The sequence below is a fragment of the Corythoichthys intestinalis genome, chromosome 15 (assembly GCF_030265065.1).
Source record: "Corythoichthys intestinalis isolate RoL2023-P3 chromosome 15, ASM3026506v1, whole genome shotgun sequence".
NCBI classification, from domain to species: Eukaryota; Metazoa; Chordata; class Actinopteri; order Syngnathiformes; family Syngnathidae; genus Corythoichthys; species Corythoichthys intestinalis.
In genome coordinates this window covers 43756021-43816968 of record NC_080409.1, presented here as the reverse complement: position 1 = coordinate 43816968, position 60948 = coordinate 43756021, and the positions used below count along the sequence as shown (strand labels likewise).

At 39.6% G+C, this 60948-nt stretch overlaps 1 protein-coding gene across 2 annotated transcripts; it reads right to left on the bottom strand.

Annotated features, from left to right (window-relative positions):
• Window positions 1-7213: 7213 nt before the first annotated feature.
• LOC130931109 (protein TUNAR-like) lies at window positions 7214-51147 on the bottom strand. Of its 2 annotated transcripts, XM_057859618.1 has the most exons (3): window positions 51052-51147; window positions 50646-50942; window positions 7214-15865 (listed from the first exon to the last, which is right to left on the bottom strand). In XM_057859618.1, the coding sequence occupies exons 2-3, from the start codon at window positions 50673-50675 to the stop codon at window positions 15680-15682; spliced, it is 216 nt and encodes a 71-aa protein (XP_057715601.1). In that variant the 5' UTR covers window positions 50676-50942; window positions 51052-51147; the 3' UTR covers window positions 7214-15679. The 2 variants fall into 2 exon arrangements, with proteins under 2 accessions (XP_057715601.1, XP_057715602.1); XM_057859619.1 differs by lacking the exons at window positions 50646-50942; window positions 51052-51147 and adding an exon at window positions 36564-37628.
• Between the last annotated feature and the right edge of the window lie 9801 nt (window positions 51148-60948).

Genomic DNA, 60948 nt, shown 5'->3' with positions numbered 1-60948 from the left:
TGGCTCGCAGTGATGACGTAATTTGGATCTTTCCAAATGTGTAGCGTGTTCAGAGGTTGCGCTAGACATTTTCGTTGTCTGTCATTTTGACTGACAGGGTCATAAAAATCCGGTCATAATCTATTTTTACCCGTCACTTAAATTTTTAAAATGATAATGATGACATATTCAATAGTATTTAGTTTTCATTCATTTTTAAATAATATTGTAACGCTTGCTTGGCGGCGAAAAATTAGACACGGAAGTCGTGGTATTTTTCTCCCTATTTTTACTCTGCTTACCGCCAACAACACCAACAAAACAACAACTCCGCCCCCAAAGAAAAAGAGGCAACTATATAGACCCCAATCACCAACGTCACACAATGATCTTAATTGTGGATGTCAGCCCAAAATCTTCTAAATATATATTAAATGCATCTTACCAGATATAAAATGACTACTACATAGTCTGTGGTGATCGTTTGGTGCCCAGATTTCTTGTCGAATTACAGCAGTCCATCTCGCTCTCCTCTTCGGGTCTCTCAGAATACGGTAGAACTTCAAGTCTCTCCGTCTATCTTCTCTGTTACTGCAACCAACCGCCACACGCGCCTTCACCATTTTGATTATTAATGTTAACGAGCAGAAAAACACGCCATAATAGGAGGCATGTACGTAGCGGTAATGTGTAAACACGACGAGCTGACACACAATATGGCGGCTCCAGTCAGGGGGGCGGAGTTGTGACGTCATGTGATTGGGGTCTATACACAGGCGGCAATCTAGTCCACCAATTGGATGATGCGCTGGCACACCGGGTGCACCAATAAGAACCTCGCGTTGATGTGTCAATCACGGTACTGCCGCCAGACCCTGCTGACGCTACAATATTCTGACAGAATAGCCAACGACGTCATGCATTAAGAGAGACAATAGCTAATTAATATGCTCACTCGCCACCCTGTGGTCTAGGGTGTGAATTGCAACCTGTCAAAATGACGGACGGACTTCAGTTTTTTTCCGTCACCGTTTTAAAAAAACCGGTCAACGACGGAAAAATTCGGTTAAAGCGACCCCTGAGCGTGTTCAACAATTGCTTTATTGCTGCCTAAACTCGCGAAGTAAAATGCCACGATGTGCTGCTTTTGGATGCAATTTCCAGTCAAATGGAAACAAGGGGAGTGAAGTAAGTGGTCAAGGTGGAATTATTATTTTTAGTGAATAAATGTGCATAAGTGGAAGCTTCTCCCCTTTTTGGTTCCTGTATGCAGGTATTCTACCCACCACGCGTTACAACTGGTGCCCGAACATTTTTCCTGGATCCTCAGTCAAGTAAGGGATCCGTCTATTTTCTGGATCCGATGGTCCCACTGCGTCTGCGATATTGGTTTCGGATCTGTCCAGTTTTACGATTCGTCGGTCCCACGGCGGCTTTTCGGATCAGTCTATTTTTTGGAATCGACAGCCAGATCGCGGCTGCGACATTGCCATGGGATCAGTCTAATTCCTGGATTTTTGAGTGAGTAAAAAAACGCAGATTTGGATTACTATTGCTATCTTTTTTGTTGACTATTCTTCGTGGGAGTTTTCCCCAAATCATAGTTAATAATTAAAGCACTATGGCACGCTACAGTGACGACAATGACTCTGACGTGGACCTTACAACAATGTTGGAGTTCGACAGAGAACGAGTGTTTGCGTACTGCTGAGCTCCCGAGTGAAGAGTGGTCAAGGTGAAAATATTATTTTTTCTGAATAAATGTGCATAAGTGGAAGCTTCTCCCCTTTTCTGTACTTTTATACACGTATCCTAGCTACCATGCGTTACAATGTACAAGACATGGATTACACAAGGTGTGCTCTTTGGCCTGTACTGTATGTAAAGCACACGACAGCTCTGGATGCTAACAATCTACATAATTATATTGGGATAAGTTTGAAAACGCAATATGCTTACCTTGAATATCTGCTAATAGAACCGGAGTTCCCAACAGCATACATTCTCGCTCCCAACCGGAGTTCCCAACAGCACTCTCGCGCATCACCAGTGTTGCCCAACTTTTGTCTTATCAGGTATTTGCTGCATGCATTTTTCCCTGACTCTCGTCTTGTTAACGACCGACAGTGCTGTCCTGCTCTTCACTTTTCAGATCTGGTTCAAATAGGAAGGGTAGAAATGACGACAAGTTGGGAAAGCTAACGAGTGACACGCTGGAATTTCGGCAACGGGACCGGTGACGTCACGCACTGCGACGTAACAAGAATGGCGACCTATCACTTAAAATAATTTTACAAATTTTATTAAAACAAAAACATTAAGAGGGGTTTTAATCTCAAATTATTATAACTCATACTAACATTTATCTTTTAAGAATTACTTGTCTTAAAAATAGAGGATCCCTTCAAATAAAGGGACTTGCACTTCAAAATGTTTCTTTAGTAGTTTTTAAAAACAGGTTAGAATCGAACATTGTATCACATGAAGCAATTCACATAAAAGTTAGTATAAGTCAATACAGATTTATTTTGCTTTGATCATTTCGCCTTTTTGGGTCATTTCCGAAAAAGTAATCATATTTACAGTATGGGTGGTAGAATTGCAATTAGGTTATTTAGTTTTTCAGATATGATGCAATTTTGCCTAGAAGAAAGCAAGAATGAAAAAGAAATCCACCATGGAATTATGTTGGGGTCTCTAATGGTTTGTAATTTGTTTCCTACTTACATTAGGATTCTGCCTGTTCTAGCTCATAGTGATTGTGAAGTGTGCGCCTGCTGGGTCCAGGTGAAACAGAGTTTAAAGCCAGCTGAAGGGCATGCGTGAATTTAAGCAGCTGGGATGCCTTAAACTCCCTGTTCATGTTAATTTGTGCTGTTAGAAAAATACTTCTTTCTCCCACAAAAAGGGATTAATTTAGTTGTTTCCAGACCGAATCGATAAATGATTCTGACTTATAAACGTGACCTTAAAAGAAGGTGCACAAAAACAGGAAAACGTATTAAAGTGAATTTATTAAGAGAGATTTGGTGTGTCTTGTATCGCTCCATTGCGCTCAATCCTGCAGACGGATTTGCAGCTCAACAGAGGAATACATCTTTCTTTCAGCTCTGGTTTCCCTGTTCCATCTTTTGTTTCACATACTGTATAGTAAAAGCTATATATATGTTTATAAGGATGTCAAAGTTAAAGCTTTAACCTAATCTCTTAAGACACAGTCCCCTCGAGAAATACATTTTTGTAGTTTGTGGCTCCTTACAGTGGCATTGGTGACCCTAGCATGACAGGCGCATACAGCTACCATTCACTCAGGCTAGTAGGGTAAAGTATCTTGCCCAGGGATACAACGATAATGAGTACAGGTGGGTGGTGGAATCGAACGCTGGATCCTTTAGTCAGTGGACGACCCGCTGAACCAACTGCGACACCGTCGACCCGGCAATAATTTAGCGATAGACGTCAAATCCACTTTAATCAAGAATGTTCTTTCGCTATCAGTCTCCCAAATCCAATGATTGGACGTCTACCCGTGACAAACTCACTTAAATTCACAGAAGAATGATAAAAAGAGACACATGATTGTAGTGCTGCAACGATTAATCGATTAACTCGAGTAATTCGATTGGAAAAAAACTTTGAATCAAATTTTGCTGCTTCGAGTATTTGTTAAATTAGAGTTGCGTTGTAATGGTTTATTTTGAAAGTGTTAACATTTAGTTTAATTGATTGGGTGGATACACTGCCCTCTATATGACATAATTCATTTAACATGGCTTAATCCAGCTGCTCTCTGTTAAGAACAACATAAGTTTTTGTTTGCGCTGATATGTTTTTTATGCATTCGTAATTTAGTTTATTGGTATATATTGCCGTTTTATGTGGGAATATGTGTTTGAAATAGGGTTGTTCCGATCATGTTTTTTTGCTCCCGATCCGATCCCGATCGTTTTAGTTTGAGTATCTGCCGATCCCGATATTTCCCGATCCGATTGCTTTTTTTCCCTCCCGATTCAATTCCAATCATTCCCGATAATTTTTCCCAATCATATACATTTTGGCAATGCATTAAGAAAAATATACAACATACAGTACATAAGTACTGTATTTGTTTATTATGACAATAAATCCTCAAGATGGCATTTACATTATTAATATTCTTTCTGTGAGAGGGATCCACGGATAGAAAGACTTGTGACTTTGTATATTGTGACTAAATATTGCCATCTAGTGTATTTGTTGAGCTTTCAGTAAATGATACTGAAGGCCATGCCCAAATGCATGATGGGAAGTGGAACCATGACTGTGCGTAGTGCTACCAATTGATATATCTTCTCTGCGTTGGGAAATAACATAAGGTGTTAAGAAAAAGATCAATTGCTACCTTGCTTCCCCACATTGCTTCCCTTAATATTTCTAATCGTAGGGAGAGGGATTGTAAGGCTTTAGCCAATTAAAAAAATGCTCCAAAGGCTGCCAAAATTCACTCTACTCATTTTATGCTGCCTTTTATCTCTCTATATAGGTAAAACGGCGCCATTACAGATTGCGCGCGACATTGCGTGAGTGGGTCGTGCAGCGCATGCCTTAATTGTGTTAAATATTTTAACGTGATACATTTTTTAAAAAATTAATTACCGCCGTTATTGGGATAAATGCGATAACCCTACCTTAAGCCTAAACTAAAGACTCTGGATAAGTGTAACATATTATTTCTGTAACGTTAAATACAATTAGAAAACGATTTAATTAAAAAAAAAAAAATATATATATATGTATTAAAAAAAGGCATGGCCGATATTTTTTTTGCCGATTCCGATACTTTGAAAATGACGTGATCGGACCCGATCGATCGACATCTCTAGTTTGAACGATTATTAAGAGCTTTGTGTTAAAAAAAAAAAAAAAAAAAAAAAAAAAAAAAGCATTTTATAGCAGTTAAGCGGACTTTTGCTATGCAAGTTAACCAATTGTTCTCTTGTTGTACTTGGATACTCAATTATTATTTTTTTTTATACTGTTAGAAGGCTAAGCTTAGGTAGTTTATAATACATTTTTCAACTGATACCCAATAATTTCCTCCTCGTTCCAGCCGATAACCGATAATATCAAGCCGATAATTCTAATAAAAGATATATGTAAAATTCTAAAGTAAACACAAGAGCAAATATTACTGTGGGAAAAGAGATTTTTTTCTTTTTTTCAACATCAAACAAGTAGTAAATGTCAAAATCTAAATAATGACACATTGCCTGACATTGTGTAATGGTAAACTTTTGGCAAAAATTACTTACAGAGTAAATACCAAAACTGCACAAAAATGCCTTAAAAAGTAAGCCATTCCTAACATATATAACTTTACTACACTGCAAAAACACATCTCCTTAAAACTCTAATATATTCTATTCTAATCTATTGGAAATAAGTTAAATTATTTGCCAGCGCTTCAAGTATATTTCACTCACTTAGATTTCTTCAAATAAGAAAAATAGCTAGCTAAAAATAAGCTTAACAGTCTTATTTTAAGTAATAAATTATTATATTTAATCTAGGGCTGTCAAAATTATCGCGTTAATGGGCGGTAATTCATTTTTTAAATTAATCACGTTAAAACATTTGACGCAATTAACGCACATGCCCCGCTCAAACAGATTTAAATGACAGCAGTGTCATGTCCACTTTTTACTAGTGTTTTTTTGGTGTTTTGTCGACCTCTGCTGGCCCTTGGGTGCGACTGATTTTATGGGTTTCAGCAACATTGTATAATTATTGACATCAACATTGGCGAGCTATTAGTTTATTTTTTGATTGAAAGTTTTACAAATTTTATTAAAACGAAAACATTAAGAGGGGTTTTAATATAAAATTTCTATAACTTGTACTAGCATTTATCTTTTAAGAACTACAAGTCTTTCTACCCATGGATCGCTTTAACAGAATGTTAATAATGTTAATGCCATCTTGTTGATAATAAACAAATACCGTACTTATGTAGAGTATGTTGAATGTATATATCCGTCTTGTGTCTTATCTTTCCATTCCAACAATAATTTACAGAAAAATATGGCATATTTTATAGATGGTTTGAATTGCGATTAATTACGATGAATTAATTTTTAAGCTGTGAGTAATGCGATTAAAAATTTTAATCGTTTGACTGCCCTTATTTAATCCTAAAAAACTTGTCAGAGATGTTCTTTATTCGAGAATAGGTATGGTCCAAAACATTATTTGAAAGAAAATTTTACTTGATTTAGGTGAAAAATGAACTTTTTTTTTTTTTTTTTACATGTGTAGACTTAATAAGAACAAATGGTAATATTTACTTCACGTAAGTGGAAAAATCTGGCGCATTCATCTGTTAACTAGTCTTTAACACTAAAAACAAGATGGAGAAAATTATTTAGATTTAAGAAAAATGATGATTACAACGTTATAAATTTACAGCGTACTGAATGCATTACTGAATGACTGATTTCTTGTGAGTGTGGTTTGTTACGTGTTGAAATTATCATGTAAACACTGTGCCGTTGTGTTAAGCATGATTACTTGACATAATTTGTCCAAATGTCCGTTGTGAAACTGATGTGATCGGCATGTTTTTCACAAAGAATGATGGTCGTATAAACTGCATTATTTTTTTCTTTCGGGGCTTTGGCTCTCGGGTCACTTCGGTAAAAAACGTCTCTGGTCTGAACGAGCCTGGCATCTCCTCTCGCCTGTGCTCTTCAGTCCGTTGGGCCACAAAGTGAGCACCCGCGCCAGGCCTCAGTCTGGCCGTGGTGCTTAATGAGTTGAACCAGAGATGAACGGTGGCGGCGCTGCCGTCAAAAGCGTCTCCGATTGTCACAAGTAGTGCTGCAGCTATCGAATATTTTAGTAGTCGATTAATCGATAGACTAGTTAGTTCGAATAATCGAGTAATCGGATAAGGAACATGAAAAAAAAAAAAAAAACCTAAGCTGAGCCTCAAACAGTATGAATTTTTTTTTTTTAAATGAGAATCTATGTACAACAAAAGAACAATTGGCTGACTTACGTAGAAAAAGTCCGCTAGCTTAGATCCTATAAAATTCTCAAGTTTTTTTTTTTTTTTTACAATCCTCTTAACAAATGGTTCAGACACATATTCCCGCAAAAAAAACGGCTAAATATACCTATAAACTAAATTATGAATGCATTAAAAAACATTAGCTCAAACAAAAACTTCTTAACGTCTTAAAAGGGAACAGTTGGATTCAGCCATGTGAAAAGAGGCAGACCAGAGGGCAGTGTATCCACCAAAATCAATAAAACTACATGCAAACACTTTCAAAATTAACCATTACAACGCCACTTTAATTAAACAAAGACTCGAAGCAACAAAATTTAATTCGAATATTGTTTTCCAATCGAATACTCGAGTTAATCGATTAATCGTTGCAGCACTAGTCACAAGCCTCGTAACTTATCTTAGTTTATGTTTGTTTACATTAGCGTCAGCCTACGCGCTAGCAGCAGCCTCGTATTCGTTCCAAAATCTTTGTAATGCTCTCTTGAAAGTCCTAGAATTCTGCAACGCATTAAATGTTCCTAATCCGATTACTTGATTATTCGAACTAACTAGTTGATAGATTAATCGACTAATAAAATGATCAATAGCTTCAGCTATGATTGGACCTTTATCATCATCAATGGCATTGAAAAAGTCAATGTTCACAGTAGAGCTGGGAATCTTTGGGCACCTAACGATTCGATTACAATTCAGAGGCTCCGATTCGATTATAAAACGATTATTGATGCACCCCGCTCCTTTTTTTTTGGAAATGTTTTCTACATTAGTTCCAAAATTGTTCAAAAGTACTCTCAGGTATCAAGTTAACATATAGCAGTAAACAAATATACAAAAATAACAGTAATAAAAAACTCCAGTCCCCATTCTGTATCAGCAGCTTTAAACTACATTCAATTAATTTATTGTTGTGATTCAACCGTTAAAGTTGTTAAAATTGCTCCCGTTATTCCATAATTTCCTTTATGTCTACTTTCAACATGTGAAAGTTTTAAAACTATTTTAAAGATAGATTCAAGTCAATATTTTACCGATTTAGGAGTATTTTAGATAAAAAGTTAATTAGGTTTGCTTGGAAGGTTCGCTACAACAACCTTGCAGGGAAGTGTACTGCTTTAAGATGGCGGCCGTTTACCAACGCCCGCATCTAGCTTTTTGTAGGTGTGCTGCTAACGCTACCGAATCTACATTGCATCTAGTCCTATATAAATGATATCTACCGTAACATTATGTGGATGTACTTTGTAGCAGCTTTTCGGCAGCAGTCAGGTATGTTGTTGTTTTTTTTAATCTCGTGGCATGAGTTGAGCTAGAGCCGTGAGTTGAGCATTGGCATTACCCGAGGGGCCGGGTAATGAGAAGCATGATGTTTAGCTACTCCCGCTCCGTTCCTCATTGACCACGCGGCGCGCTGAGTGTGTTGTACTTCCGCTTTACTTGGCATATTTCAATAATCGGGATTTGGATGTTTGTGAATCGTTCTCGAATCTTCCACGGCCGAATCGCGAATAATCTAAGAATTGGAAATTTGGCACACCTCTAGTTCACAGGTGATATTTAGCAAATTTCAAGAGGGTCCTGTGTGAAAGAATATATTTCATTCATGCTTATTAAAACGCATTACTGGTGTGATACGATATTCATTTGTGAGACTATTCAAAATGACGCCAGTTGACTTCCTTATCAAGTTTTGACTCCCTTTTGTCACAGCTACAGCTAAGTGTCCAAGGTCGTACCTCAAGATGTTTTCTGTGGAAAATCCCCAGGTTGAGCTGTAATAAGTTTCACAGTAAGCATCCAGTTTTGAGAAACAACACCAAATAAGGCACTTCCAAAACTGTTGTTATTCTGAACTAACCAATCACTGCATTCCATGTACTCACTTTTTTCATATTCTGTTACTACGTATTATCGTGATTTTACCGAATAAAAAGCGTGCACGGCCAGAAGAGAGTTGGAGATCGGTCCCCGTGCACGTAAAACGAACTCGAGAGGCTGGATTTGAATGTGAGCTTTTTCTCTTTGCGACTGTCCTTAGAAAAGAATACTGCTTGTGTTTTTATTTCCTGACATCCTGCATAACCAGAACAAATAACCAGCCATTTAAACCCTTTATACACCAACATCACTTTATTCCTCAGATGTTTTCATTTACAAAAAAAAATTAAGTATTAAAAAATGCTTCACAAGTCAAGGAGATCCATTTGATACCATATACTTAAACAGCAGAAGCTGAATCGCGTGAATTCATTTCTGAAAGATAACTAAAGCAATAATTTAAATACATTCAGAATACTGTGAATACTCAATTGACCTGTCTTTTTCAGCAGGAATAATTTAATGATCCACAGTAAAGGAGTGCCGAAGACAGTAGTGGCATCAGGACTAGCCTCACATTTAGCAGTAAATCTCAGGTTTAGTTTAATTTTGCTCCCTTCCAAGAGATAGAGTGAGACAGAGATCTCAGGCACTTTTTGAAATCATGAGATTTTCGATTAAGTACTCTTGCTGACCATCCATAGCTTTTTTGCATTTTGTGCCCCACCAGTTTTTCCAGACAAATGTAAGGGTACACCAATAAGGACTGAGCTCTAAAGTTAAACAATATACAGGTAGTCCGCGAGCTACGATGCACCCGACTCCCAAAAATATGGAACATCTTCACTAATTTTATAATATAGTAACGCATAAAGCCTTACTGTAAGTTATAGCTAATAATTTAGGCCACATCAATACTGTGTTAAAATTAGGGCTGTCAAAATTATCGCGTTAACGCGCGGTAATTAATTTCTTTAATTAATCACGTTAAAATATTTGACGCAATTAACGCACATGTCCCGCTCAGACAGTATTCTGCCTTTTGGTAAGTTTTACAGCAAGGCATTTTGTGCTGTCTAACAGCGAACTCTTGTGGTCGCTTTGCGACATGGTTTATTTTTTTCTTGCCAGTTCAATATGGCTGCACGACATCTCGGGCTGACGCTTACGTTGTAATGTTGTGCTTATATGATCCTTGGACAAGATTTGTCCGTAAGTATGGTTGTTGTAAAGAATGTACATATTATGTTAGTAAGCGAAATGTTATATTTTTGGTATGAGACGCTTTTTGTTTATGTTTAGTGAACCTGTATAGTGTGCTAAGCTAACGTTCTTGCTAATGCAATGCTTGTGTACTTTTTTTTTTGTAGTTTTACGACGGTCTAAAGAGGACAATGGTTTGAGGCCACTTTATTAATAAATCAGATGAAAAAGGAAGAAGTCTGATTATTAAGGCGTCGTTCACTAGCTGTCTAGCTTTGGAAAAAGTAGACGCTTCGGAGTGAGGACAGCATAGACAGATTTAAATGACAGTAGAGTGAAATGCCCACTACAGTCCTTATGTACCGTATGTTGAATGTATATGTCCATCTTGTGTCTTATCTTTCCATTCCAACAATTTATTTTACAGAATATATATATAATTTACAGAAAAATATGGCATATTTTATAGATGGTTTGAATTGCGATTAATTTTTAAGCTGTAATTAACTCGATTAAAAATTTAATCGTTTTACAGCCCTAGTTAAAATATAAAAAGTTAAAATTTAGTTAAAATGTATTCCATATGCAATGTAAATTAACAGTTCTTAAGGATTGAAAGTTAAATAAAAGTGAAGTGTACCTACTTATTTCTCATATATCTTATTGTGGTAGCATTTCCACTCCTTGAGAACCGCTGCTCAAGGCAAACTAAATTAAATAAGCTCTGTGTTCAAAAATCAATATTATAACCCTTTCCACATAGACATTGATTTATTTTACCTGATTGTTTTGTTGGGAGCACAAAACGAATACAGAAATGAAATTTTCTACATCTAATAAATTAATGATTTGAGCAAGAATCTGTTATTAGACTCAGAAAAATGATGGATGTACAGTCGTGAATATATGCTTTTTACGGGTACGACAGTTAGGAATATGAAAATGCCACATCCAACATTGTAGGTATATTAAAGATTCAATGTTGATACTGACAGGATTTGGTTCACTTTCAAAAATGTCTTGAATTTAAAACATCTTGAAAATCAACCACCATTGTAATAATTTGTGTTTCACTAGATATCAATGTAGAAATGTTTTTGAGTATACGATTATCAGAAACATTTCATAATGAAGGTTGTTTAAGATTTAGGATTTCTGTCATGCCCACTGCACACGGTAACTTTTGGACTCCACAAAATAAGAAAATGCACATTTATATATATATAAAAAAAATCACCTATAAAAATGGGCATTAAAAGTTGTTGGAAATAGTATACTTTATACAAGTGAAACATTTCACTGGATTGTAATAACCTGAAAACTTTCTGGGAATTTGTGGTATCAGATTTAAAAATAAATAAAATAATTAAATAAATTTGAATGATGCAGAATACAGGTAGTCTCTCGGTTACAACGGACCCGACAGTGATTTCGACTTTACGCGCCTGTGTCTCGTCGTTTTTTTTTTTTTTTTTTTTTAAATGTTAACCTTTGTTTTGTGATGCATTCTTTCATTTTAGCACAGGAAGCGTATGTGGTACTTCCAAACGTGAGAGCATTTCCACACCCGTCCACCCCACACAGGCAGTGACGGCACACGCACACATGAGGAAGCAGCCGAGTGAAGAGGTTAAAGCCTGCGCGGACATTTGTTGCTTGTGAAGCATCCAGAGGCGACAGTTGGATATAACTAGGGTTGGGCATCATTTGAATTTAGTTCCGGTTCTTTTGCCTGTTTTACAGTGTCTTATGCTGCAGGTATTTATTGTGTTGCATCATTTTTTGTAGGTGGTATTTCTACTAGTTAGTTAAGGGCTGACATCTTGCAGTTGTCAGGCGGGGAGTGTTCTGTCCCTTGATCGTAAATTGACTACTTTTTAAGTTTGATTTTTTTCTAAACTGATATATTGTTCATCTGTCCACAAGATGTCGCTAATAGAGATGTCCCGATTAGCCGATCGATCGGGTCCGATCACGTCATTTTCAAAGTATCGGAATCGGCAAAAAAATATCGGCTATGCCTTTTTTTAATATATATACCATAATTTCTGGACTATAAGGCACACCTGACTATAAGCCACAGCCGCCAAATTTGACACAAAAACGGCATTTGTTCACAGATAAGCCGCACTGGACTATAAGCCACAACACTCATCACTGTATTATGGAATATTTACACCAAAAGATAGTAACCGGTAACACTTTATTTTGACAGCGGCACTGTAAGACTGTCATATGACCAAATGAACCACCATGAAGCTTTGAACCAATGGTCTGAAAAGCTTCATTGCTTCGAGAAGCTTAATTTGCCCATCATTGCTCCACCTGCTGTCAACACTGTTTTCGTCCGACATGCCTCCTAGGATGCATTGCAGCACAACAGATGAAAATAACAATCAAAATTAATGTTCTATGCAAATTATTTCTTCAGTTACTGTTTCAGTTGTTTCATTTATTGCTAGATAAGGTATTTGGTAACTCTTTATTTGAAAGCGGCACCATAAAACTGTCATTAGACAATCATAATTATGACATGACACTGTTCTGACAAATAATGAATGCTTATACCAGATGTCATTTAGTGTTATCCGACAAATTATCTCACTTTTGAATGGATGTAAAAGATCCGTGCTGAACATAAATGGAGATAGTGACATAGTTTGCCGGATTACACTTAATGACATCTGTCATAAGCATTCAGTAATGCTTGATAGTGTCATGTCATAATTATGACGGTCATAAGCTTTATAAGACATATTTGGTAACATTTTATTTGAGTCGTGCCATAAGACTATCATAATTATGACATGACACTGCCATGAGCATTAATGAATCCTTATGACGGATGTCATTTTGTGTCATCGGCAAATTATCTGACTTTTGAATAGTTTAAAAGATCCGAGCTGGACATTATTGGAGTTAGTGACATAGTTTGCTGGATGACAATGACATCTGTCATAAGCATACATTAATGCCCTTGATAGTGTTATAATAATGACGGTCTTATGACGCCGCTCTCAAATAAAGTGTTACCTATTAACCCAAATAAATCAATAAATAAGCCGCGCTGGACGATAAGCCGCAGGATACTGAGGGAGGGAAAAAAGTAGCGGCTTATAGTCCGGAATTTACGGTATATATATATATATATATATATATATATATATATATATAATTAAATAATTTTGTAATTGTATTTAATGTTACAGACATAATATCTTACACTCATCCAGAGTCTTTAGTTTAGGCTTAAGGTAGGGTTATCAAATTTATCCCGATAACGGCGGTAATTAATTTAAAAAAAAAATGTATCACGTTAAATATTTAACGCAATTAATGCATGCGTTGCACGACCCACTCACGCATTGTCGCGCTCAATCTGTAATGGCACCGTTTTACCCATTTAGAGAGATAAAATGCAGCGTAAAATGAGTAGAGTGAATTTTGGCTGCCTTACTGAAAGCTCAACAAATACACTAGATGGCAATATTTAGTCACAATATACAAAGTCCCAAGTCTTTCTATCCGTGGATCCCTGTCACAGAAAGAATGTTAATAATGTAAATGCCATCTTGAGGATTTATTGTCATGATAAACAAATACAGTACTTATGTACTGTATGTTGAATGTATATATTCATCCGAGTTTTATTCATTTTTTTCTTAATGCATTGCCAAAATGCATATGATCGGGAAAAATTATCGGGAATGATTGGAATTGAATCGGGAGCAAAAAAAAGCAATCGGATCGGGAAATATCGGGATCTGCAGATACTCAAACTAAAACGATCGGGATCGGATCGGGAGCAAAAAAACATGATCGGAACAACCCTAGTCGCTAATGTAACTCCGGACTCTACAGTTTTTCCTGTGGTTTTGCTATGTGCGCTTGGCTTCCCCTAGTAGTGACTTACTGGAAGCAGCAGGATTAGCCACTTCATTTGATCTGCTCATAACAGAGCTAGTCTTCATGTGGCTTCGTCTTCGTGGTGCTCGGCTTGCCTGGTACACCAGACTCACCGCTGTTCCAGCTTTTGAGTCTGGCCACCATTCAGCGGATACAATTTCCAGGGCGGAGCAAGCCACAGCAAACAGACAGCGGAGTGGACCAATCAGCGACGGGCAGACGTGACGTGAGTAAAACGACGAGGGCAGGACGAGGCACTTGCGCGTGAAAGGAAACATACGAGGAGAGCGGAGTTTATTCAACATGGCTAGCGCGAGACAAACTTGTCAATGACTCGTGTCTATGTGGTTTTGGTCATTTAAAACTGATTTTACCGTGGATTGGAACATATTCTCGGCTCTCCTGTTCACCATCTGTGTTGTTGTGGAGACGACTTCCGACGCGCAAGAGTGACGTTGCTCATTAAGAACACGTCACGCAAATAAACGAATCTGATTTGTCGATTGATTTTGAACCTGCTCGAGATGCCGTTAATGGGCTGGGTCCCAGACTTTTCTCTCAGTGTTTGAAAAATACAGCTGGGCAAGTGTTCGGCAGCTATTTCTTCGGTTCGGCGAAACTTGGAATCGAAAATTTAAAAAATCGAATGGTTCCGGAAGAACTGCACTGGAGTGTTCATCCCGGATCCCATCAATGCCCAACCCTAGATATAACCCCTTTTGTACTCTTTATTATGCGTTTTCAATTGTGGTCGAATACTTGGGGCGAGTTTAAGTGATTGTTTTTGACCATGTGCGGATGCTAACTGATACATGCTAATCGTTTACAAGTAGCTGCTGATACAGCAATAACAAACACAAATTTGAATTGCTGTTATTGAAGATGAGACTGGTTTAATTTCATTTTATTTTAGTTTCATTCTGCAAGCGTTGATGTCATGAGCAGCTGAATAAAGTCAGCAAACCAAACGGACGTCTTGACATCTTTATTTCGGAGATTCGCACGCTGTCTAGCTAGGACTTTGCTCCAACGTCTTGGCAAAGAAAGTACAATGCAGTATAATACAAATTTTTTGGATAGTTTTTTAAGATTTTGTGTGTATTTAGGGGTATTTAAAGGGTTAATTCCGATTCATGCAGAAATCCAGGTTACATCGCTAGCGCAGGAACGTAACTCGTTCGTAAACTGGGGACTACCTGTAATTGCATCGTTATGAACGACTCCTGCAAAGCTGTTGAATTCTAAATTTCCCCGAATTTAGGGACTTAATGGTTCAAGCTATTTTGGTTCCTTTTAGGGATGTTTGAAATTAAACATCAGCTCTACTATTCGACTTCCACGAGTTCGCTGCACTTTAAACTGACACCAATTTTAACCAGAAAGCACACACACGCGCACATAATCCACAGTTGCGGGTTGGCTAAGAATAATGTAAGAAAAGTAATAATTCACCAGCTCTCTCAAGTCCAACTTTGTTCAAAGGACATAATTTTGTGTTTTATTAAGAAACCCTTATAGAAAAAGTCTCTCTGTACATTTCGCATTTGTCATTCCGCAGATGCAAATTCTGAAACATATTTAAGAATATTCAGTGCTAGAAAATGCTTTTTCCAAAAGTATTCGCGGTCCTTTTTGATCCGTGCGAACAGGGTAGGTGATCCAATTCCATTTTTTCTGCTGCCACCATTTCTCACTCATCATCGCTTTTCTCGACGAGGAGCCGCTTTACAACGTAGTGTAGATGTAAACAAAAATGATGACCAGCAAGTTAAGAATAGTGCCGATAATGCCCAACATGGCCAAAATGGTCTCTTCCTTGCTTTCTTTGTCTTGGCTTCCCCTTTCCTCATCACTGTAGACAGTGTTGATCATTTTCCCTGGAAGCATCTGGAGTTTGAGTCTCACACCAGTCTGGAATGAAGAGAGACATTTATGTTAACATGTTTTACTCTCATGTTAAAGCCAGAAAACTACAAAATCAGGAGCTATGTTGGCTGGAATACATAAACATTGCGACAGAACGTCACTTTTTTTTTTTTTTTTTTTTAAACCAGTATACTTAATTATATTCATACTTAAAACAAGGGACGTCCCCGATCTAATCACCTAATCGTAAATCAAGCATGATCATGTAATTTTTAAAGGATTGGAATCAGGTGAAATAGGCATATTTAGTTATTTTAGGTTTTTAAAGGCTAAAAAGAAACAAAATAATCAGGATATGTGTTACACACTGACGATGGCGGCGTTGATTTATGTTAATTCAGATCCTGTTTTATTTGGTGAGTTCCTTTTGTTATATTGTTTCACATGTTCGTTTTACACTACACCGCAAGAGGGTGCTCAAGGCCTGTGTTTCAAAATTGGCGGTAACCTATAAAAACAACTGAGAAGGGCTGAACAAAATGGCACCAAAAAGAAAATCATATTCTGCAGATTACAAGCTCCAAGTAGTGACATATGCAGCCGAAAACGGCAGTCAAGCAGCAGAAAGAAAGTTTGGAGTCGGCGAGAAACTTGTTAACATGTTCTTTATGCTATAGTTATAGGAATAATTCATTAGTCGGGTAGTCCCCGGGTTACGACGTACTCGACTTATGCGATTTCGACTTTATGACGCCTGAGTCTCGTCTGCCATTTTGTCTCCAGTTGTTTATTTTCTTTGTGGCATAAACAGTACCTTACTGTACCTCACAGTATCTTATTTTGTTACTTTATTAATATGGCGTGTTCTGTGCTCAATAAAGTTGTTCAGTTTTACAGAGAGCAAACAAGGCAATTGTGCTTTCTGAAGCTTTTTACTTCCTTCACTTTTGACAATTTGTAAAGCTGTAACACACACATATATACATTTATGTTCGAAACAACACGCATTTAAAAAATAAAACACTTGACACAAAACAATTGGTGTTCAAACGTCCATCTAGTTTGGTCAATATGTAAATTTAGTAAATTAAATTAGCCTAATTTGTCTAACAAAAGTCCACTAGCTTAAATGCTATGAATGCTAACGAATTACAGTTCTCATAGCAAATCGCTCACACGTACAGTAACACACTGTAGTTTTAAACTTAATTGCAAATGCATACACACACATATATATATAAGCTGGAACAACTTACAGCCTTAAGTTGGCCAAACCAGAGTGCAGTAGGGATGCAACGATACAGTTAAGTCACGGTTCGGTATGCTTTCAATACGAGGGACACGATTTTCTATTCGATTGAATACATTTAATGCTCTGAAACCAAAAATAACAAGTGTTTTTTTTTTTTCTAATGTTTTTTTTTTTTATTTTGCTAACAAGCAAAAATAACAATGCCATCATATAAACATGCATATCCTCCATCATTATACAAAATACCATTATTATATTAACGTAGCGGGCACATTCTCAGTTCGTTTTTTGCATCATGTACAGTGCCTTGCAACCTTTCGCCACATTTCAGGCTTCAAACATAAAGATATAAAATTTTAATTTTTTGTCAAGAATCAACAACAAGTGGGACATTATCGTGAAGTGGAACAAAATTTATTGGATAATTTAAACTTTTTTAACAAACAAAAAACTGAAAAGTGGGGCGTGCAATATTATTCGGCCCCCTTGCGTTAATACTTTGTAGCGCCACCTTTTGCTCCAATTACGGCTGCAAGTCGCTTGGGGTATGTTTCTATCAGTTTTGCACATCGAGAGACTGACATTCTTGCCCATTCTTCCTTGCAAAACAGCTCGAGCTCAGTGAGGTTGGATGGAGAGTGTTTGTGAACAGCAGTCTTCAGTTCTCTCCACAGATTCTCGATTGGATTCAGGTCTGGACTTTGACTTGGCCATTCTAACACCTGGATACGTTTATTTTTGAACCATTCCATTGTAGATTTGGCTTTATGTTTTGGATCATTGTCCTGTTGGAAGATAAATCTCCGTCCCAGTCTCAGGTCTTGTGCAGATACCAACAGGTTTTCTTCCAGAATGTTCCTGTATTTGGCTGCAACCATCTTCCCTGCCCCTGCTGAAGAAAAGCAGGCCCAAACCATAATGCTGCCACCACCATGTTTGACAGTGGGGATGGTGTGTTCAGGGTGATGAGCTGTGTTGCTTTTACGCCAAACATATCGTTTTGCATTGTGGCCAAAAAGTTCAATTTTGGTTTCATCTGACCAGAGCGCCTTCTTCCACATGTTTGGTGTGTCTCCCAGGTGGCTTGTGGCAAACTTTAAACGAGACTTTTTATGGATATCTTTGAGAAATGGCTTTCTTCTTGCCACTCTTCCATAAAGGCCAGATTTGTGCAGTGTACGACTGATTGTTGTCCTACGGACAGACTCTCCCACCTCAGCTGTAGATCTCTGCAGTTCATCCAGAGTGATCATGGGCCTCTTGGCTGCATCTCTGATCAGTTTTCTCCTTGTTTGAGAAGAAAGTTTGGAAGGACGGCCGGGTCTTGGTAGATTTGCAGTGGTCTGATGCTCCTTCCATTTCAATATGATGGCTTGCACAGTGCTCCTTGAGATGTTTAAAGCTTGGGAAATCTTTTTGTATCCAAATCCGGCTTTAAACTTCTCCACAACAGTATCTCGGACCTGCCTGGTGTGTTCCTTGGTTTTCATAATGCTCTCTGCACTTTTAAACAGAACCCTGAGACTATCACAGAGCAGGTGCATTTATACGGAGACTTGATTACACACAGGTGGATTCTATTTATCATCATCGGTCATTTAGGACAACATTGGATCATTCAGAGATCCTCACTGAACTTCTGGAGTGAGTTTGCTGCACTGAAAGTAAAGGGGCCGAATAATATTGCACGCCCCACTTTTCAGTTTTTTATTTGTTAAAAAAGTTTAAATTATCCAATAAATGTTGTTCCACTTCACGATTGTGTCCCACTTGTTGTTGATTCTTGACAAAAAAATTAAATTTCATATCTTTATGTTTGAAGCCTGAAATGTGGCGAAAGGTTGCAAGATTCAAGGGGGCCAAATACTTTTGCAAGCATGTTAGCATACTGTACACCTATTCAGCCAACTGTTCTCTATTCTATTTTTATTTTTTAAATTGCCTCTCAAGATGTCCTTGGTGTTGAATTTAAGCAATTTCCCCCCCAAAAATTCCGGTGCAACTTATGGTTTTTTTCCTCTTCATTGCGCATTTTTTGGCTGGTGCGACTTATACTCAGGTACGACTTACAGCTCGAAAAGTACGGAAATACAAGTGCTTTATTTTACATTATAAAATTGTCACTGTCAAGTGAAAAATGTTGATTTTTTTCACTTTGAATTATTTTATTCTCTTCTAAAAGCAAATATATCTGAAATACAAACAGAATATTATTTTGATAATTCAGGAACACTGCGATGGGCTGGCAACCAGTTCACGGTGTACACCGCCTCCTGCTCATAGCTACAAGTACCTACAGAACCTCCGCAACACTTTACCTTGTTTTGTTGTTGTTGTTCAGACGTTACACTCACAGTTTCAAAAACACATATGTCCAATTCTTCAGAACTTTCAATTTTGTTCACAGTGATGAAGCACTACAAAAACTTTGGATGAAATGAAGTCAGCATGTTTTTTGTTGTTGTTGTTGTTGAACAGAACCTGGACACATACACACAGCCATAGACCCCAATCTGTAAATAGTAAATAAATAATTTCGCTGTCATCTTGCCTCTCGCATGTTACACGGTGTTGCATAGCTGCCTCTGTGCTGCCATGTTTTATTCACGACTGCGAGAAATATTTTCCCATCAAAAATAAATTACGTGGAGGCGTTTTTCTTTAATAGAATATCAGCCATCTGCTCCGTTCTAAGCGCGCACAAAAAGCGCCGTGTTCACACCAATGAAACATTCATTTTCTCCTATTCAACATAGCCTAGGCTGAAAAATATGCTGAAGAATCCCGTCGAAAAGGACGTCCTATACAGTGGGGCAAATAAATATTTAGTCAACCACTAATTGTGCAAGTTATCCCACTTGAAAATATTAGAGAGGCCTGTAATTGTCAACATGGGTAAACCTCAACGATGAGAGACAGAATGTGGGGAAAAAAACCCAGAAAATCACATTCTTTGATTCTGGAAGAATTTCTTTGCAAATCATGGTAGAAAATAGGTTTTTGGTCAATACCAAAAGTTCATCTCAATACTTTGTTACGTACCCTTTGTTGGCAATAACGGACGCCAAACGTTTTCTGTAACTCTTCACAAGCTTTTCACACACTGTTGCTGGTATTTTGGCCCATTCCTCCATGCAAATCTCCTCTAGAGCAGTGATGTTTTGGTGCTGTCGTTGGGCAACACGGACTGTCAACTCCCTCCACAGATTTTCTATGGGGTTGAGATCTGGAGACTGGCTAGGCCACTCAAAACCTCTCGATACATGGCCCCATTCATTCTTTCCATTACACAGAACAGTCGTCCTGGTCCCTTTGCCAGGCATGAAAATGGGTCAGGGGTTAAAAAGGTGAGAAAGGTGTGGAGGAAATATGTTCCGGCGTTCTGCCAAAATGTCCTCTGTCGGCGAAACGTCCTACATGTGGCGAATTTGACCATTTTAATTTTTCACATAAGGCTTAATATTCGAGCGGGGGTTTAATTAGTTGAAGGAGTTGATTTCAACCACCATTGACTCGCACTAGCTTAGCCACTCCGGACCCCTGAAACTAACAAATAACTGGCAAACTGCACAGAATTTGTTCAAATCAACTCCAACGACTAATTAAACCCCGGCTAACTCAAAGATTAAGCCTAATGTAAAAATTCTGAACTTCCCCTTTAAAATAAAGACCATTGAATATGGCCATTAAAATGTTGTCTATAAAAGTTTTAGAGCAATAAAATAAACAACAAAAATGAATGAAATGAACAAGAATCCTTCAAACTATTTCATAATGGGTCCAAATTATTTTTCGAACAGATCATGTGACTACAGCACCTTAGAGACAGCCGTTTGCATTGCTTAGCCAAAACTACAGCTGAGGAGGCAAGATGGATATTTAGAATTTCTTTAAACCTAAGCTTTCAAAACTTTCAACAACAACTGAGCTTGAACCGAGGATTGAGCACGAGCAGTATCAAAAAGTCCTGGCTTTCGTGTTACCTGTTGTGCTGTAATTCCAAGTGGTGCTTGAATTGGATGCTTATAGCGGTCGACAGTCTTTTTGAGCCAGCGCAAAGTTCGCAGCGCACGGAGATATTTTTGTCATCTTTACTGGACAAAAATGTGATGTAATGGCTGTGTTTCCAGTGTGCAAATGCAGCCGTTTGTAGTATATCTCCTGCCTATTTCATTGCATCCTGGAGGGGAAGCAAGGCTGTGTTGTTTTGGCCGCAAACTCCCAGCGCTCACGGCTCACGCATCATGGTAATACACGTGACCCTTTTTTTCCCATCCTTGATTAGAAAATGTGACATGTGATGTCACTCCCATGACTACAGTATTCTTCATTCTACATACATTATGGGGCAATAACAAAATAGTAATGCACAGGCATCAAGGAAAGTAATTTTACTCAGATTACTGATTTTGAAAAATGAACGCGTTAAATTGTTCTTTACTGAAAGAAAGTAATCAGATTACAGTTACGCATTACTCACATAACGCGTTACTGACAAAACTGCTTTTATAATTACCGTTAAATACACAAGCTTGACGCTACTTTAACGGGAGCTATTTTTTCACCGGACGCTCTGGAAGTGTTCAACGCAAGCTGCAACAAACGGCAGTAACTTTGTCATACCGCAAAATATGAAAACGATTAAAACCATTACTCACCAAATTCAATAATCTGGCGAATGCATTCATCTAAAAAAAAATTGGGAGTGAGACCTCACCTCGTCCAGCAAACGTGAATTTGTTCTTAGGACAAGATCATCTGTCGCAATTAGCGATCTTTGACACTTATTTTCTCCTCCCCACATACAAACTTGATCCTCTCTCAGCGGCTGTGATTAACCTCAATGAAGTTGCTCTCCTAAATAAGCCTTGCCTATCATTCGTCTTTGTAAGTTTTTAGTAACTTTGTGTATTGAATTTGAAAGAAAAATGTGTGTTTTGTTTTTGGCGAACTTTTTCATGAAGCTAAACTGTTGAAGCGACTCACACGTGGAAAAATACGATTGTACAACGCTTTAAATGTATTCATTTGGTATATTTCAGTGACCACGATTTGAGAGATCAATAAATTGAAGAATTTACGCCTTGCATTTGGAGTGTTTCTTTTTGGGTTTGCTGGAATAGCGTCACTGACACTCGCAGCATCAAACAGGGGAAGGGGTAAGCGCTGCCGCGCCAAGCCACTTCTGGCTGCATTTTCGACACATGAAAAATAACAAATACGTACTACAGTATGACGGAAAATTTTAGTGGTTTTGTAACCGCCATGTTTTCATAGCATGGTAAACCGTGAAGGTAACCGGCACATGCCTACACCCGAACCCCCCCCTACCCCACTTAAAAATTTTCTCCTCGGAGCTACACGATTCACGTAGGTCATCCTTTTTGACTTCAAAACGGCGAATTTCGCCGAAAGGTGAGAGATTTTCATGCCTGCTTTGCAGAAAAACAGCCCCAAAGCATGATGTTTCCACCCCCATGCTTCACAGTGGGTACGGTGTTCTTCGGTGCAATTCAGTATTCTTTCTCCTCCAAACACGAGAACTAGGGCTGTCAAACGATTAAAATTTTTAATCGAGTTAATTACAGCTTAAAAATTAATCGTAATTAATCACAATTAATCGCAATTCAAACCATCTATAAAATATGCCATATTTTTCTGTAAATTATTGTTGGAATGGAAAGATAAGACACAAGATGGATATATATATTCAACATGCGGTACATAAGGACTGTATTTGTTTATTATAACAATAAATCAACAAGATTGCATTAACATTATTAACATTCTGTTTAAGCGATCCATGGATAGAAAGACTTGTAGTTCTTAAAAGATAAATTTTAGTACAAGTTATAGAAATTTTATATTAAAACCCCTCTTTAGTTTTTCGTTTTAATAAAATTTGTAAATTTTTTAATCAAAAAAATAAACTAGTAGCCCGCCATTGTTGATGTCAATAATTACTTACGCAATACTCATGGGTGCTGAAGCCTATAAAATCAGTCGCACCCAAGCGCCAGCAGAGGGCAGCAAAACTCCACAAAACACAATTAACAAGTGGGCATTTCACTATACTGTCATTTAAATCTGTCTGAGCGGGGCATGTGCGTTAATTGCGTCAAATATTTTAACGTGATTGATTTTAAAAATTAATTACTGCCCGTTAACGCATTAATTTTGACAGCCCTAATGAGAACCTGTGTTTCTACCAAAAAGTTCTATTTTGGTTTCATCTGACCATAACACATTCTCCCAGTCCTCTTCTGCATCAACCAAATGCTCTCTAGCGAACCGCAGATGGCCTGGACGTGTACTGGCTTCAGCAGGGAGATACGTCTGGCAGTGCAGGATTTGAGTCCCTGGTGGTGCATTATGTTAATGATAATAGTCTTTGTTACTGTGGTCCCAGCTCTCTGTAGATCATTCACTAGGTCCCCCCGTGTGGTTCAAGGATTTTTGCTCTTCGTTCTTGTTATCATTTTGACGCCACGGGGTGAGATCTTGCATGGAGCCCCAGATCGAGGGAGATTATCAGTGGTTTTGTATGTCTTCCATTTTGTAATAATTGCACCCACAGTTGATTTCTTTACACCAAGCGTTTTACCTATTGCAGATTGCCTTCCCAGCCTGGTGCTGGTCTACAATTTTTTCTCTGGTTTCCTTCGGCAGCTCTTTGGTCTTGGCCATAGTGGAGTTTGGAGTGTGACTGACTGAGCTTGTGGACAGGTGTCTTTTATACCGAAAATTGAGTTAAAATTGGAGCCTCGTTAGAAGAAGTTAGACGTCTTTGACAGCCAGAAATCTTGCTTGTTTGTAGGTGACCAAATATGTATTTTCCACTCTAATTTGGAAATAAATTCTTTAAAAATCAAGCAATGTGATTTTCTGTTTTTTCCCCCACATTCTGTGTGTCATGGTTGAGGTTTACCCATGTTGACAATTACAGGCCTCTCTAATCTTTTCAAGTAGGAGAACTTGCACAATTGGTTGTTGACTAAATACTTATTTGCCCCATTGTATCTGTTGATTGCAGCTATTAAAAAAGATGGCACACAACTAAGTTTCAACTAGTGGACTATTGTTTTATGCAGAAAAAGTAACTGTAGCTATGTTTTTTGTTGTCGTATATCCCAAAGGCGCAGCAGCTTGTGCAAGTTGGCATCGGAAACCTCTCAGGAGAAACGTCTTTTCTTTTTGCAGGTCAGTGGGTTGCACACGACGACTAGCGACAGCAAAAGCTTGTAGGCTTGTAGTGGACTAAAAATAGGCTGCCTGACAGAAAGTGGAAAGCTTGTAGACGCATGACATGCTATAGACTTTTTGGCCCTGACCACACTGTATAAGAGCCAATTTTCTATTTAAAAAAAAGTTTAAAAAACAACAAAAAGCTAAGAACAATAAAATAAAATAAAAACGATGTATTCATCAGGACTGATTGGTTGAGCAACTTTAGAATCAAATTAATTCAAATGCAATAAATAAATAAAACTCATCTTTTAGAAATGCCGTTTTAATAAAAAGAATGGTTTTCGTTATTTAAAGAATCTATATTGGATCGTATCGTCATGAAATTGGTGATTTCCATCCCGAATGTTTGCATGATTTTTTTTTCATCCAAATTTTTGTGCATCAGCTTGGTCTTCATACAAAACACTTGTAACTCATCCCCTAATTTCCTGGAATTGAGTGGCCAACCAACAATTACATCCTTTTGTGACTCAGCCAGCCTTTGTTTCTTTTTGACTGAGCATCTCCTCGCTCATTCAATGGATGCGTTTCGTAATGTCAGCCATTGATTTTTGTGCCTCTTTATTGAGTGTGACTGCTAAATAAACCACCACGCGGCCAAAGAATAATCAGGATAAAAAAGGCAAGATGATTGAATTCAGGAAAAAAAAAAAACTCACGGAAAAGTATGGCATTTACGTACGTGTGCCATATTTCACATGGGAGTCCTTGTGAGGCAGAAAGAAAATCAAAGAACTTATGTACGTACGTACCAATGAAAGAAAGATTTAAACAGGCATGAAAATGGGTCAGGGGTTAAAAAGGTGAGAAGGGTGTGGAGGAAATATGTTCCAGTACACTGTACACGCCAACAAAATATTGAGCTCTGTCGACCCACACTGTGTTTCAGCAGGGCCGTGCAGAGACCGGTGGAGGGGCGGGTGCTCGTAGATCAAAAGGAGCACATGAACAAGTATTTAATACACCTTAAAACAACATAACTTCAATTTCAACCAGCTTTAGATAATTATTGGCTGCGACTGTGACATACTTTAATTGGGAGGGGGCAACAGTGAATAGAAATCAAAACTGTCATCAACACTTTCTGGCTTTGACTCAGTCAGTCTGCCTATTTTCTTCCCTCAAACTCTGCATCAAAACTTCCTTCCTCAACTTGTTCATCTGAGAACAAACCACATTAGATGGTCACTGAGCCACCAACAGCACAGTTTTCTTAAAACTATTATTTCATTATTATCCATACTTAACAACTCTAGCACCTAATGATTAATAAAGCAATGACATAAAATCTTATAGAAACATAACATTGTAATTGTGTTTATAATTGTATTTAATACCCGACTATCCTTGCAAACTTGTTCTTACCAGGTCTGCTATTCACCCAGCTGATGAGGTATCCACTGCCTTTAGCAGCCTCATCTAACTCCTTTTTTATCCCTCAATCTCCCTTCCCTACGAGGCATGTCTATGTAATGAAATATAAATATTAAAAAAAAAAAAAAAAAAACAGACTCCCCAGTGTCTTTTAGTTTTAAAGCTTTCTTAATTTCTTTCTCTCTCAATAACGATGGAGGTAGATTTGTGTTTTTATTATTCAATCGTGTTTTTATTATTCAATCAAAAAACAAAGTTACTTCTATCAAAAACAAAGTTGCTTCAATCAAAATACAGTATATACTTTTAATCCCCAAAAAGTCACTTCAATTAAAAAAAATTGTTTTTGATTGCAAAAATAAATTTGAGACAAAAAAAGCATTTGAAAACTATTTTACTTGATTCAAACAAAATTTTCCATTGAAGTAATGTTGTTTTGCGTTTGGGCCACATTTTGGCTAGGACATTTGTGTCTTTATTATTCAATCAAATAAGTTGCTTCAAACAAAAAAATATATATAAAAAGAAAAACTTTGCACACGTGTCAATCACCGTTTACCAAAGCCTGAGAGGGTTTGAGTAGACTCACTATGAAGCATTTAATAAAGCCAAGCATTTTCTTACTACTTTATTCTTGTTTAAAAATAATTCGGTGGGGCAGTAACATGTTTAAAATTTATCATAATTCTTACATTCTGAAGTGCTTGAAAACCATTTATAAATGATACTTTGGTGAAAAAAGTGAAAAAACATGTCATATATATGTATCTTTTTTCCAATGTAAAATCTGAATAAATGCATTGAACACGCACAAAAAAATGGGGGGGGCTACTTCGCGGTTTTCACTTATTGCGGCGGGTTCTGGTCCCCATTAACCGCGAAAAACGAGGGATCCCTGTACTTCTGAAAAGCTTTAAGAAGCAGGACTCATTCCCACCACTCGTCGGGCCGCTGTTGTGCCGACACCGGCCGTCAGCTCAAATCCAAGCCGAAAATAACGCGTCTCCGGCGGACGACGGGAGCGATGTGGGGCGCCACCTCCATCCGAGAGCATGCCGCTTAATTTGACTCAACAGTGTTTCTTCGTTTATATTACCGCTAAATACACAAGCTTGACGCCAATTTAACGGGAGCTATTTTTTTTCACGGGAGATTTGGCTAGCTCTAGCAGTGTTCAACGCAAGCTGCAACGAATGGCAGTAACTTTTTATATCGCAAAATGTGAAAACGATTGAAACCATTACTCACCAAATTCAATCTGCTGGCAAATACAGGCAAGTGTGTATGCTGCGCTCTGGTCTGCCCCGGTGTGGATAAGGCCTGCTTTTTGTTTTCGCAGCTATGCAATGCCACCCAAAGCCTCCCCGAGCACTCCATGTGCAGTAAGGTGTGCGCGCGTTTGGAATAATGGAACGCACCTTGGGCCGATGATTGGTTCTCGTCAGCGAAGCATCTAGAAAGATTTGCTGACTGTCCAAGTGTGACATTTTTTAAAGAACCGATTTCTTAAGTGCTCAGTTTAAGTACTAAGTTAATCACATGATGATAATAATAATGTAACGTTGATAATAGTCAACCGTTTTATCAGATTGAAATTCTTTATTTGTGGAAACTTATTGAACAACACGACTGCTATCTGCCGCAGCCAACGCACATATCTCCCCCGCCAGAACAAACGTAAACATGGAAGGCACGTCCCTCGCTCTCCCGCACCTCCCTCACCCCTCTACGTCATGCGGTGCATTCAGGAACACATGCTAACACCTTCGCCACATTATAACTCGATTCGTTACAATAATAATAATTAAATAAAAACTCCCGACCCCCCCTCCTCCTCCCAAAAAGAATTTCTCCTCGGATCTACGCAATTCACGTAGGTCGCCATTTTTGACTTCAAAGCGGCGAATTTCGCCGAAAGGTGAGAGATTTTCATGCCTGTTTAAAAGAAAAACAATACTTAGACCTATAGGGATTCACTTTTAAACAATAGCCTCTCCTATTCCAGAAGTCCTCATTAAAAGTAAAAGTGATCTGAACTACATTTTAACCATTCCAGCTATAGTGTTTTCTGTTACTTTTGGCTATTCGTTTCTCCATAAAATGTCATTTTCATACTTATTCGCTGTTCTTTTTGTCGAGAAAAGTCTTTGGATTCATATATTAAATTATGGGAAATATTGCTTCCATTCTTTGATAAGTACAAAAGTACTAATACAGACAGACTTTTAGATCCTTGTGTTCCCAGGGCAATGCGAATTTTAGCCTGGGTTGATAGCAGACATTAGGGAGTAGGGCTGTAACAAATGATTATTTTTATAATCGATTAATTGGACGATTAATTAAATGATTTTTTGGATAAATGTCACTTTTTTCATTTACCTTCACAATTGAACTTGAAGTTGTTTAAGCATGTTGTAAGTAACAATGAAGACAAAATGGATGACTATTTTTCTTTAAAAAAAATATTTTAATAGAGCGTCCTGACTTACAGTGGGGCAAATAAGTATTTAGTCAACCACCAATTGTGCAAGTTCTCCTACTTGAAAAGATTAGAGAGGCCTGTAATTGTCAACATAGGTAAACGTCAACCATGAGAGACGGAATGTGGAAAGAAAAAACTGAAAATCGCATTGTTTTATTTTTAAAGATTTTTTTTTCCAAATTAGAGTGGAATATAAGTATTTAGTCACCTACAAACAAGCAAGATTTCTGTCTGTCAAAGAGGTCTAACTTCTTCTAACGAGGTCTAACGAGACTCCACTCATTACCTATATTAATGGCACCTGTTTTAACTTATTATCGGTATAAAAAACACCTGTCCACAATCTCAGTCAGTCACACTCTAAACTCCACTATGGCCAAGACCAAAGAGCTGTCGAAGAACACCAGAGACCAAATTGTAGACCTGCACCAGGCTGGGAAGACTGAATCTGCAATAGGTAAAACGCTTGGTGTAAAGAAATCAACTGTGGGAGCAATTATTTCGAAAATGGAAGACATACAAGACCACTGATAATCTCCCTCGATCTGGGGCTCCATGCAAGATCTCACCCCGTGGCGTCAAAATGATAACAAGAACGAAGAGCAAAAATCCTTGAACCACACGGGGGGACCTAGTGAATGACCTACAGAGAGCTGGGACCATAGAAACAAAGGCTACTATCAGTAAAACAATGCGCCACCAGGGACTCAAATCCTGCAAAAAATCCAGACGTGTCCCCCTGCTTAAGAAAGTACACGTCCAGGCCTGTCTGCGGTTCGCGAGACAGCATTTGGATGATCATGAAAAGGACTGGGAGAATGTGTTATGGTCAGATGAAACCAAAATAGAACTTTTTGGTAGAAACACAGGTTCTCGTGTTTGGAAGAGAAAGAATACTGAATTGCATCCGAAGAACACCATACCCACTGTGAATCATGGGGGTGGAAACATCATGCTTTGGGGCTGTTTTTCTGCAAAGGGACCAGGACGACTGATTTGCGTAAAGGAAAGAATGAATGGGGCCATGTATCGAGAGATTTTGAGTGAAAATCTCCTTCCATTAGCAAGGGCATTGAAGATGAGACGTGGCTGGGTGTTTCAGCATGACAATGATCCCAAACACACAGCCAGGGCAACAAAGGAGTGGCTTCGTAAGAAGCATTTCAAGGTCCTGGAGTGGCCTAGCCAGTCTCCAGAACTCAACCTCATAGAAAATCTGTGGAGGGAGTTGAAAGTCCGTGTTGCCCGACAACAGCCCCAATACATCACTGCTCTAGAGGAGATCTCCATGGAGAAATGGGCCAAAATACCAGCAACAGTGTGTGAAAAGCTTGTGAAGAGTTACAGAAAATGTTTGGCCTCCGTTATTGCCAACAAAGGGTACATAACAAAGTATTGAGATGAACTTTTGGTATTGACCAAATACTTATTTTCCACCATGATTTGCAAATAAATTCTTTGATTTTCTGTTTTTTTATCTACATTCTGTCTCATATGGTTGAGGTTTACCCATGTTGACAATTACAGGCCTCTCTAATATTTTCAAGTGCGAGAACTTGCACAATTCGTGGTTGACTATATACTTATTTGCCCCACTGTAAATGCCAAATCTCAATTTTAACTACTTAAGAACAAAATATGTATTTTAAAATTGAAGTCAATGTAATCATTTACTTTTTTTTCTTTTTTATAACAAATATATATGTAACATAAATTCAGAAAAATAGAAAAAAATAGAAAAAATACAAATGACATATTATGCAGAGTGAAATAGAATATATTTTGAAGATCGCGCAAACATTGACTTTTTTAAATCATAAGGAAATTGATAAGTAGCTAAACATAAATGAACAAATTCAAGTCCACAGTACACATTGACTAGTAGGATGTTCTGAACCTCCTCATCAGAGCAAAAACAATATAATAAATTAGCCTCTTCAACTCTTTCTTTGCTCTTAAAGATTTGATCCATTTTATGTTGCATTGCCTTTTTTTTTTTTTTTGGCTGTTGTTTGCTGTTGTAGAAAATATGCACATTTGAACCAATCAGAGCTAACTATCTCTGCTGATCACATGTCAGAATGTCAGCCAATTGAACGCGCATGATTCACACATTGATGTGACTCATCATCGTCAGACTCAGATAACTGCAGCAGCTGGGGAAACGTCCATACCGTCTGTGGAATAAAATAAATAACAAATATTGGTGGAAACGGATTACGCTACTGTTATATTTGTGATGCCGAAGAAACACACACGTTTGCTTCCAACAACAACTTTACTTAGACTAACTTGCTTCCGCATTCCCAATAACCACAACAACTCCGATGGCTCCCCCCAAAGGCACCGGAACCCAACTACATTAACATACATGCAATAACTACATTGTGAACATCACATTTTCCCCCTCTTCCCTTGAGAAAACAACAAAATCACAAACCTTTAACCGTAACATGAAATGCCCCCCCCCCTTCACCCAAAGTCTCTCATGTCCCGATAACATAATCGCCATGCCAGACCGGCGGGGCCCTTGCTCTCTGAGGACGAGTCGGCTGGCGGGCCGCCCCTGCCTGTTCAGCAGGGAGAGTCCCCTCCTGGAGGTTTCCTGGACGCGGCCTTAAGGGATGCGGCCCGGGAGAACGTTGGGTGACTGTGGGGGGTGAGACTGTGCAGCCGGTTTGAGTGCCAACGAGTCCCATTCTCTAGACGGTATGTGACTGGACCCAATTGCGCTGACACCCGAACAGGTTCAGACCAGTACGACTTCAGCTTGTTTCGACGGTGTGCATACCTGATCCTGACCCAGTCACCAACGGAGAATGCCGGGGTCTGGGCATGATGAGTGACATCAAACCTCCCCTTCATGCGGGCTTGTGCACTTTGGACATGGGGCCTGACTTCTCGATGCTCCTGACCCTCCTGTATACGTGTAGTCACAGCTCTCAGACGGTCCAACGGTTGCTTCAGCTCTCGCCCTATCATCAGCAGCGCAGGTGACACTCCCGTGGTGCAGTGTTTCGATGCTCGGATAGTCAGGAGGGTGCGATTTAGAGCAGCATTAAACGTTTGCCCGTCTTCTAGGCAGGCTCGAATGCCCTCTTTCAATGTTTTGTTCAGCCTTTCTACCCCCCCGTTACCCTCTGGGTGATACAGCGCTGACCTGATATGCTTGATGGACCGCTGTGCCAAGAACTCCTGGAACCCCGACGACGTGAATTGAGTCCCGTTGTCCGAGGTGATGGCAGCGGGGAGGCCCCAACGCCCAAAAAGCACGTCCAGACTGTTGATGATGGCGTGGGTGGTGATGGAGGACAACTGCACCACTTCGGGCCACTTAGAATGTAGGTCATGCACCACAAGCAGGTAGCGTGCATGAGCAGGTGCCCCATGCAGCTCCCCACAAAGGTCAATCTGAATATGGTCCCAAGGTGCTGAAGGCCATTGTGTTAGGTTAAGAGGTACCATGGCAGGCTTGCCTGTCTTACCACTCAGGAGACAGCATGAGCAGTTCCGTACCAGGTCCTCCACATCAGTGTCGATTTGAGGCCACCACACGGTGTCACGGCAACGTTGTTTCACCTTGACCACCCCCAGGTGGCCCTCATGCGCCATATGCAGTACTCGGGCCCTTAGTCTCTGTGGAACAATGGTGCAGTGACCACGGGCAAGGCAGACTTCTCCCAAGCACAAGAGTTCATCCCTGACCCGGTAAAAGGGTAACAGCTGGTCTTCTACCTTACCCGGCCATCCATTCTGAATGTACTGGCGGAGGGTCACGAGGGTATCGTCCTCAGCCGACGCCTGCTGCAGTTCTGCCAGCGTGACCACCGTGCTGAGAGGCCCGTGCAACACATGGACCCAGTCCTCCTCGCACTCCAGCTCAGGCGTTTGAACAGTCGTTGCCCTCGTGATTGAGACTGCCCTGGAGAGGAGGTCGGCTACTGTATTTGCCCGTCCAGGCATAAACTCCAGGTCGAAGTTGTACTGGTTCAGCCTGTCTGACCACCTCAGCAGTCTCATTGGCTTATGACCTGAGCCTTTTGTCGCCAGCAATGCCGTCAGTGCTTGGTGGTCTGTGCGTATTGTGAACCTCCTGCCGTACAGAAAAACATGCCACCGCTCGCATGCCCACAAACAGGCTAGAGCCTCCCTTTCTCCCACTGAGTACTTCTGCTCAGCCGGGCCGAGGGCTCTGGAGGCAAAGGCTACAGGACGCTCAACTCCTCTGTGGACCTGCGAGAGAACAGCACCAAGCCCCACTCCAGATGCGTCACAGGTGACCATAGTGGGCACAGTCAGGCTGAAGTGCGTCAAAGTAGGAGGGGACGTAAGCTGCTGCTTGATTGTTTGTACAGCCTCACGGCAGGCTGGGGTCCAGTGCCACGCGGCATCTTTCCTCAGGAGCTGTCGCAGAGGGGCCGTTGACTCAGAGAAATGAGGCAGGAACCGCAGGTAGTAGGTTGCCATTCCCAGAAAGGACGCGAGCTGGGAGGGTGACTGTGGGTCTGGCAGCGAGAGCACCGCATCAGTGTGCGACATAATTGGAGCGATGCCTTCTTTGGACAACCTGAATCCCAAAAACTCCACCTCAGCCACACCGAAAGTACACTTATCGGGGTTCAAGGTGACGCCATGCTGTTTAAACCTCTCAAAAACCTGCCGAAGGCGGGTGTCATGAAGCTCTCTTGATGGGGCATGCACCACTACGTCATCCAGGTAGATGGACACCCCGTGAATGCGAGCCAGGATGAGAGTCATTATTTTCTGGAAACAGCTGGGAGCCGAAGACAGCCCAAATGCCATGCGTTTGTACCTGAAGACCCCCACGTGGGTTACAAACGCCGTGAGGTCCATGCTGGCTGGTGCTAGAGGGACTTGAAGATATCCATTTCGCAAGTCCATCTTACTGAAAACTGCAGAGCCATGAAAATGGCTGGTCAGTTCTTCGGCCGTGGCCAGAGGGTATTTGTCCGGGATAATGGCTTTGTTGACGTCCGTCAGGTCAACACAAAGACGCAATCCGCCCCCTCTTTTTTTCGCAATCACTAAGTTTGACACCCATGGTGAGGCATTGACAGGCTCAATGACGTCCTCCTTCACCAAGCGGTGTAACTCCATCTCCACTGAGTCCCGAAGAGCCAATGGAATGCGACGCAGCGGCTGTACAACTGGACGCACAGACGGATCAACGGTGGGTTGGTGCACAAACCCGGACATGTGGCCCAGTCCTATGAACAGCTCCGGGTAGCAGTCAGTCCAGGAGGAGGCGACGTTCAGGATCTGCACGCCTTTTGCGTCAGTCATGGTGAAGCCCAATGCGAGCAGCAGGTCTAGGCCCATGATGTTCGCACCCCTCCGCGTGATGTGGAATTCAGCAGCAGGAACACTGCGCACGTCGTACCTGACAGGAAGGCACGCTACGCCCATGATGGAGATTGGAGAATGGCCATAGCCCGACAGAGGCAACGTCGCCCTTTTTAACGGCACATGACTAAACAGACGATCATACGTGTATTTGTTGAGAATTGACACTTTAGCTGCTGTATCCACAAGCAACGAGACAGGCGCGCCCCCCACGTTGCATGTACAATGTTTGAACGATGCCTGCCTGCTATGAACAGCATTAATGGGAACAGCAGCTGTATTTTGGGGCGCTGGAGAGGAGCGGCAGCAACGAGCAAAATGGTTCATTTTATTGCAATTACGGCATCGTTTGCCCTGTGCGGGGCATGCACCATCCCTAGACGTGTGCTTGGATGATCCACAATTAGTGCAACATGCAGGCGCAGCCTCCCTTGGTGCCCGATCCACTCTTTGCACCTCCAGGCTGCACCCCGCCGCGCCAGCATACTCTATCGCTTGGACGGGCGCGTCTGATGACGTCACCGGCTCGTGGATTGCGCGGCTAAACAAGCGGGCTTCCGACAACGCCGCCTCCAACTGCCTTCCGAGTGCGAGCGCGTCAGCGAGCGTCATCGTGTCAGGTTCCAACAACAGCCTCTCCCTCAGCTGACAGCAGTGTGTCTTCTCTATTAGCTGATACACGATAAGTCCATCTTCCAAGCCGCCGAAATCACAGTGTCTTGCCAGCTCACGCAGAGCCGCAACGTACTGGGCAACCGACTCGCCCGCCTTTTGAGCCCTCTGCTGGAACTCAAAACGATACATACGCCGGCTCCGTCCCGAACAAAAATGAGTTCTTAAGCCAGCTATGGCCGTGGCATACTTGTCATCCACTAACGGAAGCGTTGCGAAGATGCATTGCCCCTCCTGCCCGAGCAGCAGCGCGCACTTTCTCGCATCTTCCAACCCTGCGTGACCCAAAGCCAGCAGGTAGTCTTCAAAAGACGCCAACCACCTATCCCAAGGAACAGTCGGCTCCCCCGGGAAGGGGAGAAAAGGTGGAGGCGGGGGCAGAGCAAAATCAGCCATCCTCGTCTGCCAAATGTTATATTTGTGATGCCGAAGAAACACACACGTTTGCTTCCAACAACAACTTTACTTAGACTAACTTGCTTCCGCATTCCCAATAACCACAACAACTCCGATGGCTCCCCCCAAAGGCACCGGAACCCAACTACATTAACATACATGCAATAACTACATTGTGAACATCACAGCTACACAAGCACTTTATTATGCTTGTTGTTAACACTTCTGTATGTAAATCTGATGTTGGAAGATTGTTTTCTTCTTTGAGATGAAATGCATGTGTGGCAGCTTAGCATTCTTCTTTTTTTTTTTTTTCACATAGCGTTTTGACAGTTGCCGTCATATTTTCGGAATCAAAGCACCGTTTGCCGGAACAGTATTCCGGCCCTGAATCTTATAAAGGAACTGCGTTCTGGCCCTGAATCTTATACCGGAACTGCGTTCCTGACCGTTCTGGCCCGTTTTCACTCCTGGTGTTAGTTGAATCAATATATATATTTTTTTTAGAACCCCCCCCACCCTCCTGCCCATCCACTCCCCCCCCCGCCCCCCCCCAAATTATAATAATAATGGTACAGTTATTCATATTCCATCTAGAGGGTGCCATATCGGATTTTTGCACTTTGTGATAAGTTCCCAGTCTCAGTGGAATGACTCATACGCAGTACACGCATGCTCTGTGTCTCAATAAATGTTACTAGATGATGTCGGACACACCGCAATACTTCTCCACATTTGATCAGTGCATATTTCACCCTAGCATTTGGTATGTACTTGAAAACGGACCCTGATAGGGAAAAAAAAATCTCTACTGATAACCACACAAAGTGGGAAGCTCATTTTCCTCCTCTGGCAATGGCTTCAATTGATTAGTTATTTGACTTTGTCCCATCCAGAAGAAGTAAGAATGATTCCGTTATCTCTCACTATTGATTGCTGCTGTCACTCAACAGCTCATTTGAACACTTTTATGCCTGATTAATCCTGGCTGTCGCTGTCAAGGCCGCTCAGCGTTCCAACCTTTTTCATTTTCCCTGAGTTATTATCATTCCGAGACCGGGCTTGCACCTGTGCTGCAACGAGCCCGCGGGCGTTTTCAAACCAAACACAACAAGATAAAAAAAAAAGAGCAGGCAGAACAAGTGATGCCAGATCTCAGACAACAAATCCCAACACTCGCACTCACTTGCACCTAATAGAAACCAACAACCGCAGATCAGTGGAGAGTGAAACCGTTTGCCACGTGAATAATCGCCAGCATGTCAAACAAGGGGGCCAGATGCTAACGCGCTTCGACAAGGCACGCTCGCTTTTGGCGTCGTGGAATGCGCATGCAGGTGCACGCCCACCACTACGTACTTGAACATTAGAAAGCGCCTCGTACCATCAAGTGGAATAATGAGACGCTTTCTTTTCAATTGACTGTATTTATTGTTTAGACTTTAAAGTGCCTGTGACACGAAAAAGCATGTTTATTTCATAGTACACGCGGTATTTTATGCTCCTGAATGATATGGACCGCTTGGATGTGTGTGGAAGCGATCGCTATATTTATTTAGTTTTTTGAATCCCGCGCCAGGAAAATGAGTGACTTCCGGCTTCGGTCTTGCATTGAGGAGGAGGGCGCTGTGACGTGTACGGTAGAAGACGTCCTCTTCACGCTACAGTGTACTGTTGTGTATGAGGACGAAGGATTCAGCTGATTTTGCGGATTAATACGTTTATTTTTCGCATCACGCCAGCCAAACGGCTGTAGAAAAATCATTCTGTATGAGGGAGAGGCGTATGCGCCTTTTTGGAGTTTCAAAAGGTTCCCATTCACCGTGGATATTTACTGTGGGACCATTGGACTTACGAGGAAGTGAGTAAACATCTTGTTTTGTATTATGTCAAATACGAATACAGCGATTACAAAGTAAACACTACAAACTTCCTTTAAATGAAGGACTACTTACGTTTGACCATTGATAGGCATGTAAAAAGCTCTCCTAATGCATTAGCAGCAGCACGTTAGCTGCGTTAGCTCCAGCCACCCTCCTCCGGGGAACGAACTGTAAATTGCTCTCCGCCGGGCGGTTTGCCGATCCGCTAAGACATTCGACAACCGGGTCGTCATGTCAAATAATCCAGGATAGCTTTGTGTGATTTTCCGCTTTGAAGACTTTGAAACATCACTCGGTTCGGGTTAGCATGTCGGCTAGCTGTCACTCCTTCTGGTTTGTTTACATTCTCCGAAGCCGGGGAAGGGAAATGACATATGTCCGATTTAGGTGTCATAAAGTATCGTTCGGGAGGTGCGACAGTAAAGGTGAAGTCGACAGTTTTGACCTTTATGGAGTAATTTTGCCATGTCGTCTTGAATAAATGGATTTTTATTATTTCATATTCCATTTAGCACAAGATTGTTATTTGTCTTGACCATTCCATTTATTTAGCAATTGGGGAAAATACTTGGATAAAAAGAATATCCTGTAAAAATATGGAAGTAAAGAGACAGAAACAATGACATTTTGCCGCTCTCTTCGTCGCGTTTTCCTCATTGTGAATAGTTCCCCCTCGACGGGCTGACTGGTCCTTCTCAAGCCATTTTGTATAGCTATTGGGGAAAAATACTTGGATAAAAAGAATATCCTGTAAAAATATGGAAGTAAAGAGACAGAAACAATGACATTTTGCCGCTCTCTTCGTCGCGTTTTCCTCATTGTGAATAGTTCCCCCTCGACGGGCTGACTGGTCCTTCTCAAGCCATTTATATAGCTATTGGGGAAAAATACTTGCATAAAAAGAATATCCTGTAAAAATATTGGAGTAGAGAGACTGAAACAATGACATTTTGCGGCTCTCTTCGTCGCGTTTTCCTCGTTCTGAACAATTCCCACTCAATGGGCTGAATAGTAAAACCGATGAGCCCAGTCTACCACTGACGTCATCCACCTGTTGGGGACGCTAAAGCCCTATAATGGTAGGCGTGGCTAACCGGCAGATTAAAAGACTAATTTCTCGTCATCTGCGCTTTACTAAATTGTTGTATATAGTCGAATCGTCTCAAAATATGATTCTAATTCACATAATAATGCCATTTAAGACTTTTTTTCTGGTGCCATATGCTCTTTAAAGCAGTTTAATATCACTTGAAAGTCCTTGACAACATTACAAATAATATGATTCAGGAAGAAATTAGAAATATATCGTTTGAAAATCGCCGTTGCAATGTGCGCATGCGCAATAGTCACATTGCAGGACATGCGATGAAAAAAAAGTTTTTTTGAACCCATAAACTTTTGTTTTGCTTCATAAAAGCAGCAAGTGTGCAAAGACGTGGCCTCCTGGGTCCCTTTTAAACACAGCCATAGACTTCATAATGTGTTGACGTGACACATTCGCCATTCAATGCGTCACGCTTTCCCGAAAGAGGCTGTCCCACACTCTGCTTCATTTATTAGCAGTCGGTCACATGCAGCGATCTAACGCCGGATTTAGGTTGAAAAAGTACGAAAGCTGTACTGCATACAAACAGGAAGGATTGTTTCAGGAGTGATTTGTTCGAGGATTCAAGGTTATTATTATATTTTTCGTACCATGCATGCATTTAGAAACGTTGTGAAAAAAATAAATGGGAGAAATTAGCCGCTATGGCATGGGCATTGTACTTCGCAATATTTACGTAAAATAAATGGTACCTGCACGATTTTTTTTCTTTTAATGAAGAATCGAGACTGTTTTACGTCCATATGTATAAAGAATTCAGGGATTTAAGCATTTATTCACAAGAATTTTCAACAGAAAAAGCTCTTTCTTTACATATGGCGGCCACTAATTTCCTTACTGACTAGCCTCATAGTTCGCAATATTTACGTAAAATAAATGCTGCCTACACGTTCTTTTGCTTATAACCAAGAATCGAGACTTTTTTTTACATCCATATCTATAAAGAATTCAGGGATTTAAGCATTTATTCACAAGAATTTTCATCGAACTCTTGGTTTACATAAGGGGGCCACTAATTTCCTTAATGACTAGCCTCGTGGTTCGCAATATTTACGTAAAATAAATGCTACCTGCATGTTTTTTTTTTTGTTTTTGCTTTTAACCTAGAATTGTGACTGTTTTACGCCCATATCTATAAAGAATTCAGGGATTTAAGCATTTATTCACAAGAATTTTCAACAGAAAAAGCTCTTTCTTTACATATGGCAGCCGCTAATTTTCTTACTGACTAGCCTCATAGTTTGCAATATTTACGTAAAATAATTGTTACCTGCACATTTTTTTTTTTGCTTTTAACCAAGAATAATAATAATAATAATCGAGACTCTTTTATGTCCATATCTATAAAGAATTCAGGGATTTAAGCGTTTATTCACAAGAATTTTCAACGGAAAAAGCTCTTTCTTTACATATGGCGGCCGCTAATTTCCTTACTGACTAGCCTCAAAAATTGAAATATTTATGTAAAATAAATGCTACCTGCACGTTTTTTTTTGTTTTTAACCAAGAATCGAGACTGTTTTACGTACATATCTATAAAGAATTCAGGGATTTAAGCATTTATTCACAAGAATTTTTAACGGACAAAGATCTTTGTCTTTTTCCACTCAGTCAGCTTTGACGGAGATAGGCCACCTATTAATCAGCCCCGCGCCTGTGTCCCGTCAATACTTTACCAAGTCTATGATACAGCAATCTTCATCATTCACGGATGAACCCCCTTAGCCTGCATTAGACGGTATTCCATGAATAAAAATTGGTGTGTCAACCAAAGTCTTTCCAAACAGATCTACAGTGGTACCTTCACATACGAATTAAATTCGTTCCAGGAACTGGTTTGTAAGTCGAAATGGCGGTATGTCGAGCGGGAGTTTCCCATAAGAATACATTATATAATTCGATTAATTCGTTCCACAGCCCATAAATGCTGCAGGTACAATTACAAATAGCAATTAGTTCCGGAGTGGCTAAGCTAGCGCGAGTCAATAGTGCTTGCTAGCATCACAATAAAAAACAACATACGTACACATACACATGAGAATCACCGATGACCCATGCAATCAATAGTGTTGGCTGTTTACAGGATAAAATTATTCAAACCTACCATTGCATGTCCATAATTGTACTATGAACAGCAACATTTGTAATCCAGCAGCTCTGCAGGGAACAGGCTTTCTAGGCAAACAGGATAGAGTGACGTAACATCGATTTATTTCATCGCTGATTTTTTTTTTTTTATCGTGGGAATAAAAGGGACTACTCATCCCCTAAATCAGTCACCCTGACACACTGTACTGCTTAATCTTTGACCACGATATGGCTTTGTTTCATCAGTTAGATCTGTTAATATATATATATATACAGTGCCTTGCAAAAGTATTCGGCCCCCTTGAATCTTGCAACCTTTCGCCACATTTCAGGCTTCAAACATAAAGATATGAAATTTAATTTTTTTGTCAAGAATCAACAACAAGTGGGACACAATCGTGAAGTGGAACAACATTTATTGGATAATTTAAACTTTTTTAACAAATAAAAAACTGAAAAGTGGGGCGTGCAATATTATTCGGCCCCTTTACTTTCAGTGCAGCAAACTCACTCCAGAAGTTCAGTGAGGATCTCTGAATGATCCAATGTTGTCCTAAATGACCGATGATGATAAATAGAATCCACCGTTGTGTAATCAAGTCTCCATATAAATGCACCTGCTCTGTGATAGTCTCAGGGTTCTGTTTAAAGTGCAGAGAGCATTATGAAAACCAAGGAACACACCAGGCAGGTCCGAGATACTGTTGTGGAGAAGTTTAAAGCCGGATTTGGATACAAAAAGATTTCCCAAGCTTTAAACATCTCAAGGAGCACTGTGCAAGCCATCATATTGAAATGGAAGGAGCATCAGACCACTGCAAATCTACCAAGACCCGGCCGTCCTTCCAAACTTTCTTCTCAAACAAGGAGAAAACTGATCAGAGATGCAGCCAAGAGGCCCATGATCACTCTGGATGAACTGCAGAGATCTACAGCTGAGGTGGGAGAGTCTGTCCATAGGACAACAATCAGTCGTACACTGCACAAATCTGGCCTTTATGGAAGAGTGGCAAGAAGAAAGCCATTTCTCAAAGATATCCATAAAAAGTCTTGTTTAAAGTTTGCCACAAGCCACCTGGGAGACACACCAAACATGTCGAAGAAGGTGCTCTGGTCAGATGAAACCAAAATTGAACTTTTTGGCCACAATGCAAAACGATATGTTTGGCGTAAAAGCAACACAGCTCATCACCCTGAACACACCATCCCCACTGTCAAACATGGTGTTAGCAGCATCATGGTTTGGGCCTGCTTTTCTTCAGCAGGGACAGGGAAGATGGTTAAAATTGACGGGAAGATGGATGCAGCCAAATACAGGAACATTCTGGAAGAAAACCTGTCGGTATCTGCACAAGACCTGAGACTGGGACGGAGATTTATCTTCCAACAGCACAATGATCCAAAACATAAAGCCAAATCTACAATGGAATGGTTAAAAAATAAATGTATCCAGGTGTTAGAATGGCCAAGTCAAAGTCCAGACCTGAATCCAATCGAGAATCTGTGGAAAGAGCTGAAGACTGCTGTTCACAAACACTCTCCATCCAACCTCACTGAGCTCGAGCTGTTTTGCAAGGAAGAATGGGCAAGAATGTCAGTCTCTCGATGTGCAAAACTGATAGAAACATACCCCAAGCGACTTGCAGCTGTAATTGGAGCAAAAGGTGGCGCTACAAAGTATTAACGCAAGGGGGCCGAATAATATTGCACGCCCCACTTTTCAGTTTTTTATTTGTTAAAAAAGTTTAAATTATCCAATAAATGTTGTTCCACTTCACGATTGTGTCCCACTTGTTGTTGATTCTTGACAAAAAAATTAAATTTCATATCTTTATGTTTGAAGCCTGAAATGTGGCGAAAGGTTGCAAGATTCAAGGGGGCCGAATACTTTTGCAAGGCACTGTATATATGTATATATATATATACATTTTTACTGGCATGCTAGCAAGCACCATTGACTCACGCTAGCTTAGCCACTCCGGAGCCGGGCAACTGACAAATAACTAACAAACTGCACGGAATTTGTTGAAGCCAACTCTACCAACTAATTAAACCCCTGCTAACTTGAAAATTAAGCCTAATGTCAAAAATTCTGAACGTCCCCTTTAATGAGGCTTTTTATTTCCTTCGCTTTAAATTAGGCCTGAACGATATTGGAAAAAACTATTGCTGCGATTTTTTTGGGGTTTGCGATATATTGCGATATTATATTGCGATATTAAAAAAAAAATGTATATTTTTTTCAAAAAATTTTCACAAGATGACTTAGCTGTTTGGAAAGACTTTAGATGACTCACCATCACCACAGTGTACAGTCATCCCTTGTTTTTCGCGGTTAATGCGGACCAGAACCCGCCGCGATAAGTGAAAAACCGCGAAGTAGCGCACCCCCCCCCATTTTTTTTGTGTGTGTTTTTTGTGCCCAATGTATTTATTCAGATTTAGCATTGGAAAGAGATACATATAAGACATGTTTTTTTTTCTCACTTTTCCCCCCAAAGTGATTTTAAAAATGTATATAAATAAATGGTTTTTAAGCACTTCACATATCATAATTATGATAAGTTTTAAACATAACTGTCCAACCAAATCATTTTTGAACAAGAATAAAGTACTGTAACAGATAAATGCTTGGCTTTATTAAATGCTTCTGTTTATCTACTTTAGCTGTGACCGTTGAAGTGACATGTAGAAATTTCAAACTCCTCATGATCACTTCTGGCATTTAAATGTCTCCAACGTCCCCACAGTACACACATTCATTCCAGCGCGGCTTCCTTGCAACTGTTTAACAAGTTAAACGATGATTGACAGATGCCCGTGTGAAGTCTGCTTCTTTGGCCAGATCAAAGCCATCGTTGTGCCGCAGTGACTGAGAGGATCAAAAGGCTGGGAGAGGGAGGGTAGGAGGCTGTGCGCAGACCAGAAAGTGAGGCGTATGTGGATCAAAAAAAAGAAAAACTATCGCACGTGCTTGCGATGGGACTATCGCGCATACGCACATCGCGATGGCGATGTTTAAACGATATATCGTTCAGGCTTACTTTAAATTTTACAAAGTGTCCATTATTTTTTTTTCAAAAACTATCAAACAATATTTTATGACTGGTAAGCAGTCTGCCTTACAGTATTGAGGTTTGAGGTTGTTTGATAACAAATAAGTCAATATCAACCTCACAAAACCAAAGATCATCTTCCCCCTTTCAGGGACAGTGGTCACAACAGTGGACATCTATTTGAAAGTTATCAGTAGCTTAACTAAAAGAGGGAAATTGATATTGAAGAAAACCTATTGGCGGAAAAAGACGTCCAATACATTTCAACTGGGAGGGGCTGGAAGCGATTAGAGCTGGGAATCTTTGGGCACCTAACGATTCAATTACATTTACGATTCAGAGGCTCCGATTCGATTATAAAATGATTATTGATGCACCCCCCTCCTTTTTTATTTATTATTATTATTTTTTTATTTTAATGTTTTGTACATTAGTTCCAAAATTGTTAAAAAAATCCTCTCAGGCTAAACCAAACTACTATTTAAGTATCAAGTTAACATATAACAGTAAACAAATATACAAAAATAACAGCAAATAAAATACTCCAGTCCCCATTGTGTATCAGCAACTTTAAACTACTTTCAATTAATTTAATGTTGTGAATCAACCGTTACAGTTGTTAAAATTACTCCCGTTATTCCATAATTTCCCTTCTGTGTACTTTTGACATGTCAAAGTTTTAAAACTGGTTCAACATTTAAAGATAGATTCAAGACAAGATTTTGCCGATTTAGGAGTATTTCAGCTAAAAAGTTAATTAGGTTCGCTAAAACAGAGCCTTCTCGAGAAGTCTACTGCTTTAAGATGGCGGCTGTTTACAAATGCCGGCAAGTCTGTCATTTCGCATCTCTGTTCAATAATACATGTTCTAACACTGCCGTCATCTGCCATTTTGCATCTAGGTCTACATATATATGATATCTACTGTAGCCATATGTTTGTAGCAACTAGCATTTGGGCGTTGTTTGTAGCCGCTGTCAGCCCGAGTCAGGTATGATTGTTTTTTTTGTTTTTTTTAATCTAGCGGCATGAGTTGAACATGATATTTACTCTCGGTCCGTTCCTCATTGCTTCCCGAAGACCGCGCTGACTGTGTTTTACTTCCGCTTTACCTGGTATAATTCAATAATCGGAATTTGGATGTTTGTGAATCGTTCTCGAATCTTTCACGGCCGAATCGCGAATAATCTAAGAATCGGAAATTTCGCACGCCTCTTGAAGCGATCGTTAAAATGGTTTGGATGACAACTTTTTAACTGATAACCGATATCCCAATATTGTCCAAGTCCAAAAATCTGATTCTGATATCAAACCAATATCAATATATGCGGTCGTGGAACATAGTGTGATGCCCCACTAGATGCTTTAATAATGATAAATGTGACAACTTCTTGGTTTTCCAAATGCACATTCTTAAAAAAATAAGAAAACAACTTCAACTGAAGTTATGTGGAAAGTTTCATTATTTTTCAATCATTTATTTATTTATTTTTTGCACCATGAATGCAAATGGTCTGCTGACATAACAAATCCCAATCATCTTAATTTGGAGACATCTAATGGTCAATAAGCATCACTGCTGAGCTAAGCTGTAAGCAGCCCTTGTACAGAGGCAGAAGGCACCAGGCAGAAGTATTTGCACCCCTTTTGATTTTGCAAGTTCACCCATTTAGAAAATTCTGAGATTTCAGTCATAGATGCATTTCTTCTCCTAAAGACATAATCTTAAAAAAAAAAAATCCGGAACTCACATTTTAGGATTTTTCAATAATTTATTTGCAATTTACCGGGGTTCATAAGTATTTGTACCCCTGAGAATCAGCAATAAATATGACACTCAAAGAGTTGTCAGTCTACCTTGAAAAAAGTCCACCTTTACCCCATGACCAACCAGCCACCTACCACCCGTTTGAACTGATTATTGTCACCTTTTCACCCTACAGTCAGTCATAATCCAACTGCTCTCATGGGCAAGACCAGTAAGCTTTCAAAAGACACCAAAGAAAAAAAAATTGAGCTCCACAAAGCTGGAAAAGGCTATGGGACAATTGGAAAGCAGCTTGGTGAGAATAATCAACAGTTGCAGCAATTGTTAGAAATGGAAAAGGGTATAAACATGACTCATAATCTACCTCGGACTGGTGCTCAATGTAAAATGTCTCCTTGTGGGACACCACTCATGATGAGAAAGGTGAGGATTGCTCAGAAGGTTCCCTTGTTGGAGCCAGTATATGTAAAAGCCTGTCTGAAGTTTGCCAGGGACCATTTGAATGAGGCAGAGGGGTCATGGGAGAAACTCATGTGGTCAGATGAGAGCAAGGCAGAACTTTTTGTTGCAAACTTGACTCGTCGTGTGTGTGGAGGAAAAAGAAGGATGAGCACAATCCCAAGAACACCATCCCCACTGTGAAGTATAGGGGTGGAAACCTCATGCTTTGCTGCTGCTTTTCAGCAAAGGAGGCAGGAAGACTGGTGAAATGTATCGTCAGATTTTGAGCCATAACCTCCTGTCCTCAGTCAGAGACTTCAAGATGAGTTGTGGCTGGATCGTCCAACATGACAATGATCCGAAGCACACAGCCAAGCTGACCAAGAAGTAGCTGCATAAAATCTGCATATCAACATTCTGGAGTGGCCTAGCCAGTCTCGAGACCTCAATCCATTAGAAAATCTTTGGATGGAGTTGAAACTTCCTGTTTCCATATGTGAAATCTTGGTGAAAAACTACAGAAAGCGTCTGACCTCTGTAATTAAAACAAAGGCTTCTGTACTCATTATTAGCACTGGTTTTCTCAGGTGTACAAATACTTATGAACCCCAGTAAATTACCAATAAATTATTTTTTAAAAATCATGAAATGTGACACCTGGATTTTTTTTTTTTTTTAGATTATGTCTCTATTAATGGAAATGCATCTATGATTGAAATTTCAGACCTCCACCTATTTTCTAAATGGGAGAACTTGCAAAATCACAAGGAGTGCAAATACTTCTGCTCCTCACTGTATTAGCCTTTAGTTTGGACGTCTTTTACCGTCAGTGGCAGGCAAAGTGTTAAACTATGTCAGGTTAGAAGAGATTTCTAAAACAAAACATAAATAAATAAATAAAATTTCCAGAAAAAAAATCCTGGCGGGCCACACTAATTTGAATGAAAGTCTATCTTCTTCTTTTTCCAATTTATTGCAATTTGTTTCCATTTATTTTTTTTTGAAGTTTTATTTTTTTTCAATTCCTTTTTTGATTAAGAACTGTTTGATTGAGAATCATATACATATGTTGTATATATAGCTATATTTTAATAATAATGACTTTAAAATTGAACCTACCGTATTTTATATAATAGTATAATAGTATAAGTTGCACCAGCCCAATAATGTGCAATGAAGAGGTAAAAAAACATATATAAGTCGCATTTTTGGGGGAAATTTACTTGATAAAATCCAACAAATGAAACAGATTTGTCATCTTGAAAGGCAATTTAAAATAAAAATACAATAGAGAACATTCTGAATAAGTGTACAGTATGATAATATTGTATGATGCATGAACAACAAAATGCGAACGTGGCCGGTATGTTAACATAACATACAGTGGGGCAAATAAGTATTTAGTCAACCACTAATTAAGCAAGTCCTCCCACTTGAAAATATTAGAGAGGCCTGTAATTGTTAACATGGGTAAACCTCAACCATGAGAGACAGAATGTGGGAACCCCCCCCAGAAAATCACATTGCTTGATTTCTAAAGAATTTATTTGCAAATCATGGTGGAAAATAAGTATTTGGCCAATGCCAAAAGTTCATCTCAATACTTTGTTATGTACCCTTTGTTGGCAATAACAGAGGCCAAACGTTTTCTGTAACTCTTCACAAGCTTTTCACACACTGTTGTTGGTATTTTGGCCCATTCCTCCATGCAGATCTCCTCTAGAGCAGTGATGTTTTGGGGCTGTCATTGGGCAACGCGGACTTTCAACTCCCTCCACAGATTTTCCATGGGGTTGAGATCTGGAGACTGGCTAGGCTACTCCAGGACCTTGAAATGCTTCTTACGAAGCCACTCCTTTGTTGCCCTGGCTGTGTGTTTGGGATCATTGTCATGCTGAAACACCCAGCCACGTCTCATCTTCAATGCCCTTGCTGATGGAAGGAGATTTTCGCTCAAAATCTCTTGATACATGGCCCCATTTATTCTTTCATTTACACCACAGGTGTGAAACCGATTCCAGAAAGGGCGAAGTGGGTACAGGTTTGCTTTCCAACCAATGAAGAGGAAACCTTTTCACCAATTAGATCTTTTACATGTGTAATCAGTTAAACTTTGTCAGGTGCTGCTTGTTTCAGCAGGAAGTTCATTGGTTAAACTCTCTGCGCGTTATCGGTTGGAACAAAATCTAGCACCCACTTGGCCCTTTCTGGAATCGGTTTGACACATGTGCTTTACGTAGATCAGTCGTCCTGGTCCCTATGCAGAAAAACAGCCCCAAAGCATGATGTTTCCACCCCCATGCTTCACAGTGGGTATGGTGTTCTTCGGATGCAATTTAGTATTCTTTCTCCTCCAACCACGAGAACCTGTGTTTCTAACAAAAAGTTCTAATATATTTTTCTATCTATCTACCCATAACACATTTTCCCAGTCCTCTTCTGGATCATCCAAATGCTCTCTAGCAAACTGCAGACAGGCCTGGACATGTACTTTCTTCAGCAGGGGGACACGTCTGGCAGTGCAGGATTGGAGTCCCTGGCGGCGCATTGTGTTACCGATAGTAGCCTTTGTTAGTGTGGTCCCAGCTCTCTGTAGGTCATTCACTAGGTCCCCCCGTGTGGTTCTGGGATTTTTGCTCACCGTTCTTGTTATCATTTTGACGCCACGGGTTGAGATCTTGCATGGAGCCCCAGATTGAGGGAGATTATCAGTGGTCTTGTATGTCTTCCATTTTCTAATAATTGCTCCCACCGTTGATTTCTTTACACCAAGCCTTTTACCTATTGCAGATTCAGTCTTCCCAGCCTGGTGCAGGTCTACAATTTGTCTCTGGTGTCCTTCGACAGCTCTTTGGTCTTGGCCATAGTGGAGTTTGGAGTGTGACTGACTGAGCTTGTGGACAGGTGTCTTTTATACCGATAATGAGTTAAAACAGGTGCCATTAATACAGGTAACGAGTGGAGCCTCGTTAGACCTCTTTGACAGCCAGAATTCTTGCTTGTTTGTAGGCGACCAAATACTTATTTCCCACTCTAATTTGGAAATAAATTCTTTAAAAATCAAACAATGTGATTTTCAGTTTTTTTTTCCATATTCTGTCTCTCATGGTTGTGGTTTACTCATGTTGACAATTACAGGCCTCTCTAATCTTTTCAAGTAGGAGAACTTGCACAATTGGTAGTTGACTAAATACTTATTTGCCCAACTGTATATAGTTATACTTTATTAATAATGACTTTAAAATTGAACCTACCGTATTTTTCGGACTATAGGTCGCAGCTGAGTATAAGTCGCACCAGCCCAATAATGCGCAATGAAGAGGAAAAAAACATATAAGTCGCACCGGAGTATAAGTCGCATTTTTGGGGGAAATTTACTTGATAAAATCCAACAAATAAAACAGATTTTTCATCTTTAAAGGCAATTTAAAATAAAAATACAATAGAAAACAACATGCTGAATAAGTGTACAGTATGATCATATTGTATGATGCATGAACAGCAAAATACGAACGTGGCCTGTATGTTGACGTAACATAGCAATTATGAATTATTCAGATAACTATAGCATAAAGAACATGCTAACAAGTTTACCAAACCATCAGTGTCACTCCAAAACACCCAAATAACATGTGAATGATATCATAATGTGTTATTATTTCACACATAAGTCGCACCCCCAGCCAAACTATGAACTAAACTGCGACTTAAAGTCCAAAAAATACGGTAATTCTTTTTTACTCATTGCCATTTAAATGATTTTTTTTCCCCCTCAAAATTGATCAGTCAATCATTCATTCATTTAAATAAAATCATATCTACATTTTTTAATTGCCTATTGTAAAGTATTCGCGGGCAACAGTATTACTACAATTTCATTTCAAATACGGGGCCACAAAAAATATTGTTCCAGGAATTGGCCCCAGGGCCGCAAGTTAAAACCCCTGTCCTCTATATAGAACTACTGTCCAATATATACGCATGTTTTTATAACATTCATATACAGTATGAATGTTGTAAAAACATTCAAAAAAAAAAAAAAAAATCATAATTCGTGCATGAAAGGGTTAAACACTACACAGAGAACTTGCCACATGAAGTAAGACTCACTATCACTGTCTACATTTTTCAGTCCTCTTTTTTTAATTTTTTTGTTTTTTAGTTAACAATAAAGATGTCCCGATTGATCGGGATGCCGATCGATCGGGTCCGATCACGGCATTTTCAAAGTATCGGAATCAGCAAAAAAACATCGGACAAGCCTTTTTTTAATATATATGTATTTTTAAATTAAATCGTTTTCTAATTGTATTTAACGTTACAGACAAAATGTCTTACACTCATCCAAAGTCTTTAGTTTTGGCTTAAAGTAGGGCTATCAAAGTCATCGCGTTAAGGGCGGTAATTAATTTTTAAAAAATTAATCACGTTAAAATATTTAACGCAATTAACGCATGCGCTGCACGACCTACTCACGCATTGTCGCGTTCAATCCATATTGGCGCCGATTTACCTATATATAGAGCTAAAAGGCAACATGAAATGAGTAGAGTGAATTTTGGCAGTCTTCGGAGCCTTTTTTTAATTGGCCCAACACAGAGAAGCTCTATAAATTGGTGGCAATACGCACAGTCATGGTTGCACTTCCCATCATGCATTTGGGAAAGGCTACAGTAGCATTTACTGAAAGCTCAACAAATACACTAGATGGCAATATTTAGTCACAATATACAAAGTCACATTTATCCTTTAAGAATTACAAGTCTTCCCATCAGTGGATCCCTCTCACAGAAAGAATGTTAATAATGTAAATGCCATCTTGAGGATTTATTGTCATAATAAACAAATACAGTACTTATGTACTGTATGTATATGATCGGGAAAAATTATCGGGAATGATTGGAATTGAATCGGGAGCAAAAAAAAAAAAAAGCAATCAGATCGGGAAATATCGAGATCGGCAGATACTCAGACTAAAACGATCGGGATCGGGACCAGAAAAACATGATCGGAACAACCCTTGTTAACAATGGTGTTTAAATGGGTGTTAATAAACAGAGATTACAGCGACCCTTTGTTCCCCCCTGAAATGGATAGAAACACTTGTCAGACACTGTCCAAGAAAAAAAAATCTTATCTTCAAACTTCAAACTTTTTCAAAATCTCATCTACAACATGAAAAAGCTTTTGTTGCTTTTTAGTGTAACAAGAAGACTACCACAAAATGCTTTTAAATGAATGTTTTTTCTTCCAAGTGTAGATTATTATGACGTAACGTCAGACAATGTCAAGTGTATCAAAACTGTTCATTCATGTGTAGAAAACATGTTTGTCATTCCTAAGGATTCGGCCCGTGAGGGCATATTTCAGAGCAAGTCTTCCAAGGGCAAAACCTGCTTAAAAAATGCACGGGCACAAAAGAAGCGCCGAGGGTCAGATGTCAATTAAAGTCATTGTTGCCGTTACGTAAGAGGCACTTTAACCTGTTAAGTGTACGCATGACATGACGGGCATAACCCGGGGGAAGCAAATGAGCGCAGCATGTCGCGTCTTTTTGACCACTTCCATGAATGATTCACACAAAGACAACAGAGCCTGGAAAGCCCCCCTCTCGTTTTCTTTTATAAAGTATACATAACCTCACATCATAAATAAATTCAACCCCATAGGATGGAGTGTTAAATATGCAGACCTACCTTGCAAAGTATCAGGAATAACATGGACATGCTGGAGGTGGACACTTCCCAGGAGCGCACGGACAACTCAAGTGACAGCGGACCCCACTCATCCTTCAGCGGGGGTGCTCGAGTGGTCCGCTTGACTCTTCATCTCTCAACTTGCTGAAGCTTGAAAGCGCATATGGTTCTCCGTCTTTTTGTCTGAGTGGAAAAATGATGTCAAGTTGAAGAATGGATGATGGTTTGTTGTGGGTGGGAGCAAAAGAGTGGCGATAGCTCATGTGAACACCTCCGTCCGCCTCTTTCGTCTCACTTCTGCAAACAAGCAAACAAACAAACAATCAAAACAAAGCCAACTCTTATTTTACTTTATGTCCTCCAAACACTTTTTAAAATCCAACTTTTAAACTTGTTTTATAAGCACCTTTTGTCAGGAGTGCTGCGAAGGGCACCCGTCACCTCGCGCTGCTTTCAGACAAGAGGCATCCCCCTACTCTTCTTCTCCCTCGCTTTCCCTCACTCGCCCCGCATATTAATGCAGCGGTGGTTGCCCGGCAACGCACTCGAGGGAGTCACACACACACAGCCTGGCGACAAGAAGCGATTGTGACAGAGGCCTGGATGAGGGGCTGGGGTCTCCTCCAGTATGTTTGGAGGACTTGTGTGTTTGTGTGTGTACATGAAATATTTATCAAGAAATTAAAATGTACCGGTACTTATTTTATGACTTTTTATAAGCCCTGTAATCAGTGTTGTCAGTAACGCGTTAGTTAGTAACGCGTTACTGTAATCTGATTAGAGCTGCAGCTATAGAATATTTTAGTAGTCAATTAATCGATGAACTAGTTTGTTCGAATAATCGAGTAATCGGATAAGGAACATAAAAAAATTAAAATACCTAAGCTGAGCCTCAAACGGTATTAAAAAAAAAAAAAAAGATCTATGTACAACAAAAGAACAATTGGCTAACTTACATTGCAAAAATCCGGTAGCTTAAATGCTATTAAACGCTAACTATTTTTAAAAATGCTCTAAACAAATGGTTCAGACACATATTCCCACAAAAAATGGCTCAATATACTTATAAACTACTTTACGAATGCATTAAAAAAACATTAGCTCAAACAAAAACTTAGCTTATGTTGGTCTTAACAGGGAGCAGCTGGATTCAGCCATGTGAAATGAAGCAGAATAGAGGGCAGTGTATTCACCCAAATCAATAAAACTATATGCAAACACTTTCAAAACAAACCATTACAACGCCACTTTAATTAAACGAATACTCGAAGCAGCAACATTTAATTTGAATCTTTTTTTCTAATCGAATACTCGAGTTGATCGATTAATCGATGCAGCACTAAATCTGATTACTTTTTTTAGTAACGAGTAATCTAACACGTTCATTTTTCTACTCAAGTAATCTGATTAAAGGTAGTTCCCTTAATGACTGCGTTACTATTTTTTCATTGCCTCATAACGTATGTAGAATGAAGAATATTGTAGTCATGTACGAAGAGCATTTTGAATAGAAAATGCTAAAATAAAAGGTTCCCGGTACGTGTTTCCATGACAACCTCTTAGCTATTTCCTGTTTTGGTCTCGCGTCACGTGTTGTGGGACTGAGGCGGTTGGACATCCGCGCCGAGTATTGAGACGTTGCGAGGGAATGTTGATCTGTGGATATCCATGAATGAAGGTGAGTATTTTTCCTTCATTCTGGAGGGTATCAGCAAAAGGTTGGACCCCCTACATGCGCGGCCGTTTCGTAGCTTTGCCGTAGCAACGACGGGCAGTCATCGCTCCAAGTTGGCAAGCTTCGTTTACATCATATGCGTGTTGTACATTCATGCCGTGAGGTGATGTGTTTGTTTAGCATCTGTGGGATGTGTTGTAAGTCCAACTGAGTGTAAAGTGCTTAGTTGCCGCCATGTTTTGTGGCCAAATTGACCGTGTGTGTGTTGAGAGAAGTTACTTTCGGGTTGTTAATGTGCACGGCTGCACGCGCATCCACGCCTGCCACCATCTTTGTGTTTATTGCACTGTACAATCCACTGGTGTATTGTTGATTATTGTGCCGTCAGTTTGCATTGTTTTACATTGGCACTGATATGCTGTTAACCATAACCCGAAATTCAGAAGTTTTGACATTAGGCTTAATCTTACAGTTAGCGGGGTTTAATTGGTCGGTGGAGTTGATTTCAACAAATTCCAAGCAGTTTGTCAGATATTTGTTAGTTTCAGGGCTCCGGAGTGGCTAAGCTAGCGCAAAATTCTGATATTCCCCTTTAAATTCAATCATCGGAAAGTCAATTACATGTGATGAAATTTTTCTGTTGTCATTCTTATGTTGAGGCGGCAAAGGGAGAAAAATGGGTAAAAAGTAACTGATAGATTACTTTTAAAGTAACTTAGTTACTTTGATAATGAAGTAATCAGTAAAGTAACTAGATTACTTTTTGAGGCGTAATCAGTAATCAGTAATTAAATTACTTTTTCAAGTAATCAGTGACAACACTGCCCGTAATACACAAATTATGTTTTTTTAGGGCTGTCAAACGATTAAAAATTTTAATCGAGTTAATTACAGCTTAAAAATTAATTAATCGTAATTAATCGCAATTAATCGCAATTCAAACCATCTATAAAATATGCCATATTTTTCTGCAAATTATATATATATTCTGTAAAATAAATTGTTGGAATGGAAAGATAAGACACAAGATGTATATATACATTCAACATACGGTACATAAGGACTGTAGTGGGCTGTCCTCACTCCGACGCGTCTACTTTTTCCAAAGCTAGCCATTAGCCACATTTGCAGCCATATTGAATTGGCAAGTAAACAATAAACCATGTCGCAAAGCGACCACAAGAGTTCGCTGTTAGACAGCACAAAAAGCCTTGCTGTAAAACTTACCAAAAGGCAGAATACTGTCTGAGCGGGACATGTGCGTTAATTGCGTCAAATATTTTAACGTGATTGATTTAAAAAATTAATTACCATGCGTTAACGTGATAATTTCGACAGCCCTAGTGTTTTTTTTTTCATCCTTTCAGTGCACTCATTAAATTTGTTGGCTGAAATTGATGGAAGCGTCATCAAAATCTTAAATCTACAGCAGGGGTATCCAAACTTTTTGCAAAGGGGGCCAGATTTGGTGTGGTAAAAATGTGGGGGGCCGACCTTGGCTGACGTCCTTTACGTAGAACAATATATTTAAGCAAATTTTAGCAAGCCATCCTGTGTGTCACATTTGCTTTATATATATATATATATTTTTTAGTTCTGAAACGATTAATCAATTAACTCGAGTATTCGATTAAAGAAAAAAAATCTGAATTAAATTTTGCTGCTTCAAGTATTCGTTTAATTAAAGTGATACACTGCCCTCTAGTCTGCCTCATTTCACAAGGGTGAATCCAGCTGCTCCCTGTTAAGACCAACATAAGCAAATTTTTTTGTTTGAGCTAATGTTTTTTACAAAGCATTTGTAATTTAGTTTACAGGTATATTTTGCTGTTTTTTGTGGGAATATGTATCTGAACCATTTGTCAAGAACATTGTTAAAAAAAAAAAAAAAAAAACATTAGCATTTTATCGCATTTAAGCTAGCGGACTTGTGCTATGTAAGTTAGCCAATTTTTGTTTAAGTCAGTTTTTTAAATGCGTTCATAATTTAGTTTATTGGTATATTTAGCAGTTTTTTTGTTGTTTTTCTTGTGGGAATGTGAACCATTTGTCAAGAGCATTGTTTAAGAAAAAAAAAAAGCGTCAGCGTTTTATAGCATTTAAGCTAGTAGACTTTTGCTATGTACGTTTAATGCTCTGCTCAGGTATTTTAATTTTTCATGTTCCTTATCCGATTACTCGATTATTCAAACTAACTAGTTCATCGATTAATCAACTACTAAAATAATCGATAGCTGCAGCCCTAATTTTTTTTTTTAATTAATAATTTCAACAATCTTGCAACTAGCCTTTGTGGCGTTCTCTTTGGGCAACATGGACTTTCAACTACCTCCACAGATTTCCCATGGGGTTGAGATCTGGAGACTGGCTAGGCCACTCCACGACCTTGAAATGCTTCTTACGAAGGCACTCCTTTGTTGCCCTGGCTGTGTGTTTGGGATCATTGTCATGCTGAAAGACCCAGCCACGTCTCATCTTCAATGCCCTTGCTGATGGAAGGAGATTTTCACTCAAAATCTCTCGATACATGGCCCCATTCATTCTTTCCTTTACACAAATCAGTCGTCCTGGTCCCTTTGCAGAAAAACAGACTCAAAGCATGATGTTTCCCCCTCCATGCTTCACAGTGGGTATGGTGTTCTTCAGATGCAATTCAGTATTCTTTCTACCAAAAAATTCTATTTTGGTTTCATCCGACCATAACACATTCTCCCAGTCCTCTTCTGGATCATACAAATGCTCACTAGCGAACCGCAGACGGGCCTGGACGTGTACTGGCTTCAGCAGGGGGACACGTCTGGCAGTGCAGGATTTGCGTCCCTGGCGGTAAATTGTGTTACTGATAGTAGCCTTTGTTACTGTGGTGCCAGATCTCTGTAGGTCATTCACTAGGTCCCCCCGTGTGGTTCTGGGATTTTTGCTCACCGTTCTTGTTATCATTTTGACGCCACGGGGTGAGATCTTGCATGGAGCCCCAGATCGAGGGAGATTATCAGTGGTCTTGTATGTCTTCCATTTTCTAATAATTGCTCCCACAGTTGATTTCTTTACACCAAGCGAAGAGTGAAGAGTTACAGAAAACATTTGGCAAAGTAACAAAGTATTGAGATGAACTTTTGGTATTGACCAAATACTTATTTTCCACCATGATTTGCAAATAAATTCTTTAAAAATCAAACAATGTGATTTCCTGTCTGTCTCTCATGGTTGAGGTTTACCCATGTTGACAATTACAGGCCTCTCTAATCTTTTCAAGTAGGAGAACTTGCACAATTGATGGTTGACTATATACTTATTTACCCCACTGTATACGTATCATCACCTAAATTTTCAATGTGATCTTGTCTCAAATCAATTTAAACCACGTCATTTAAAGCCATGTGACATGAGACAAGAGCAACATACGGGTTATTTGACAAGGCAATGAAGCACAAGGACAAATACGTCGTCCTCTCCTCATTTGCTTCACTTCACCTCTGCGAGACAAAAAGGACACCCGCATTTTGTGTTTGTCTCCCAAGAAATAGAGAAGAAATGACTCACACGGAGGACAGACGGAACATTTCTCATTTTAAGACACTTTCACGCCTTGAATATTTATTGTTCTTCATCAGTTCACACCAAAGGTAATACTAGCTTCTTTGAGAAGGAGACACTCAAAGGCCATTTTGTTCCTGCAGAATCAAATAACATCCATTGCAGGGGTTTTCTCATATTCTGTCTTTATATAAACCTATTTTTTGTATTGGACAGACATGTCTAAACTTTGTGGGATCATAATTTGGGGCATGTTTATAGTTGAAATAATTGTTAAATTAATAATAGTAAACTGAACCACAGTTATTGGATATTTGTTAAACACTCGTTTATAGGTCGCAATTATTTTAACCGAATTTGTCACCCAAAAATGCAACCAATACATTGTTCTTCACTCTCAACATTGCCCAATTTAGGCCGTTGTAAAACTGAAAAAGCATACAACTTAGCATTAGCTGTGTACGCTAGCAATTAGGAGTGATTTCTAAAATTTAGAAAAAGGTCAAATTTTATATTCATCTTGAAATTCCATCTGAAAGCCCAATACAGTGGGGCAAATAAGTATTTAGTTAACCACCAATTGTGCAAGTTCTCCCACTTGAAAAGATTAGAGAGTCCTGTAATTGTCAACATGGGTAAACCTCAACCATGAGAGACAGAATGTGAAAAAAAACCCCAGAAAATCACATTGCTTGATTTTTAAAGAATTTATTTTCAAATTAGAGTGGAAAATAAGTATTTGGTCACCAACAAACAAGCAAGATTTCTGGCTGTCAAAGAGGTCTAACTTCTTCTAACGAGGCTCCACTTGTTACCTGTATTGATGGCACCTGTTTTAACTCATTATCGGTATAAAAGACACCTGTCCACAACCTCAGTCAGTCAGTCTCACTCCAAACTCCACTATGGCCAAGACCAAAGAGCTGTCGAAGGACACCAGAGACAAAATTGTAGACCTGTACCAGGCTGGGAAGACTGAATATGCAATAGGTAAAACGCTTGGTGTAAAGAAATCAACTGTGGGAGCAATTATTAGAAAATGGAAGACATACAAGACCACTGATAATCTCCCTCGATCTGGAGCTCCATGCAAGATCTCACCCCGTGGCGTCAAAATGATAACAAGAACGGTGAGCAAAAATCCCAGAACCACACGGGGGGACCTAGTGAATGACCTACAGAGAGCTGGGACCACAATAACAAAGGCTACTATCAGTAACACAATGCGCCGCCAAGGACTCAAATCCTGCACTGCCAGATGTGTCCCCCTGCTGAAGTCAGTACACGTCCAGGCCTGTCTGCGGTTCGCTAGAGAGCATTTGGATGATCCAGAAGAGGACTGGGAGAATGTGTTATGGTCAGATGAAACCAAACTAGAACTTTTTGGTAGAAACACAGGTTCTCGTGTTGGAGGAGAAAGAATACTGAATTGCATCTGAAGAACACCATACCCACTGTGAAGCATGGGGGTGGAAACATCATGCTTTGGGGCTGTTTTTCTGCAAAGGGACCAGGACGACTGATCTGTGTAAAGGAAAGAATGAACGGGGCCATGTATCGAGAGATTTTGAGTGAAAATCTACTTCCATCAGCAAGGGCATTGAAGATGAGACGTGGCTAGGTCTTTCAGCATGACAACAATCCCAAACACACAGCCAGGGCAACAAAGGAGTGGCTTCGTAAGAAGCATTTCAAGGTCCAGGAGTGGCCTAGCCAGTCTCCAGATCTCAACCCCATAGACAATCTGCGGAGGGAGTTGAAAGTTCGTGTGGCCCAACGACAACCCCAAAACATCACTGCTCTAGAGGAGATCTGCATAGAGGAATGGGCCAAAATACCAGCAACAGTGTGTGAAAAGCTTGTGAAGAGTTACAGAAAACGTTTGGCCTCCGTTATTGCCAACAAAGGGTCCATAACAAAGTATTGAGATGAACGTTTGGTATTGACCAAATACTTATTTTCCACCATGAATTGCAAATAAATTCTTTAAAAATCAAACAATGTGATTTTCTGTTTTTTTCCCCCACATTTTGTCTGTCATGGTTGAGGTTAACCCATGTTGACAATTACAGGCCTCCCTAACATTTTCAAGTGGGAGAACTTGCACAATTAGTGGTTGACTAAATACTTATTTGCCCCACTGTATAAACCTAATTTTGTATTGGACAGACATGTCTAAACTTTGTGGGATCATAATTTGGGGCATGTTAATAGTTGAAACAATTGTTAAATTAATAATAGTCAACTGATCTGATATTTGTTATTTACTCGTTTATAGGTCACAATTTTTTAAACCGAAATTTTCACCCAAAAAATGCGCCCGATATGCTGTCTTCGCTCTGAACATTGCCCAATTTAGGCTGTTGTAAAACTGAAAAAGTATACAACTTAGCATTAGCCATGTACGCTAGCAATTAGGAGTGATTTCTAAAGTTTAGAAAAAGGCCAAATTTTATATTCAACTTGAAATTCCATCTGAAAGCCCAATATGTCTAACTTTTTGTTTGTATTTCTGCAATATTGACATTGCCTGAATTTGCTTCAACAAATCTGCCATCTTTAGCAAAATCAATTTAATAGACACAAGTTCTTCCTGGACTGACCAGAATAATAAAGCAATACATATACGAATGCAAATGCATGAAATTTACAACCACAATATAAACATAAAAACAGTCCTTTGTATATATGGACTTTGCTTTCAGTGGATATGTTTAAAATATCATAACCGCTGACAACAAACAAATCCGGATGGTTGCTTTGCGCAACAAATGACCTGCGATGTATGACAATAAAAATGTAAATGTAAAAGGACGATTCCCAGCTTGTGTGCATAATTTGATGCCTCGCAGTGTTGCTGCCTGCAAGGACACTTGTAACAATTAATTTAGGTTTCCATCAAATTTTGTAAGCAAATCTACAGAGTGCTCTGAGAACATGCTGAAAACCCACTATGTCACGTTGCCGCTGGTTCTAACAAGCTAATATTAGTGTGGAAACAGGCACTGCCACTTGGAACTTCACCTACTTAATCAAGCTCTTCATTCGGTCCAATTCATGTTTATAAGCACAGTTGCTTGCAGGTTTTAGGAATTGGGCCTTCTTTGGCTAATTCTTGATAAAAGACTTGACTTTGGCTAGGCGTTACTTAATTTGGTGACAACTTTAGTCACATGATTTAAGAAGTTCTGCCTTTTAGCATGAGAAAATTGGAATTTTAAAAAGTCCTTAGCAGCCATTATTTATTCAAACAGAGCTAACCCACTTTTATAGACTCTATGAAAAATTGGCACACCCTGCCTCTTGTTGTAATGCATTTAACAATGAAGCATTTAGCACCTGGAAACATAATTAAAGCTTTTCTCAATGTTTTTGATGGCTATTCTGAGAAAAAAATAAGAAAAAAGTTGGAAATGAAAAACTTGCAGTGAAGGTTTCTGAGATTTGTATGGATGTACAGTAGGCACGTGCGGGGGGGGATGGGGGGGTGCTTGAGCACCTGCCCCTTCGCTTCTACATGCCCCAAAGTGCCCCTTTTGACTGGGCTTCTCTTTTTTGTACGTATGTGTGTGCAGGCACACCAACGAGTACTTTACTTGAACACGGAAAACACCTTTTTAAAGAAAAAAAAATTTAAAAAAAATGAAAACAAAATAAAAAACCGTCTGCGTGCCGCTAATAACCCCCCTCCCCCCACCATCTCCCCCCTGCATGCCCACTCGTTTGCTCGCCTGGCAAATGTTGGGCCAATCGCCTACAACCCCACCGGCTTCCGCGCTGGGGTGGGGCGTAATAACGTGGCTTCCGCGTTGCATCGCGGCACTCAGTTGGGACCCCAATGTCACACCCCCGCCCCAGCGCGGAGGCCAGCCGCTGATCGCTTCCGCGTCGCGACTCTCGTGGCGGGCAACTAGCTAGGCGTCAGATTGGATTACTTCAGTCAAAAAAATGTTGTTTCAATCAAAAAAAATATTTCAAAGAAAAATAGTTTTGGAATGCTTTATATGTCTCAAATTTATTTTTGCATTCAAACTAGGGCTGTCAAAATTATCGCGTTAACGCGCGGTAATTAATTTTTTAAATTAATCACGTTAAAATATTTGACGCAATTAACGCACATGTCCCGCTCAGACAGTATTCTGCCTTTTGGTAAGTTTTACAGCAAGGCTTTTTGTGCTGTCTAACAGCGAGCTCTTGTGGTCGCTTTGCGACATAGTTTATTGTTGTCTTGCCAGTTCAATATGGCTGCAGGATGTCTCGGGCTGACGCCTACGTTGTAATGTTGTGCTTATATGATCCTTGGACAAGATTTGTCCGTAAGTATGGTTGTTGTAAATAATGCACATATTATGTTAGTAAGCGAAATGTTATATTTTTTGTATGAGACGCTTTTTCTTTATGTTTTGTGAACCTGTATAGCGTGCTAAGCTAACATTGTTGCTAATGCAATGCTTGTGTACTTTTTTTTGTAGTTTTACGACGGTCTAAAGAGGACAATGGTTTGAGGCCATATTTATTAATAAATCAGATGAAAAAGAAAGAAGTCTGATTATTCACTAGCTGTCTAGCTTTGGAAAAAGTAGACGCTTCGGAGTGAGGACAGCATAGACAGATTTAAATGACAGTAGAGTGAAATGCCCACTACAGTCCTTATGTAGCGTATGTTGAATGTATATATCCATCTTGTGTCTTATCTTTCCATTCCAACAATTTATTTTACAGAATATATATATAATTTATAGAAAAATATGGCATATTTTATAAATGGTTTGAATTGCGATTAATTGCGATTAATTACGATTAATTAATTTTTAAGCTGTAATTAACTCGATTAAAAATTTTAATCGTTTGACAGCCCTAATTCAAACACATTTCTTTTAATTGAAGTGACTTTTTTGATTGAAAATATACATTTTGATCGAAGCAACTTTGTTTTTGATTGAAGCAACTTTTTTTCATTGACTAATAAAGACACAAATCTACCTCCATAGTTATTTAGGGAGAAAGAAATTAAGAAACCTTTAAAAATAAAACCCACCGGGGAGTCAGATTTTTTAAATTTAAGATTTATATTTGATTATGTAGACATGC

Excerpts from the sequence above, each read along its gene's own strand:
- LOC130931109 (XM_057859618.1), bottom strand. The coding sequence starts at position 50,675 with ATGTCCATGTTATTCCTGATACTTTGCAAG. Across the intron at positions 15,866-50,645 it reads TATTCCTGATACTTTGCAAG|ACTGGTGTGAGACTCAAACT; the intron begins GTAGGTCTGCAT and ends TCTTCATTCCAG.